The 65,725-nt window shown below is 34.3% G+C and overlaps 4 protein-coding genes and 1 pseudogene across 7 annotated transcripts; 3 read left to right on the plus strand and 2 right to left on the minus strand.

Moving 5' to 3' along the window:
- Window positions 1-1,417: 1,417 nt before the first annotated feature.
- Window positions 1,418-20,929, plus strand: LOC142532420 (DNA polymerase lambda-like; annotated as a pseudogene).
- Window positions 20,930-21,677: 748 nt separating this feature from the next.
- Window positions 21,678-22,662, plus strand: LOC142533808 (protein PLASTID REDOX INSENSITIVE 2, chloroplastic-like). Its single transcript, XM_075640702.1, has 3 exons — window positions 21,678-22,028; window positions 22,126-22,221; window positions 22,443-22,662. Exons 1-3 carry the CDS (start codon window positions 21,732-21,734, stop codon window positions 22,623-22,625), a joined length of 576 nt encoding a protein of 191 aa, XP_075496817.1. The 5' UTR covers window positions 21,678-21,731; the 3' UTR covers window positions 22,626-22,662.
- Window positions 22,182-26,436, minus strand: LOC142533809 (uncharacterized). Of its 4 annotated transcripts, XR_012816815.1 has the most exons (5): window positions 26,339-26,436; window positions 25,269-25,427; window positions 23,382-23,462; window positions 22,543-22,823; window positions 22,182-22,318 (listed from the first exon to the last, which is right to left on the minus strand). XR_012816815.1 is itself a non-coding variant. In XM_075640704.1 (4 exons), exons 1-4 carry the CDS (start codon window positions 26,307-26,309, stop codon window positions 22,797-22,799), a joined length of 297 nt encoding a protein of 98 aa, XP_075496819.1. In that variant the 5' UTR covers window positions 26,310-26,393; the 3' UTR covers window positions 22,598-22,796. The 4 variants fall into 4 exon arrangements, 3 of the variants coding, with proteins under 3 accessions (XP_075496819.1, XP_075496820.1, XP_075496818.1); XM_075640704.1 differs by lacking the exon at window positions 22,182-22,318 and having other exon boundaries at window positions 22,598-22,823; window positions 26,280-26,393; XM_075640705.1 differs by lacking the exons at window positions 22,182-22,318; window positions 22,543-22,823 and adding an exon at window positions 22,830-23,250 and having other exon boundaries at window positions 26,280-26,393.
- A 9,915-nt stretch (window positions 26,437-36,351) lies between these two features.
- LOC142533198 (cyclin-D1-1-like) lies at window positions 36,352-39,874 on the plus strand. Its single transcript, XM_075639881.1, has 6 exons — window positions 36,352-36,795; window positions 37,133-37,219; window positions 38,061-38,159; window positions 38,252-38,453; window positions 38,607-38,737; window positions 38,811-39,874. Exons 1-6 carry the CDS (start codon window positions 36,535-36,537, stop codon window positions 39,024-39,026), a joined length of 996 nt encoding a protein of 331 aa, XP_075495996.1. The 5' UTR covers window positions 36,352-36,534; the 3' UTR covers window positions 39,027-39,874.
- An 8,712-nt stretch (window positions 39,875-48,586) lies between these two features.
- LOC142532949 (uncharacterized) lies at window positions 48,587-49,823 on the minus strand. Its single transcript, XM_075639505.1, has 3 exons — window positions 49,435-49,823; window positions 49,190-49,329; window positions 48,587-48,887 (listed from the first exon to the last, which is right to left on the minus strand). The coding sequence occupies exons 1-3, from the start codon at window positions 49,700-49,702 to the stop codon at window positions 48,771-48,773; spliced, it is 525 nt and encodes a 174-aa protein (XP_075495620.1). The 5' UTR covers window positions 49,703-49,823; the 3' UTR covers window positions 48,587-48,770.
- Window positions 49,824-65,725: the final 15,902 nt, after the last annotated feature.

Raw genomic sequence — 65,725 nt, forward strand, 5'->3', positions numbered from 1 at the left:
AATTGAAAAGATAATAGATAATTTCAACATTATTATACTTCATTTAAACAATAAAACTCTGATATACATTGACTTTTAAAAACTCTATAAAAGTCTATAGGTATTCAAATTTTCAATAGACTTTTAATAAATTCATGGAATTCATTAACATACAAATATTAAAGCCTAAGGTACAACTATAAATTGTTAAAAATTGTATTTAGTTCAATCAAAGATTTGGATGGATTTTTAAAACTTCTATCTAATACACAAGCTATTTATTTCTTTCTATGTCATTTCACATCACATCTCTTCTTATCTTCTCTCCTTTCATCTATTTATATCACTATCTCAAATTTTCAAAGTGTATCTCTGTAAATATTTTCATCTTTCCTTTTCAAATTTTTCATTCTTTGGCTAATTGTATATTTAATAATTTTTTATTTAAATATCATAGGAAATGTTGAATTTTAAAATTGCTTTTGTGATTTTTAATTTATAATTTATACAAATTAATGTAATATTCAATAATAATAAAAGATGATCCAAAAAAAAAATGTCGCTTGATTATCCTAAACCAGTAGACGATGGGGGCTAAATTGCTCAACCGCACTCATACTATGATCATAGTATAATAATTGAACAACCTCATAAAAACCATTATTTTTAAAATTTTTTAGCATGTTTAATTAATATATGTAAGCTAAGATATTTTTATACAAAATTATATCCACACAATGCTAAATAATATTTTTTTCACATGTATATTATCAATTCAAAAATAAGATTACAGATTAATCAATTGATGTATTTTAAAAAATTTACAAACATGCATACAAACCCACATATATACACATGTAAATATTACATTATTTAACTTTTAAATAAATAAATTTATTTATTAATATAAATACTGAAAAACTATTTCAAACTGAGTATGTTACATATGTCAATTAATTATTGGTTCAAAGAAATTAATAAAAAATAATATTTTATAATTAAATACAAAATTTATAAAATTCTATAAAAAAAATTCACAAAAGTCTATAAAAATCTTGCAAAAAAGTCTACACGAATCCACATAAATCTGTTTATAAATCTGTGAGATTCTGTAAAAGTCAATAAAAATCAATCAAATACATAAAAGTCTATCATTTGAAAAACTCATTAAAAGTCATCAAAACTCTGAATTGAATACACCCCACTTAAATACATTTTAATATAAAATCAAGAATTTTATTTCCATATTTGAATTGAAGGATTTTATTTTAAGACGTGTATGCAATAATTTTGAATATGTCTTTTGTGAGACAGTCTCACAAATATTTATCTGTGAGACGGATCAATCCTACCAATATTCACAATAAAAAGTAATACTCTTAGTATAAAAGTAATATTTTTTTTGAATGACCCAAATAAGAGATCTGTCTCACAAAATATGACACGTGAGACCGTTTAACACAATATTTTTTTTAAAATAAGAAGTTATTTTCGACTTTTTATTAAAAAAGAAAGAAAGAAAACAGTTTCGTGTGGTTGCCTTCCTCATCGAAACCGGAGAAAAAGCTGGTCAACTGCAGGTTGTTTGCTCGATTCATTTGCGGTTGGAAATGATGTATATGTCCATATCGAGGCTCGTTTATCCAAAAAAGTTACGCACATTTTTTCTGCGGATTTCAATTCTCTTTGCAGGAAAATCGACCAGTAAAGATTAAACCGGTTTGAAGGAGTGAGTATGCTTATTTATTTTTCAAAAAAATTGGAACAGAGCTAAGTGGCTGAGATAAATGGTTAATTTAGTTTGAGTGTCTTAGGGGTGAATTTAGTTTTAAACCTGAGCGGTTTTGGTGATAACTTAAAGATTAAGGTTTTAATTCAATTAAAAATTTCAGGTTACGAGATTCGAAAATGTAGTGCAAATACGAGGTTCAGAAATTGCTGGTATTTGACCTGTCAATTGTGTGGTGTTGGTTTTGTTTGTACTCGATTTATTGTGGAATGTGGTTATGCTGTGTGTTTTGACTCAGATTCCTAATTTTATGATCCCCTTGGGAATTTTGCTGAATAAACGCACTACTTTGAACTTTTTTACAATCGTGAGATATGTTTCATTTTCATGTAAATGCATAAAGTTTGTTGGCTCTATTGAGGCGATGCTAGTCAGTCGTTGTGGATATTGCTATAATGGGGATAACAAAACCTTGAGGTTGTGTTTGGATGATGGGGTTTGTGATGCGCTTTAATCTATGTTTTCATTACTTTGGAAGCTTTTTTTATTTTTTAAGTGATGAATGAAAATTGAAAACTAAGAATTTCAAAATCTTTATGATCCAAGTACTGCATGATGATTTTTTATCGCATGATTTCAGGATTTGTTATTTGTAACTGGAGTAGAAGATTCTAATGTGTTGTGTTATTTATGATTTAAACTCGTGACAGAAAGTAGTCAACTACCAGTGGCTAGAGGACAGCTTCAGAATAGGAGAAAAAGTTCCAGAATATTCATACATTCTATCTGCTGGTATGGGGGGAGATGCTAGAAGCAACAATCACGAGGAAAATCGTACAAAGTTAAGTCCTTTAAGAGAGTACAATCCCTCTCAACAGAAGAAGCTTAAAACATCTGTTGGGTCAGAAGAAAGCAATGAAGTTTCAGAAAATGCCCATCGTCATTCTTCCAAATCGGATATTGCCAGTGGTTCACCTGGTTACTCACACTCTCTAAGCTCAGAAGTGACAAGTCCAACTGATTATGATCAAAGTAGATATGTAAGATCATGACATTTTCTACATCTGAATTGAATAAAATCGTGCAATGCTTATGTATCTTAGTTTTGCTATCGATGTATCTAGGGCAACACTCACTTGCAATATTTAAATAATATTTTCTGATGGGCAAAATATAATATTTTAAATTTTTTATCGAATTTTTTAAAGAAATTACCGACAAAAAGTATATTCTTTTTTTTTTTCAAAAAAATCAGCCAAACAAATACCAGACCTTTCCCATGTACAAGCTATGCTGTTTGTAGAACTTATATTATGTCACTGTTTGTGTACTGAGTAATCTGTTTTGAAATGGATTGCACATTAATTTTTGCAGGTCTCATCATCCAAAGCATCACCGCTTTACGATCCTCCAGATTTGAACAGGAATATAACTGATATATTTGAGAAGCTCGTCGACATTTACAGAGGCGAAAACTTGTTCAGCATATCATATGTTTTATTAGTTTTTGGATTTTTGGATATTGAGAATTTGAAGGCTGATGTTGCTTTATCTTAATGATAGCCCTGGGTGATGATAGGAGGTCTTTTAGCTATTACAAAGCTGTCCCAGTCATTGAAAAGCTACCTTTTAGAATCGAAAGTGCAGACCAGGTCAAACACCAACCTGAGATTGGAAAGTCATTGCAGGATCATGTAAGAAAGTAGTTATAGCATCAGGTTTTGGATGCCTTCAATTCACTATTATTTCTCCAGCCATCTTTTATCTGCATTTTATGGAACACTATCCGGGTTATATTGGGTCATCACCCTGCTTGGTGATGGAGGTCCCAGATTCAGGCAATAGTAAACACTGGAAGGCTATCCAAGTTGGAGCACTTCGAGAAGGATGAAAAGGTGTTGTGTTGTTTTTGAAGCCAAATTTTTTTGCTGAAACTACCAGTCTGTCAACACAATGTGACTTTTTGTTGATTCTGAATTGTAGTTTTGTTTTGCCATTTTGATGCTTGATATGGATTTATTATTCCAAATGGAAAGACACGTGGATGTGAAACCACTTGGAATGGTTACGAGCCGTTATGAATTTAGGCAGAGGCGGATCTATAATAAGGACATAAGTGAGTATTTTTCCCAGATGATCTTTGGCCCAAGAGATTTTAAAAGTTCAGCCTCAAACATTAATATTCTGTCCAGGTTAGGTTACTTAGAGTTGGTGGAAAAAGAAAAACAAGTCAAACCTACAAATATGCATGTTGATTCTGAGTTTAGAATCTAACCTAGAATACTAAAAAACAAAATATATGTATGTATAATCCTGGAACTAAATAACACAAGAATCAAGAATCAAGATTCAAGTTACCAAGCTTCCTACTGAAATATGTATTTTTTTAGTTCATTGTTTATTATTTTTAGTTTAGTTATAAAAAATAAGAGATGTAATGATTACTTCATGAGATGTAAATATTTCCCTCCAGTTAAAACTTTCCTGGTTACGCCCTATCATTTAGGTGAATTGATAATTCCTAAGGGTAAAAGAATTAGAAAAGTAGAAGAAGGAAGAAAGAGATGCGCAACGTGAATTTCATTTCTTCTGTACTGTGCATTTATAATTGAGCAAAGATATATACAATTCTGTTGTAACTGATTGATTCATCTAGATTATTCTTAAACAATGGGATTGCCATATATCCTATGGGCTTAAGACAATGGGCTCTATCAATTTGTTTCTTGGGCTTCATGAGTTACTTTAACTGGCCCCCTCAAGCTTAGCAGGAGATGAGGAACCACGCTAAGTTTGAACCGAAGTCGATGAAACATCATTGTAGACAATGGTTTAGTAAGTACGTCTACAAGTTGATCAGTCGAAGGAACATGACGTACTGAAAGTTGTTTGGCCAAAACTTTCTCACGAACGAAGTGAAGATCAAGCTCCAGGTGTTTAGTTCTTGCATGTAAAACTGGATTAGCAGTGAGTGCAATGGTGCTGAGATTGTCACACCATAGAATAGGTGGATTTGAGACAGCAATGTGCAGTTCAGAGAGAAGGGATTGAATCCACAACAACTCGGATGTGGCATTTGCAACACTTCTGTATTCCGCTTCAGTGCTAGACCTGGATACAATAGGTTGCTTCTTGGAGCTCCAAGAAATAGAGGAGGACCCAAAGAACCAGCAAAAACCAGACGTGGAGCGACGATCATCAGGGTCACTACCCCAATCGGCATCACAGAAACCATGAAGGGTAAATGCAGAACTATGATGTAGACGAATACCAAAGCCAAGAGTGCCACTTAAGTAACGCAAAATACGCTTGACCGCCTTCCAATGAGAATATGTGGGAGCATGCATAAACTGACAGACTTTGTTGACACTAAATGCAATGTCAGGTCTGGTAATGGTTAGATATTGAAGAGCTCCTACTGTACTCCGGTAAAGTGTACTGTCAGGAAATGGATCCCCATCTTTACAAGATAATCGAAGGCCTGAAGTCATCGGAGTTGGCAAGGCTTTGGCATTGTTCATCTTGGTGCGAAGAAGCAGATTCTGCACATACTTGGTTTGAGTAAGAACCATTGATTTATCCACTGAACGACAAACCTCAATGCCTAAAAAATAATTCACATCTCCCAAATCTTTAAGGGAAAACTGATTGTTTAAGGCTGAAATGAGTGATCGAACCCGAGCATTATCACTTCCTGTGATTAAAATGTCATCAACATATACTAAAACATAAATGACAAAATCAACATGAGTTTGAACAAATAAGGAGGCATCAACTTTGGATTCAACAAAGCCCATAAGCTTGAGAGTATGACAGAGCCGTGCAAACCAAGCTCTCGGGGCTTGCTTGAGACCATATATGGCTTTATTCAGTTTGCACACAAGAGAATTGTTGTTGTTCGGAGCTTCAAAACATGGGGGCTGACGCATATACACAAGCTCAGTAAGTCTGCCATTGAGAAAAGCATTATTGACGTCAATTTGTTGAATTCTCCAATCTTTAGCAACGGCCGCAGAGAGAACAAGTCGAATGGTTGTGGGCTTCACAACTGGGCTGAATGTTTCTGTATAATCAAGCCCCGGAGTCTGAGAATATCCCTTAGCGACAAGACGGGCTTTGTGCCTAGCGATGGAACCATCAGGATTAGTTTATAGTTTGAAAACCCATTTACAGCCAATGATGGGCATGTTAGAGTTTGCTTCAACAAGGGTCCAGCTGTTGTTTTGCATCAAGGCTTGATATTCAGCTTCCATAGCTTTGCACCATTCAGGATGTGTGCTTGCTTCCTGGAAAGAAGATGGTTCCCAAATATTAGAATGCAAAGATAGATTAACCTTGGGCTTAAAAATCCCGTCCTTGGAGCGAGTAACCATTGGATGAAAATTCAATATGGGAGACACAAGAGCTGTGAGAGTAGGCGAAGGAGATAGGGAGAGTGTATCATTTGATGTAGGGACTGACTGTGATTGAAGAGATGTAGAAGATGATACAGTAGGTGTATCGGTCGATTGTGGAGGATAAGGAGTAGCTGAGGCGATGACAGGTGGAGTCATGGAATGTGAAGGAAAAACAGATGTAGATGCAGGAACTTTTGGTAAGTAAAGAGAAGATTGAGGTGTGACTGTGGAACTAGACACAACATGGGACTTGAAGAAAGGGAAAGCGTTGTTCATGAAATTTAACATGTCTAGAAATGAAGACACGACAAGTGGCACTAATGCATTTGTAACCTTTGAGCGGAAGTCAAGTTTGTGAGTATTATAATCATGGAGACATGGAAAACAAAGACATCCGAATGTTTTAAGATGAGAATAATCTGGTGGCTTTTTGATCAGATATTGGATGGGAATATTTCCTTGAAGAGCTACAGTAGGTAATCTATTTATAAGATAGACTGCTGTAGAAAATGCATCATCCCAAAAGTATAAAGGCATTGATGCATGAGCTAAAAGAGAAAGTCCGGTGTCAACAATGTACCGATGTTTTCGTTCAACAACCCCGTTTTGCTTCGAAGCCCAATTATGACCAGAATTGCTACTGGACATAATAATCAGAGGTCATTAAGTTCATCAGGAACTAGTAGCCTTAACAACGAAGAGATCATTCAGAAAATGAATGAACTCAATCAGAACATGCTTACAATCAAGCATGCAATAAGTTAGGATGACTCACAAAGAGCATCCTCACTATTACAACTCTGGAATCAAGAATTTGAAATTCAGAGATGAGAAGAGTAAAGGTAAAGAATACCTTTACACGGTCAGTCCAACTGGAAAGATTGGCACTGACATATCCAGATGCATTAATTTACTTAACAACGCAAATGCAATGTTAGGGGAATTAATGATCAAAGAAGATGCTCGTAATCAAAACAAGCATCAAGAATTAATTAAGGAAATCAAAACCTTAATAACAGAAGGTAAGAATGAAAATTCTACCAACAAAACAATCAATGATTTTATTAATAAAATAGAATCAAAGATTAATCAACTTAACGAAGAGTTAAGTAAACAACAAGGATTAAAATCTTTAATAGAACAAATCCTTGAAAATCAAAATAAGTCAAGACATGTTGACTTACAAGAAATTCAATCAAAGGTTGATAAAATCCTTGCAGCATTAACATGAGTGCTGGATCAATCACCAAGATTGAAAATAAGCTCGAAGAACTTGAGAAACAAATTAAGCTTCTAGAAGCTAACATAAAACAATATATTGAAATGGCTACTGTTTCAATTATTGAAAATCAAAAGAAATGTGACTGTAATAAAGAAATATTACAGGCATTAAATAAATAGAATGGTAAAGGAAAGGCTGCTGAAGAGCCAAAACAAAGGAAGCCAATCACTCCCTTTGATGATCCTTACCAAGAAGAAAAACCGAAGTTCTCCAATTGGCAGAACATGGGTTATAATAATCCATTCATGTATGGACAACATAAGTATCAATAAACTCGAAGAGTTTATGAATACTAGAAATCTGGATCGTTTAAACGATCTAGTCAAAGGATTATCAGTAGAAGAAACTATCAATATGATAGAAAACTATACTGATATCTCAGAAACATCAGACGATGATTCAAAGCCAATCACTTTGAATTTCCGAATGATGAAAGATGAAGGTGAAACCTCGATACCATCGAGACCACCTCCGATGAAGGATTTTAGAGACACTTTACGTGAATCTAAAACTTCCAATATAGTCAATTCAAATTACCTCGAATTAGGATGCGAATCCTTAAGTGAAAGGAAATTGAAGATTGACAGATGGGCTAACGAAATGTCAGCTCAAATTCAGTTAACACCTATGCTTGACCAAGGTGATAACATACGAACCTTAACTCATGCACTGATAGTGTCAAAACTTATCGGTAGAGTTCAGGATTGGGGAGGTAAATTAATCGTTCCTAATTTACCACCACAACTGACAGGAAAAGTCTACTTCGACTTATTCCTAGAAGCGTTATATCAAGAATTTCTTGGTATGACAACCATTCAGGCCAACGAACAAATGGCCAGTATTCAGGTAAATCGAGCAGAATTTACCTTGAATAATATGAAGCTATGTAATTTATGTGATCTCCAGGAATTCCTGTGTGATTACGAAACAAATTAGTATGCCATTCCAGACTTCAACAAACGTGAAGTCTATAGGATGTTGATCTTTGACAAAATACCACACCTTGGTATTAACTCAAAGAATCAATACAGTCAATCCACTTATCCTGCTACATTAGGAGGATGCATAAGATGGATAAAAGACAAGATTACTAAGGAATGCAATTCCTATAGAACTCATAAGAAAATCAAGAAAGCATACAAAGCTGAGAGATCACTTTGTTGTGATAAACTTGATTTCACAGTTAAAGAATACGGATGTAAAAAGCCGTATTACAAGAAAAAGAAATATACTAGGAGGAAATATAAAAATCCTAAGTATATTAAGAAAAGGTTCCGACCTTTCAAACGCAAAGCTTATAATAAGAAAACTTATTATAAGAAGTCAAATAAAAGGAAATTCTTTAAAAAGAATCCTAAAAGAATTTGCCCAAAGGGCAAAGGTAAAAATTGCAGATGTTGGATCTGTAATGAAGAGGGACATTACGAAAGAATTTGCCCAAAGGGACATTACGAAAGAATCCTAAAAGAATTTGCCCAAAGTTCCCCAAAGGGCAAAGGTAAAAATTGCATATGTTGGATCTGTAATGAAGAGGGACATTACGCAAATGAATGCCCCATAAGAGAACAAAGAAATTCTAAACATTTTAACAAAGTTAGAATGTTAGAAGAATTCAATAAAATGGGTTTTTACCCAATCGAATGTTATACTTCTTCAGACGAAGAAGAAAACATTTATGTCCTTTGTTCATCTGATTGCTCCAGTTCAGAGGAACAAAGTTCAGAAGAAGAATTATCTGAATGTTCAAATTCAAATGAAACTTCGGATTCGGATGAGTGATATTATCTTCAATATCACCAATCCAAATAGTATTTATATTAAGGTATTGCTCAGTGTACCTAAATATAAATCATATCACTTACATGCTCACATAGATACAGGAGCTAGCCTCTGTATTGCAAGTGAACATGTAATTCCAACAGAATTATGGACGACTTCTCCTAATTCTGTGAATGCAAAAATTGGAAATGGTTCAACTATTTCCATGAACAAAATTGTTAACAATTTAATTGTTACAATTGAAGACTGTAAATTTACCATTCCGGTAATTTATCAGTTAAACAGTGGTATAGACATGATTTTGGGAAATAACTTCCTAAGTTCATATTTACCATTTATTCAATATGATGAATACGTAGTTCTTACTAAAGGTAGATCTACTATTCACATAAGGAGTTCATTGATGAAATAGATGAAAGACTCCCTTGGAGATCTGATTCTATGAGATTGACCGTACCACGATCAATCCCAACTCTGGATTGTGAAACCTTTGGATCGGGATATTCATCCCATCTTCCAAAGTTGGGATTGATCGTGGTACGGTCAATCTCATAGAATCAGATCTCCAAGGGAGTCTTTCATCTATTTCATCAATGAACTCCTTATGAGGATGTTCAATTCTTGTAATATTCTCAAACATTCTTTCTACTGAAACATGAGGTTTCGTAGAATGAATTCCTGTTTGGGAATTATTACTCAAGGCCAAGCCTACAACATAATTTATGTTGATAGGATGGTTTCCTTGATACATTAGATCGTGTCTGTAAAAAACATATTCTAATGTTATTACGTCATTGATGTTCTTATCGAACATCGATATGTTGAACTGTGGATAAACACAGAACTTAATCTTTTGGTAACATAAGTTACCCATGATTTTTCCGAGTATTGAGTCTTCTCGATTTCTAATTCGTTTATCACGAATTATAATCTCAATTGGACTATCAATTCCTTCTCGGAAATGAGCTTGAATGATTACTTCAATACCTCCAATATGGACGTATTTTAGTTCATTCTTCTCTTTTTCAGAAGCTTTATTCATTATTATATTAATATCTTCCGATGTTAATAATTTTAATGAATTTTGTTTCTGAGTATTATTTATCTTACATGATCGTTCCTTTGTTCGGATTGATATGTAGATTAAATGTTTTCTGGGATTAAGTAGATTAGAAATCTTGCTTAATATTCCAGGTTGATTGATAAGTTGCTCTTTTCCTGAAAACTTAGTTTTCTGGATTTCGGCAAACTTTTGTTGATTGAATACAAGGTTTAAGTTGTATTCCTGATTTTCCTCAGATTCTTCAATCTGAAGATTATTCGCAGAAGTTGATTGGACTTCTGTCATTAACAGATCATAGAAGACCTTCGTCTTTCTAATCTGTTTAATCTTTCCTTTGCATCATAGAGCATTTCTCTTGCATCTATAATGTCTTGGAAATTTCTGAGATTTTCTAAATCCTTTTTATGGGATTTAATAATCTCTCTTTGTACATCAATACTAAGATCGATGTTCTTAGAGTACAAACTATAAACTGAAAGTTTATAATGTTCTCTTAAGTTCATATTATGTCTCATTGATTCCGAGACAATTTTGTTATTGTTATTTCTGTAGTGGACTACAGTTATTTTTGACATTTGTATTTTGTCAAATTTCTTTTCTTTCTATCTTTTGTTTTAGATAGACAAATTTTTATGTTATGATTTTCATCGTAACATTTTGTTTTATATACACGATGTTTGTGTATATCTTTCTTTTTAGTTCCATCTTTGTAATAACAATGATTGGTTGTTATTACTTGTTTAACCGTGTTTATAGCTAAACATGGTTCGGAATTTTCCAAGTTTATTTCTAAACATGGCTCTGATACCAAATCTGAAAGCGGGTTAGAACTCTCAGCAGAATTAATTTCCCATGCGGAATTGGAAACAGATTCAGTGATCGGTTTGTTTTGCTCATACATTTGTATGGCTATTTCATCAGATAAAACCCTGACAAACTCTTCATCTAAACAGATGAATTCTTTCTTAGGTTTAATTATAAACCTAATCGATTTTTGTTCAGGATAAAATCTTTTTATAGATCTATTCTTTTGAACAATCTTTATGTTGTTATTAAACAAACAAAGTTTATTTAAGTGCAACATTTTTGTAGGTACAAAATATCATCGGGGATATCTGACCAGTTATATTTTACAACAATTTTATATTGTTGACATGCTTCAAATATAAACAAAGAAATATTATTTTCTAAGTTTATAATAGTTTTAAACATATATCTACCGTCATTTATTAAATGAGGTCTAATATGCATTTCATATGTATATGAAAAAGATAAAATCTCATTCATATTATATGTTGTACGTGGCATCGGTAAACTCTGTCGCCAATGTAATTCTTCCACTTGAAGTGGGATTACGGCAGGTGAGCACGTCCAGCCGATATACTTCATATAATTTTTCATAAAAGGTTTTTAGTCTTTTATGTTCATACTTACCCCTCAAGGGAGCTTTTGGGATCTCGTTTTCAGATCCTCCCGGTTTCGTATGATCTTTTCAAAAATCATTTTTGTTTTATGCATGTGAATATAAACATGTATGTATAACAAATCCATGGAAGAAACATATTACCTTGTTCTTCAGCAGAGCTCAATCCTACGGTTTTCTCCTCCTGATACTCACCCAACGGACTCCAGAGTTGCTTCGGACTTCGGCCTTTTCTTCCTTGATTCCTGTATACAATACAGTTTATATTCGGCGGCTTGTGTTCTACTCAACACTCATGATTATTCCACTGATGGAAATAATTAATTTGCCCGAAGGCTTTTATTGAAATTGGCCAAAGGCCTTGTTACAGACTCTTGACATTCAGAGCGTCTGTCTCTATGGTGAGATCAGAACTAAAATTCTGTCTGCCGTGAAATGAAATGAGGTGTCTAATATATAGACTTGAAAACCTCAAGAAAAAGGTAATCGGGGTTACAAGTCAAGGTGACCTGGGTAACCGGTACCAAAAATAATGGAGGTTTTGGGACCTACCATTATGAAAAGAAAAGATGCCTCAGCTTTTCTGTCTTTTGGACAGTAGTGAGTGAAGGGCATCTTGCACATGACTCTACGGAAAACAAGATACAAGTGGGTTAACCGGGACCACTACCCGAATCAAGACCTAGACTCTACATGCTATCTTCTTGGTCTTCTTCGGCTTGTTTGGACCACAAAACCGAGTGTTTTTCTTCCTGGCTTGATGAGCTGGAAGATTCTTTTGTATCTTCTACTTGGGCCGTAGATGGGCTTGGTAATTCACAAATTGGGCAATTGTGAATTTCCATTTGTTTCTTGAAGGTCCTGCATAACTCATGTCGTGTTCGGGCTGAGTAATCTGCTCTTCCTTCATAGAATTTATTATCATATTTTTGTATCTGTTGTAGTACTTCAACAGATGTTTTCTTCTTATATCCAGTGGTTAATATATACCTTTCCGTGGCATAATTAACCTTGATATTACTTATTTAATCTATTTTACTAGTTTTTGTTAATAACTGTAAAATAGATTGGACCCGGATATTATCTAGGTCTTTGTCACTTATTGGTTCCTTCCTGGTGTTGGTCGAATTGTTAGGTGACTTGCTCTTGAGAGGCTTATCAGCTGATAGCTCTCATAATATTTCCTACCATCCCAATCTGGTATGGTTGATGTGAACCTAAGTTCTAATTGGGTTGAACCCTATTTCCTTCCGAACACTACCTGCTTATAGTTTCGGATTGTGGATTTTAATCCCATGGGTAGGTATTCAATCTCCTTAAGTTCTGGGCCTAGAATCAATTTCTGGATCAGGCCTTTTTCGAATAGGTTCTGGACTTTGTCGGGTGGACTACCTGGTAAGAGATAGGCTCGAGAAAATCCTGTGTCATTGGTTTGCAACCAATTCTCTTGTTCTGGACTTATAGTTCTAAGCCAGTTCATGACTTCCAAATATTGGATCCATTTTTCTTCTGGTTTCAAGGATTCAATTAATTTGGATTTTTGTTGAGGTCTTAGAGGTCTGAGGGTTCTAAGGCCTGGATTTCTTTTGAATGAAAGGGCTTGGGCGAATGTGGGCTTAGCTCTTTCATCTTCTTCAAATTTGGGCTTAATAGCCTCTTCTTTATGGGCCTTTATGACCTCTTTATTTTTAGGCTGTTTTTCTTTAGCCTTTTCAATATTGGGCTTAATAGCCTCTTCATTTTGGGCCGAGACTAAAATCTCATTTTGGGCCTTTAAATTTTTAGGGTCTTTCTCCCCTTCTTTTTCTTCTGGATGGTCCAGTGGGCCATTCAGATTTCTCATTTTGTTAATCCTTTTGATTAACTGTTTTTCTCGTAATTGCAGGACTGCAATTTCATCTTGAACTTGTTCAAGTTCTTCTTGTAGTTTCTCCATCTGCTAAGAATAACAAATATTAGAGAAATAATTTTGTGTCATTTACGATATGACCAAACGTGCACATGTTTTAACATCATGCCTGATGAATATATGTAAGCCGTCTAATGTGTCCACAAAACACATTTCATGACGTTATAGTCGCACAAGCGAGTTATTTAGGCCATATAGACATTTTTCCGATATATGGCACAACCATATATTCGTTGTGGTATTCAAAGAATACATTATGCTGGTTTTAACCAGTCTTTTCATATTCCGTGACTACGGATATCATATGCTTGGGATGTAATTCCCTAGTTAATGCATCAGGAAGGAAGTTTTCATTTCCTTTGATGTATTGGATTTCGAATTGATAGCTGTTAATTTCTAACTGCCATCTAATTAATCTACCTGCATTAGGACCTGTTTTCCTGTTTAAAGGTTTGTTCCTAAAGTAGGTTAGATTATTATTATCTGTCCTTACCAGAAATGGTTTAGGAATCAGATAGATCTCATAGGATCTTATTGTCCTTATCAAGGCCAATAATTCCTTTTCATTGCTGTGGTAATTCAATTCTGCTGAATTGAATGTTCCACTGGTATAACGGCAAAGATGTTCATCTTCCCGTTTATCAGACTTTGCAATTTCTTGCAATGTCTTATGTCTTTGGTAGGCTTTCAAGCATGCACCCCAGTACATGTCTGAAGCATCAGTTTCAATTATTATTATATCATCCATTGACGGAAAATATAATAATGGGAGATCGGAAATTACTTTCCGTTTAATTGTGCTGACATAGTTAGTGTCTGCACTAGTCCAAGTCCAAGAAACATCTTCTTTCAGTTTAACCTGAAGAGGTTTTCTGATTTCTGATAGTTTCCGGATATAATCTCCTGCATAGGTTAACAAACCTAGAAATCTTCTAAGTTGAGACCTATCAGTTATTCATTCGGGAAATCATGTATTTTCTTCAACACATGTGGTTGAAGGCAATGCTTCCCATTTTCAATTTCTAGACCTAAATAATTAATTCGGGTCTTGATCAGCTGGGCTTTTCTTGAAGACAAGATTATCCCATCTTTATGACATAGATTCGACACGAATGTTAAATCCTTGTAGTGTTGTTCCAGTGTTTTTGAATACACTAGAATATCATCAATGTAAACACAGCAAATGTTTACATGATTCTTAAATGTTTCATCCATGTATCTTTGAAAGATACCTGGAGCTTGTTTTAGACCGAATGGTAATACGGCCCATTGAAATTGTCCTTGGGACAACTGAATGCTGTGAGGAGTTGAGATTCCTCATCAAGCTGAATTTGCCAGAAGCCTGACTTACAGTCGAGACTACTGAAGTATTTCATGCCTCCTATATAGGATAGCAAGTCATTTTTGTTAGGGATGTAATACCCATCCATAAATGTATTTTGATTGATAAGGCGGTAATCAATTACCATCCTTTTCTTAGTTGTGTCTTTCTTCGTGACATAGAATGCCGGCGAAGAATGTTGGCTTTTGCTTGGAACTATGATTTGTAGTTCTAGCAATTCTTTGATCTCTTGTTCAAAGATCTTGACGTCTTCCATATTGCATCTTCGAGGTGCAACTCGGAATGTTTTGTTTGGTTCATTTGCTTGTATTGAAGCAATGAACTTCTTTCTCTTCTTTATCTTATCCTGAGGGTTCTCAGAACAGATATTATTGAACAATGTTTGTATGTCTAATTCTTCCGAACAGACATGAAACATTTCTTCTGATAAATCGAGAATAGTTATATTCTCAATTTTCTTTGGAATGGGAGATTTAGAGAATTGTTCTAAAAATCCATTATTTCCCAAGAGACACGATGCTTTATTCCATTGGTTTGAAGGAAGGAACTCATAGCTTGAATTTCCCCACCCCAATCAGACTGAAAGGCTTTGATTTGTTTGTTGAGTTGAAGTTCAACATGAGTTTTGAAGTGTGCAAACACTTGAACAACTTCCGATTTTAATTTAAGAAAGTAGATACAGGTGAAACGGCTAAAAGCATCAACAAAGCTTATATAATACTTGAAACCATTTCGAGAAGTGGTGTGGGCAGGACCCCAAACATCTGCAAAAATGAGTTCAAGTGGTTCGGAGAATTTTGTATGAGAAGATGGAAACCGGAGTTTATGACTTTTGCCAAGTTCACAAGCTTCGCATAAATGCATACGTTCATTTCTTGGAAAACGAAAATTACAATTTGATAGAATTTGCTTAACAGTAGAAAGAGGAGGATGGGCTAATCTATAGTGCCACTGATCTAGAACACTTGAATAGGCCTTAATTGAATGCTGATGTGAGGAATGAGGACTGGAGCACTCGTCAGAAAGTGTAGAGTGAAGACATGTAGGTTGGGATGCAGCAGTAGAATGAGGTGGCCCAAGGTTGAACTTGTATAAGCCTTCATGTAAAATTCCTCGAAGAAGAACAACTCGCGTGGCTAGATCCTTCACAAGACAATAAGAAGGATAAAACTCAAACATGACATTATTATCACGAGTAAATTGGCGAACGCTTAAAAGATTTTTTGTTATTTGAGGAACATGAAGTAGGTTTTTCGAACGGAAAGGTCGAGAAAAAGAAGATGAACCAAATGTAGATTCACCAATATGTGAGATAAACAGACCTGCACCATTGCCCATATGAACCTTACCACCGCCAGTGTACTCGGAACCAAGTGTGAGATTGCCAAGATCATTCGTAACATGGTGAGAAGCTCCAGAATCTTGAAACCACCACTCATCTCCTGCAGATTCAGAGGTGGTAGTTGCAATAGCTGCTGATGGATAAGGAGGCTGAGGAGATCGATATTGACCTTGTTGTGGTGATCAAAAAGGACCCGATGAAGGGAATCGAGCTGAACTTGGAGGTTTGGCAGTATACTCGGCATCAAATCTGTAATAGCATATTCCAGCCACATGACCTGTGATTCCACAAATTTGACAAACAGGTCTGCCATTGTTGTTGTTCCAAAAACGCTTGCCTCCCCGAATACTCCTGCCACGACCACGACCTCGAGGAAATGAGCTTCGTGGTGAAGAAGAATCAGGAAAGGAGCTTCGTGATGAAAAAGAATAATCAGTCCTCTTTGTAGGAGCAAAAGTAGCTGCATTAACTGAGTGAGGTAACGTTTCATTGTTAATATTATGAGACTCCAGGCGTCCTTCATGAGCTAACAGAAGAGCATTCACCTCTGATAATGCTAGAGTATCAATTCTTGAAGTAATGTGAACGACAACAGAGTCGTATTCCAATCCAATGCCACCGAGGACATATAAGATTTGATCATCCTCACCGATTGAGTGACCACAAGCAGCTAAAGTATCCATAATTTTTTTCATTTTGCTTAGGTAATTTTTCATATTTTGATTTCTTTTCTTCATGGTCTGCAGTTGTAGCTTGTATTGTATCACCTTAGCTTTTGATCTTGAGGCAAATAATGTTGATACCCAAACCCAAAGTTGGGAGGACGTATCACACCCGATCATTTGGCTTTGGACAGATTCAGACATGGAAGACAATAGAAAGGAAAATAAAAGTTGATCCTGTCTACTCCAGGTAAAGAACTGGGGGTTGACGTCTTCGGCAGTGTTCTCACCATGAACCACTTTAGGAGGGACATGAGGGTGCTCTAGTATGAAATTTTCTAACCCCAACCCACGAATTCCAGCAAGAACTTGGAGATTCCACAAAATAAAATTCTCGTCGTTAAGCTTAACCGAATTTCTGGTTAGCTGGATTCACGAGTAAGAAACTTGTATTGGCTGATGGATTCACAGAGGTGTGAGTTGTAACTCCACTCCCGGAGATGGCGTCAGCCATGGATAAGGCTCTGATACCAAATTAGAAAAGTAGAAGAAGGAAGAAAGAGATGCGCAACGTGAATTTCATTTCTTCTGTACTGTGCATTTACAATTGAGCAGAGATATATACAATTCTGTTGTAACTGATTGATTCATCTAGATTATTCTTAAACAATGGGCTTGCCATATATCCTATGGGCTTAAGACAATGGGCTCTATCAATTTGTTTCTTGGGCTTCATGAGTTACTTTAACTAAAAGATGTTAAAGAAAGACCAAAAAGATTGAAACCTTTCTGATGATTTTTATGAGTTACAGTTTTGTGATTTTCTGTCTGTATAATGTTCATGAGTCTGTGGTTCTAAGGTAAGGGACTCCTAGCACTGTCATTTGTCCAGTATCGTACTGAGGTTATCCGATTAGGATTTTCAATTAAAAAGCACCTGACTTGGTATATCTAGGTGAAGTTCATGGAACTAAAACAAGAAGAAATTCAATTATTTTTAACTTTACTTCTGGCCTTGTTATCCTTGGATTCTTGATCTTCTTAATCAAACTAGATGGTGGTTGCAGGTAATCGTTTCTTCCACAAAAATTGTCATGGAGGATTGTAACAAAGTTTATTATAGTATATAATCATCGCAAACCTGGCAGTTTCTGGTTCAATCCATAAACAAAGAATGAAGGTTTCTTACCATATTTTGTTAATTTTCTCAGGTTATTACAATCAGCTTATTTGGAGAAGTATGGATCATCGGACCTACAACAGCAAGTAAACTTTATGAGAAAGGACACATGACCCTGGATGACTTGAGGAATGAGGAATCACTAACAAATGCCCAGATGATAGGTTTAAAATACTTTGATGACATCAAGACTAGAATTCCTCGTCAAGAGGTGAGCCTCGATGGTTGATTAATTAAATTTTTCGCAGTTACTTTAAAATTTGCAATGCATGTTTTAATACCCTGTCTTAACCTGTAAAAACAATAGGTTCGAGAAATGGAATATCTTTTGCAAAAAGTTGGAGAAGAGATTTCACCAGGGGTTAGAACTTGTTTCCCTTTAAGTTGATGTACTTCTATACTTTTTCCCTTTAAGTTGGCGTACTTTAAGGGGGCAAATGGAGAACTTGTCATTTAGCCCCTCAACTTATCGTGAATTCAATAGGCTGCTACTTTGTACCATTAGAACTTAAAATGGAAAACTTGTCAATTTTCTGGAATTGCTACTGGTAATTTAGATGAGATGAGTGCTTGCGAATCTCTATATTCAGTGGAAAAGGTGCGACAGTTTAGAGCCTCTTTATTACTTCTTGTCCTGTATACAACAATCATAACTTAGTTTTGCCCAATAGTTGTTCTTAAGTTGCACCATCAGAGAATTATTTGAAGCAAAGCCCTTATGATACATCAACTATAGGGGTTTAATTTACTTGCGTACCGATCCTGGTTACCAAGGGAAGAAGTGTAGGAAGCACCTTTTGTTGATGGCAGAGCACTGCGGGTAGAGATTGTCTGTGGAGGATCATATAGATGTGGGAAGGCCTCTTGTGGGGATTTGGACATTATTATCACTTATCCTGATGGAAAAAGGTATGATTTTCATATGTATACTGGTTTGGATAGTTCAATTTCCTTCATTTACTTTTGGAATGGGACTAAGTTGCTCAAGCTTTCTGTCGTACCACCTATTTCTTTGTTCAATAAAATATCTACTCCAAATTTTGGAGAAAAGCATTCTCTTTTATATCTCCATGCTCCACTCCAAATTTTGGAGAAAGTGAAAAGCATTCTCTTTTATATCTCCATGCGATTTAAAATATAAATATGATTATATATGCTACCTTGCAATCTGGAGAACTTGTTTGTAGAAAGCTGACTTTTCTCCTGTCCAGTCATATGGGCTTTTTTCCAAAATTTGTGAGGCGCCTCAAGGGCATAAAATTTCTTAAGAGAAGATCTGGTATTTAGTGTTCATAGTGAGGAGGTTATAATTAATGCTTCTACTTTGCATTTTTATTGTCTATAGATTTGTCAAAGTATAGATACTAGACCGTGCCTGTTTCTCTTTTCCAAGGAAGCAGACCTTAGTACCTTTATTTTTATGTGTGCAAATGAAATTTGTAATTTTAGTGAATCTGTCACTTTCATAGTTCTAAACAAGAATACTTACCATTTCGCATCATTTCGTCTAAACCATTTCGTATAAACAATAAGGCTGGCCTGAAAGTACGTTATTGTTTTTTCTAGTTGCATCAGCTGTTGAAATGTTTTAAATTCTGAAGATTGTTGTTGTTTATGTTTTCATACCCCCTGCAGCTTTAAAATTGAGCTTGTGTGACTGGATTATTCATCTGATATGCCCTACTCATTTGACTTCCACGTTGTATGATATCTTGGCACAGGGTACTGACTCTGGAGTGGACACATATTTTGGTCTCTGCACTTATCCAGGTCGAGAGCTGCGGCATCGCATAGATTTCAAGGTTGATATATTGTAATCCATTTCACGTGTTAATGCATTTCCAAAATACCAATATTTTTGTCAAACTAGGGTCTCGACACTTGTTAATCACAAATAACTGAATACATGTGCCTTTCATATTGTCCTTGGTCATGGCGAAGTGGATAGAGCCATATAAAACAGGGTGAGCTAAAACATTCCAATATGCACACAAATGGGCGTGAAGTATGTATCATACTGCTTGAATTTTGAATTGTGCTCCATGTGAAAGAAGCTATCCTTTTATGTAGGTTTTTCCCAGAGATATTTATGCATTTGGTTTAATAGCATGGACAGGGAATGATGTACTCAACAGGAGATGTGCTCATTCGTTCAGAACAAGTTATGCTAAATAATAAAATGTGCTGTTTTTCTCATTTGGAAAGTATGGTTATATCTTCCCTTCTAAAAAAAATATTATATGCGCTCACTGAAGCCTGAAGGTGTGCTCCATTTTCTTCTTCAAAATTTTGGGCCAAGTCTCCTGTTTTGTGGTCCTTAACTCTATTTTAAATTCCTTTGTTTTTTAATCTAGGTTGAGATTATTGGCCGAAACAAAGGGATTCAGACTTGACGACACTGGTCTGTTTACAGCTACTCAAAGTTCAGGTTGCAAACGGGTATGAACTAGATAAACTGTTGGTGTAGCTGGTGATGCATAGCTCCTTTCACAATTCGTTCAGGCATTACTATACACATCTGATACTATAATCCCCTGCAGGGAAGCAAAGGTAGTGCAAGCTTGGAGTTTGCAACTGAAAAACAGGTGTTTAATTTCCTTGAATTTCCATGGCTCGAACCCAACGAAAGGAATCTATGAGAAGTAAATGATAGCCTAATGTTGAAGCTTAACACACTCCACGATCCGCTTGTGTGGATTTGGAACCAAGTGGAAGTATGTGTTAATTATGCAAGACCAAGTAGCCTCGAGTCTAAACGTTAATATAATTACATAACTACATACATGAACGTGAATTTTCATGTTATTGACCTATTGTACATTTTTTGGCTTGGGGTGTTCATCGTCGGTTCGGGTTTTTATTTCGGTTTTTTCGATTTTTGTTTTTAGAAATATATAATTCGATATCGGAATCATTTTTTTTAGGTTTGGTTTTCCACCAAAATGGTTCGACTATTTCGATCTGTTAATTTGATTTTGATACAATTATTTAAATTAAAATATAATATGTTATCTTTTTACATGTTTTTTAGTAAAACATTCAAATATAAAATCAACTATAAATTATACAAAATAATTATTCACTCACTAAATATCATCTAAAAAATATATAATATAAATAAAATTATTAATTTAATAAAATTTTGGTTTTTCGATCGGTTCGATTTGACATATATAATCCGAAACTAAATCAAATAAACTTCAGTTTTAATATTTATATTTAAATTATAAAATTCGACTTTCGGTTTGATGTTTTGTTTTTTTATTTTGGATTTTAGATTTGTTCTGTTCTATACGAAGTTTGAATACCTTTGGTTTTGGCTTCCCAATGGAACTAATATATGACACAAGTTTCTAATTATAAAAAATTGTTTATGTGCCACCACCTTGGTATAAACCTCTACCAAACCGCCCCAAGTTGTACTAAAAAAAAACTGTGTATATATATTGTTAGATCAACGCAGAATTAAAAGAAGATCGAATCATACCTCCTTTCATTGCAATTCTTAGCTTATAGTTACTATTTGTTGTCGGTTTTAGGTTCTTTAAACCTTTATCTCTCATATAGAATATTTACGTGAACGCAGAAGATATGATATAAATTTCCTTAATCGAAAATATTAATGGGCCAGAGCCCAAAGTTACATGGGCTTAATCCCAAAGAAGATTAAGCCCCTTTTTCAAAAGCTTCACAAAAATAGATCACTGAAACTGCGACGCAAAGACATGGCTTCCTCCATATCTGCTGCAACATCACTCTACAATTCGCCTGCTTCGAAATTATTATCTTCAAATATTCTTCCCTCTTTTCTAAGGATACCCAAAACTCCTCTCCTTCATCTTCATTCTTCTTTAGCTTGTGTCAAAAAAAGGGACAACTTCATTTGCCGGGCCGAGATGGAGTACAAGTTCCCAGACCCCATCCCAGAATTTGCTGATTCTGTACAGATTTTCTTCTTACTCTCAACCCGTAGCTCGATAGACTTGAGCTTGAAATGACTGTTTTAGTTTGCTTATAGATGATGTGTTTTGGTATCAGGAGACTGAAAAGTTCAGGACTCATTTGGCTAAGAAGCTGTCCAAGAAAGATATGTTTGGGGATTCAGTGGACGAAGTTGTCGGAATCTGTACTCAGGTACTTCTTTTCTCTACCCATTTTTCCCGTGTTTTCATGGATTTTTGTACTTTTTCTCCTTGTTGGCTGAATGTGTAGACTGATGTTTGCAAAAAAGCTGAAATTATAGACAAAAAAATTTTAGACTCTACCAAACTGGTCTCGTGCATTTAGACACTTCCTCCTCAATGTGCATATTCGTACAAGTGTGAGGTTACTAAACCCCTCAGATTTTTTAACAGATCTTCAGTGATTTCTTGCACACGGAATACGGTGGTCCAGGAACTCTACTGGTGATTCCTTTTATCGACATGGCCGACACTCTAAATGAGAGAGGTTTACCTGGAGGACCTCAGGCCGCTCGAGCAGCCGTAAAATGGGCTCAAGATCACGTCGACAAGGATTGGAAAGAGTGGACTACATGATAGCATGTTTGTATAATGCCTTAGATGGATGGTGCGCAATTCTTTCTGTGAGAGCTTCTTGAATTCCTCTCAAGAGTGAGTTGAGTTGTTTCTGCCATTTCGATTCTATTCGTATTTATTGGTAAAAAATTCAAGATTCAATCACCAATGTGAGACCATAGCCAAAATCGCTCAACATGGTTCAGATCCAATAACCTCCTGAAATATATGATATGCCGTTAATAAACATGCCCATTTTATTAATCCAAACACGGTCTTCTTGATTGCTAAACGATAGTGAACATAAACAGTTAGAAATTTTTGTACGTTTACATTGACTCTTCAAAACAGATAGAGCAAATTGCACAGGGTCAATAACAAAAACACAAAATAACATCGCAGAACTTAATAAAATGTAAAGATGTTTTATAGAACATCAATCCCCTGACTCAACTTCCTAGTCATTTGATTTGGCATCCTAAATAATAAGGAATGGAAAAAGAACAATAACCAATAAATTTCTCTATATCATTCGTGCCAGGAGCCATTTCATTGACGAGGGCTCTTGTCGTAGTTCATTTTGTTGCAAATATTCACTTGTGGCATAGGCACGTTTTTTCACTCATTTTCTCATCAACGGAATGTACTGTTCATAAAGGTCAAGGAGGCAGTCTTCATATTTTACATCTCATTACACCATAAATTATTTTGTAGTATATCAGAAACTATGTTGCAGAAAGTTAGTTCATAGACCAAAAATTGAATCAGAAAACTCACCCCATAATCCGACCACAAAGCTTCATGTGGCCTCTTCTCTGTCACAGGTTCGCTAGATGTGTCACCTCTTGAAAAAGAAAGCTGCCATGAAAAATAGGTTCTTCTAACTCAACAAAATTCCTTTGTTACTAAGAAATTATTGCTGCTACGAAGGATCGTGTGCTAGCACCTTCGAAGATGCTTCAAACACTATATTCTCTAATGAGCTGCAATAGTTCGTGTTCTAAGAATGTTAACACCGATGAATTAAATCGAGTTTGGTTTAAAAATCAAGCGGAAGAAACTCGAAGTAATCCTTCGTGAATAAACCTATTAAATTAGAAAACATTTTGACTTATGTAAACTGAATAACTGAAAAACAAAGAATCAGTTGTCGCATATGTCAGTTCAGTTATGGTGAAAACTGAACTGACGGATGCTCTAACTGATCAAGTCAGTTTGAAAACAACAGTAATCAGTTAAGTATACAAGATATGTTTACGAATGTTCGGAGACTTCAACTGCTCCTACGTCACCCATTCTACCTCCTCGGGTAGGATCCACTAGAAGACTTTGATTTATACAACTACTTCTACAAACACACTCAGCTTAGGACTTACACTACTGCCTCGACTGAACTCCTAGCCTAGACTGAAGGCAGCAGCTTTCAGCCAACACTTGTTTAATGTCTGTGTATCAAAGACTACATACACAAGTTTATTGTCTTTGTGCAAGACTGTATTTAGGTGGTGGCGGTGAGTGTGTGTGTGTGTGGGAACTGAACAAGGAATACACCGGAAAGGTGCTCCCACACACCGAGAGAAATGTGCTTCTAATCTAAGCTGATAACACGTTGAAGTGTTCCCTCTGGGCTGATCACTTCTTGAAAGCTAATATGCAATATGCGTGCCTTTTTTCTTTGTATTTTCACACACTTATATTATTGGTCTTCACTGATCTTCTATTTATAGGCGGGAAACTGATCGTACAGTGAGACTCAACAATTGTATCCGTTGCAGCTTGAATGTGTTCCTTGAGATTCGTGTCTCGACTTTTCCGAAATCTATGATGGAACATTTTGTCTTTAAGTTTGCTGCAATGTCCATTATTGTACTATTGATAGTACATATGCTTTTGTACCCTTGTGCGTAGCTGGAGTCCATTTAGATGAGTTTGTCTTGATATGCAACTCATTGATTCCTAACTGATGCTCCTAGCTGGTCATCTGAACTGATCTTCAGTTGGGCTGGTGAAATCAGTTAACTCGTCGGTTGAACTGTTCAGCTGGGCTCTTATCAGTTGAGCACTTCATCAGCTGGCCGGGCTTATGAAGTTCTACTGCTGAACCACCTATCAGCTGGACTATCAGTTGAACTGTTCTTTGATATATCAGTTGAACCGATTCAGTTTTGTCGATCGGTTGGTATTTTCAGTTTGCGTCTCGATAGCTTCAGTTTTTGGCTCAATAACTGATCAGTTCGATGCCTGATCAGTTCCAGCTTCCTGCGAACTTAGGTAAATCATTAGTAACAAAATAACAAGTTTTGTTAACATCAAAATCAAGATTGCGAACATGAAATGTTCCAACATGCTATACACATCGAGATTGCATGGCATGTAAAAGTTTGTGGGCTTGTCTCACAATGTAATTATTGAAATTTTTTTACGAGAATTGAATTTCTTATTACTGAACCCACCTTCAGTTTCAGGAAAAGAACACGACTTTTTTAAAGAAGACCCATCACTATATGGATCATAAAACCAAATAGGACCCATAATAAAAATAATCACCCTTCAACCAAATGCTAGAACCATTTTCACACCTTTTGGTAGATGGGTGAGTACACGATAACTAGATAAGTTAATCTAAATCAAATTTATCACAAACATGCGCATATATCATCTAACCTGAGGAGGGCAATGCACAAGGGTGCCAAAAAGATCCTGAGTAAGATCGGAAGCTCTGATGGAATAAACAGCATTTTTAAGCCCACGAGAGAGAAGATACTTCTCTGTGTCCTTGGGCATGGAGTAGCCTTTGTACACACTAACAGGTGGATCACATATCTGCCACAAAAATAATATAGAAGAGGCTAGGCTAGTCAGTTTGTTAGTTCACATGAATTACATACTACTATATTAATTTTGTCATAGAATTGTTAAGCAAACAAGTGAAATATATGAGATTAATTGTATCATTCAGTTACATCTGGAAGATCCGATTCACAAGAGATGGTTGAACAAACAAGACATATGACAGGCTTTTGAGTTTGCATTATAGTTTAAGCCAATCTGATGGATTTTAGTAGGGAGAATGAAATCAATCATGTGGTAGCAGCCATAATCATGAAACATCATTAAGGGGGAAGGACGAGATTCAAATGAAAAAAAGGAAGTAACCATTTGAGAGCTACTTGACTTAGAAAATTAGATGGGAGTCGCTTGAAACAGCATGAATCACCACAAGAGCATATGGTCCTACTGAAAGGATAGTAAAAGAAGTTTTTACATTAAACAAATGAAAAACACAGTAGCATTCTTTGACTGAAAATGCTTTAGAGAGTGTGTGTGTGTGTGTCTATCTATCTGAAGGATTCTAATTTCTCAATCCATAATGCCATTCAGGTTATAACCACTTTAGCAATAAATCTTTTCACTCGTTTCAACCAATTTTATCCACAAACCTCCAACCTTCGTGGACTGTATGATTTTTTCTCCTTTAGTTACTCCGCCAAATTCAGACAGAAAAAATAAAAAAAAGGACAGCATAAGGGGCTTTGATATACTTCATTCCAACAATAAAGTAGAAATTACTTCGAAATGATTAAAACACGCATTATAAAAAACAATACAAGCATCAGACAACACCGTAAAAATCAGCAGAAAACACAGAATCAACGGAATACAAGTAAAGACTACCGGTAAATTAGAACCCAAATGAGTGATCATCTATACTTCGAGGCAGAATGAGATAATACCGGTAAAATATCGATGCAGCTTCAATGAACAGCAAAGCTCTTGCGACTCTAGTGTGGAGGAAGGGGAAGGCTGGCCCGCTTTCCCTTGCAGGGTGTGGGGGCCCGGGGAGCTTCAATTGGGCTTGGAATTCTATATTGGTTAATGGGCTTTCATATTAAATCTTTAGGCATATCTGTGTAATATTCGAATTACCCAATAGGCCTAATTTGTTGTGGAACGCAGCTTTTTTATTCAATCGATTTTTGGCGTAATATGTTGGTATAAATATTTTTTATATGTTTTTTCCCATAATATTACGATTTTTAATGTATATCACATAGTGTATGTTTTAAAAAAAAATAAAAGAATTCGATGTATTATTAATCAGGTTAAATAAATATTTTAGAAAATTGGAAAAAAATCCAAAATATTAAAAAAGAATTTTGTGTATTATTAATCGAGTATGTCTTTTGTGATACGTGCTCACGAATCTTTATTTGTGAAACAGATCAACCCTACCGATATTCACAATAAAAAATAATACTCTTTGCATAAAAATTAATATTTTTTTCATGTATGATCCAAATAAGAGATCTATCTCACAAAATACGACTCGTGAGACCGTCTCACACAAGTTTTTGTCTTATTTATCATGTTAAATAAATATTTTAGAAATATGGAAAAAAATCCAAATATTGACGATTATTATCTATATAGGGGTATTTTAGGAAGCATAAGAACATACAAGAGATCAAGTTAGTTACTTGGTGGTATTCTTCCATTAAATTAGTGGAATAGTGAAAGAGGGTGTGAGAAGTTTCTGAATGATTAAATTATTTTTTGCCCCATAATTATTAAATATAATTGAAATATTGTAAGGATAAATTTGGACATCCATTAAATTTTACCAAATATAGTTTCTCTAAGGGATTTACCTTACCCATTATAGTATGATAAAGATATATGCACACACCGAGTAGTGCATCGAACGTACATGTTTCATGCATGTATATTATTTTTATAATTAATTATATTTATATTCAAATATGAATAATATCATAATTGTAAAAAATAATAGAGATCCAAATGAAATTTGAAATTATTATATGTTGTAATTTGTATTAATTATATTTAAATGAGGTCATACCATAATGATAGAAAAATAACAAGTCAATTTTGAAATAATGAATAAAAAACCCAAAAAAAGAGGGAAAAACAAAATAAACCATTATACCAAATTTTTGTCTCCATTGTATGCATTCTTAACAATATAGTAGACATAGTGTGTGTGTATATATATATGTGTGTGTGTGTGTATATCTATTCATGAATCATGATAAAGTGCCCAGCTAGTGGCACAAATAAAAGTGACGTGCTAATTACAAATATCTGAGTTGATGAAGTATATGAACGTTTAATCAATGATTATAAGTTCAATTTGTCATGCCAACATTTTTCGGATGAGCATGTCAGACAGGTCATGTTCATTGCGATTTACCCAATTAGCGTTATATGCATGTTATTGCGTTAGCCCAGAGATTTATCAAATACGTACCAAATCAAATAGTAGCATTGTAAAATATTTTTCATAAAAAAAAAAACACTTGATTATTTATTTATATGGATTCAAGATTATACAAAGATAAAATTGATCAAAGCCCTTTTACGCAGTAGCATTTCCTTTATCTTTTGGATCGCTTTTGTCATCATCTTTCAATTAGATTTGACAAATCGGGGTCCTTAATCAAATTGACTTTCAAATGAATGTCATTTTCTATTGTTTAATCAGTAATTACATGATAATTAATATGGTGTGGTCATTATATTTTTATAAAAAAATATGTACATTCAATTATGGTCGTTTTCAATGTTAGGAACACTGTGGACTTTGTGCCATAAAACACACTCTCCTCCATTTGTGATTGTTTTAGTGTCACCACCCAATAAATTAAATACTGTGTCTATATTCTCTCAAAACTACTACATATAATAACATTCGATTTTACATTAACTATTAGAAAAAAAATTTGATGTAACTGCTAACAAGCTTAGTTTGTCTTAAATGTTGGGTGTGATGAGTGTAAAAATTTAGAGACTCAATTATCTAGAGATTAGTTTAGACAGGAAAATGTTGTCGTGCTGTCGGAAATGCTAGCATGTGAGACATTACGTCGGCACTCTAGACTAAAATTAGCTGACTTACATTATCAATACGTAATCTTGATTAATGATTCGAAAATCAAAATTCAAAATATTTCAAAAATTTGATAATGGACTTATCATCTATCCAGAATTTTAATAGGAGAAAAAAAAAAAAAAACAAGCATATAGATACACATATAGCTTATAAGGTATAATTAATATTAATTAATTAATCAATTGACACTTTAGGAAGAGTCTGAGAGTTACGACAACTTTGTGCCCGAACAGAAAATTGAAATTCAGCTGCCTAACATATTAATAATAATAACAATAACAATAATAATAATAAAATAATAGTTAATTAATTTTTTGGGTATAATTTTCAGAAACTAATCTACATTAAACGTGGATATCTTAATATGCGGTTTAAGAAAAAGACATGAATTTATGATAAAGATGTTTCTTGTCTATCGACCTTTGGCAGAATACGTAAATATACAATTTTATAAAGTAATAAATTGTTAATTATTATTGTACTAATCACGGATCAAATTAAACGACAAGCTGGAATTTTATTTGCGTCATTTTATAATTAAGGGGGTTTAAAGTTAATTCACAATAGCAATACAAAAATCACAAGAGACAGTCTCACGAGTCAATATTATGAGACAGATCTTCGACCATATACGACACATGAAAATCATTACGTTTTATGTCCAAAGTATTATTTTTCACTACAAAAATATCATTTTTTGTTAATTATATTACGTAGAAAAATTGTGTAATATATACTAATTCGAGAATTGAAAATTTCATAATCCTAGAAAAATCAATGTTAATTTTTAATAATCCACTGTTACTTAAGATCCACTCCCCCGATCACGTCGAAGGAAATAATTAAAAGGTTCGACTACGACCCAAGTAAATTAATAATTCTACACTTGCAGGTTATATTATATTATACTGAAAGTAACAAACAATCTTGGCGTGTGATTTAGGGGTTAAACAAATTACGACGGGAAAATTATTTTAATCAAATGGGCAATTATCAGTAATCAAAATAATATTCTAATTTAGTTTGCATTACATAAGAAAACAAATATTTTGCCTGCTATGGGACGAAACACACGGGGCCTATTAATTTGATCGACAGCCCTAGGAAAAGATGGCACAATACATGTAAATATACATACACGCAAAATCGTGTATGTATACATTTTTGATGTATTATAATGGAATAAGGTCAAGGTCCCATAAAAACTATTTTTGGTTTTTTATGTTAACATCCTAAAATGTCCCTAATTTTACTAATTAAAATTATTTACAAAATCGATACAAGAAGTGTCACGCCCCGAGCCCGGACCCGCGGCTGCGTGACTGCACAATGGGCCTCTATAGCAACTATTTCGTATTATTACTCGATTTACGAAAATGATTAACCCAAATTGTTATAGAAGTCATTGTAAGCCATTATAAACTTATTTTAAATCTTTCATTTTTAAGATTTGGGACAAGGATATCACAATCACACCTCCTTCAGAATGCGACGTCCTCGTCGCACCCTGACCACTCGATCCACCAGCACCGAAAATCTAGAGGTGGCTCCCGCAGGTTCAAGAGGTGGCTCCCGTCATGTAGCACTTTGCCCCGCAGATTCAAGAGGTGGCTCTCATGCACGTAGCACTTTGCCCCGCATAGCACTTATTTCCCTGTATTCCATGCCGGTGACCGGCTCTGATACCATTCTGTCACGCCCCGAGCCCGGGCCCGCGGCTGCGTGACTGCACAATGGGACCCTATAGCAACTATTTCGTATTCGTCATCGCTTTACGAAAATGATTAATCCAAGTTGTTATATAAGTCCATTGTAAGCCATTATAAACTCATTTTAAATCTTTCATTTTTTTTAAGATGTGAGACAAGTGTATCACAAAAAGTGTAAAAACTTAATGTTCCATTTGGACTGCTACACTTTCTGAACATATTTTTTATTTGGATTATCAATGAAAAAATATTATTTTTATGTTGAAAGTATTAATTTTTATCATAAATATGAGCTGAATTGACCCGTCTCACGAATAAAAATCCGTAAGACCGTATCACAAAATACTTATCCAATAATAAATATACAAAAATGTATATGTATATACATCCCACATCGAACACAACCCTGTATCTCATCCACAGGATGCTCAAAACAACTATGCCTCTCCCTAGGACGTCTTGACTAAAATTATTTCCTTAAATAATTCCAACTTGGAATCGCATCTCACTTTTTCCTTAAATTTAATCGATCTCAATTTAGTTACGCGGGCGGGAAGGTATGTTATTAACTCAATCGATTTTTTTAAAAAAATTCCTACATAATTTACCTTTTTAAAATAAAACACAGATTTAAAATTTGTAAATTATTGGGAATCTACTAATGTTTTTTTTTTTAAAGAAAATTTGAAACCTTGTTTTAAATTTGAGATATGGATGTTATCAACTAATCTCATGTGAATTCAGGGGTAGATCCAATGAGAAAGGTGAGCGTACAATATGATCCCTACTTCTGAATGGAAATATTTTCAATTTTTTTTTTTTTTTTTGCATAACCCGAAATCTCTATATAACACTCTTTTAATTGAGAACGCAAGCTGTTTTTTACGCTTAAGTCAAGCGGAGCCATGTGCATTTACACTGTCATTTATTCAATGTAATGTAATAAATTCAGCCCAAGAAATATTCGCCAAGGCTTTGACTCTGTAAAACTCGTGTTCATATGATTTTGTTTTTATTATACCGTTTTACATATTTATATATATATATACATATATATATACACATATATATATACATATATATATATATATATATATATATATATATATATATGATATGAGGGTTCGGAACTAGCTCGAAGTCGGGATAAGAGCCAGCTCGAGTACCATCACCAGAACTACTAAAACATGGGCAATCATATTGACACGAGTAGCAACCGATTATTGAAAATAAGATCATTATTACTTATATCTCTATAAATACCTAGATTTTATTAATGGTAAATCATTCAATTTCACTTACTATTTCCACAAGCACTCGTTATACATTCAAAATATTATATTTACAAACAAATGTTTTACTAACTTGAGCATTGTAGTGATCACATCGGAAAATCTCATTGAGCCCCACTAACGTCCTTTGCTCTTGAAAATGTGCAGACTCTTCAACCCAATTACTCTACACCTAATCTCCAGTGTGTCCGAAAAGAAATCCACCCAGTCCAATATAATCGTTCACAAAGCTCAACTCGATTTATCCGATCCATATCATTTTATTTTTAAAAAAAATTCAAATTTTTACGTAATTAATAAGTAAAGAAATATTACTTAAATTAGAAATAAAAAAAGATAAATCAACAAATATTACCCGAACATTTTTGTATATAAAAAAAAATATGCAATCAATTTTGTTGAAGATGGAAAGAAAAGAAAATCCCGAACGTCCACCCGAACCCGAGTAGCCGAACGTCCACCCCTGTTTAATTGACATGACAAGCATGTGTTAGCAGTCGACCCACCCATGATATCAATGAAATAGGTTACATTGGAATTATGAAGACAGCGCATAATTGATAAATACATTAATTCCATGATGTCCCACCCGAGGGAGCAGTTTCCTTGTTGAGATATCCTAAACAATAATTGATTTTAGTGAGAATTATGAGGTGGGCCGTAATATGTTTCAAATATATATTTAAAAATAAATCAAGACTCAAACATTAAAAAAAAAAAAAATCAAATTTCTATTGAACCATGCCAAATTGTTACTGATAATAAATCTATGGGGCTTCTCTCCATTTGAGTGTATGATCGTCTCTCTGTAATTTCAACTCAGAGTTGGTGGTGGGAAGGGCACCACTACGAATGCATTCAAGAATTTAGTATTTTAGATTTGAGCTCTGAGAGTTATTTGAGTTGAGAGCAGGTGGACGTTTGACAAATAGTCAGAAATTCGATTCTTCTTATTAATATATTCTCAGACAAGCTTATCACACAAAGTTTGGCAAATGTGGTTTATCTCGTTAAAGTGGTTTACAAAATATTGCGTTAGTTTGAGGATTTATCCGATGTATACCGAAAGATAACGATTGTAGGCCCCACGTCATAAAAAAAGTTTAAAATTTAGAAATTATGAGTAATATACATAAAAATAATTATATTTGGGAGGGTGGCAAAATACAAATCGTATTAGTAAAATGGATAAGATTTATTTTCGATCAGTATTTATCGATGAATCGGTGAGTAAACAACGTGGATAAGACAATAAAGTTATAATTGATGTTATTTACATTTTGTTTTATGTTAAATGTACTCTGTTTTATGAATAACATAATTTTTAATTTTACTCAAAATAATTCGCAATTTATTTTATATATGTATTCTTCACATGCATCCAAGTATTTTATTTCCAAAACTATTAATTAGTTTATCTTTTTATTCCACACAGAATAAAGTAAACTTGGTGTTCAAAATATTCGTTTTTATATAAATTCCAAACTTTTCTCTCTCTTTTTTTAAAAAAAATTCTAAATTTTTTATTAGTAAAGATAAAGATATACACACACATGCATGTAATCATCATATTAGCCTCAAGATTTTGTTTGTTAATATGATCAAATAGAAGCTAAGCTTGGAGAAATATTAGGGTGTAATATATAATACAAAATATATGGATCTCATAAGATTTGTGTACGACTCATATATTGTCAAATATACAATACATAAATGTAATAAAAAATATATACACTACATGAGCTTCAATATACATATATATTTGTGATTTGAATCATCCATGTTATCAAATTAAAATTTAATTAGTTCCGCATCTTCTGATTTTTTTACATTTGTAGTCTTTTTTTTTATTTGGAATGACGATGCGCACGTTAGCTGCACATCAATACTGCATTGATATCACATTAATATCATATCAAATTGCCAAGAAAACAAATATAATAGACTAAAACTCAAATTTGACAACACAGAAGACTAAAATAACAAATATACACACGTAAATGACCAAATTTTTCTTTCCTAATATATGCTAGGGTGCAGTAATGACCTATAATAGAAAAATGACTGACACGTGACATTTTGACTATTATTTTATTTAAAATATTAATATCTTAAGCTTGGATTGGATGATCCAAATTAGCCATTCCATTAAACAAAAAAAGAAAGGGTTGTCCAATGTGTTGGAAGGAAGGTAGAAGATTATTTTTTTAAAAAATAAAGTTAATTAATATTTGTTTCCTTTTATAAGCTATTCACAACTTGATTTGAGTTGAATTAGTCAAATCATGTCCGTGCTCCACTTAAAGTTGAATAAATGAAATTTGGATCTATTCAGCTTATAGATAAAGGGCAATCTATGTTTATTTTAAAAAATTGTGAGAACTTATTTAATTTAATGCTCAATTTAATTAATTGATTATAGATAATAATTTAAAATAGTTAATTTTGTCTGCTTTAAGAATTTCAAAGAAAACCCTAAGTTTTTTGGCTTTGTAATAGCACAAACAACTTTTAAGAATGGGAATGTTTTCGAATTTGTGACAAGAAGGACCTAAAGAAAAAAAAATCAAAATTTATATTTATATCTACTCATTGTGTGTCTAATTAAGGTACTAACTCCTACGTTATTATTCTATTTCAATGGTTCGAATATATATCACACACACATTGGACAAGCTAATTTCTCTAGAACCAACAATTATCATAATGTCCGAAGTCCTCATCGAATGATTATGGCAAATATAATTCGATTATTGAATTAGTGGGCACATACAATCAAATGCACAAATATATATCAGTGAAACAAAGCAAGTAACCATATCTAGCAATCCTCAAGATACCAAAAATGAAAAAAGAGAGATGGATTGTTTGAAATGTACCAATGTAGGGCTATTTAGAGGCGAAATACATCGTCGGACGACGTCCGATACGTACAATTTCCAACACCCAAGTGATGAATCTGTTGTGTGGCAAAACTTAGTTTAAGAAAACCAACATCCCGGACATCAAACTCAATGTTCCGTCTAACCTTAAGGCGGTTTGTACGTGTTACATATGCACAACATGAAACTGCATGGATCAACTTGGTTCTTGAACCATGATTAATATCCAAGGATGTCGGAGCCTTGTTCCCGGATGCTGACATGAAGCTTGGACAGCATCTCACGAAAGTAAAAAATGTCAGATAAATTAAAATTTTGATAAAATCTCACTGGAAAAAGAAAGAACGTGTCTGAATCCATTTAAATAAGATTTTGGTACACAAAAGTTTACCATAATATAACTTCAAAATTGTAGGTCTTGGTGTCGGTTAAACTTTTTTCTGGGCTTAATTAACATGAGGTAGATTAGTTTTATTCTATAATTTGTGTACAAAAACTCATGTGTGACAGTCTCATGGCTCAATTTTGTGAGATGCGTATTCTATTTGGGTAACTCCTGAAAAAATATTATTTTTTATACGAAATATATTACTTTTTATTTTAAATATGTGCATGGTTGAACCGTCTCACAATAGACCTACTCTAATTTATGATCACACTCATTATTTATTTATTACTTGATGTCGCATTTTACGGACATAAAACTCTCAACATCCTCAAGAATTTTATCATTAACTTGTTGGCTACACACGAGAAATGGGTTTTGAAGGATATGGAAATGTCCGAGTCCGTAGGGAAAAAATGGCAAACGAATAAATGTCGACCTTTATATTGAACCACCATGGCCCGTCCCTAGAGCGTGAAATTAACAACTTTCATATATATTACAAAGACATTACCATATTGTTCACATTATTATGTAATTTCAAATCTCCACGAGACTTCCGTAAAATAAAAATTCATTTTCTTAATTTTTTTTCTTTTTTTTCTGGGTCATCAAATGTCTTTATTTGGAAATGTTTTTGAGGATTAAGGGAGTGTTTGGACGGTTTATGTTTATTTTAAGTGATTATTTCAAAGCTTATTTTGAAGTTTTTGAGAAGGTAAAGTAGGAAATATTTGGAAACAGACGTCTAAAGTTAATTCAAGCTAAATTTTGAGTGTTTTGAGAATAAATTTCAAGTTATTTTTTAGTTAAATGACAACCATATGCTTAAATTATATCAAATCGAACTCTTTTAATTATCTAAAATTTGATATTCACATCATCAGCAATATGTTTATATAATTATTCTTACATTACAAATATAATATCAAAACTAATTTATTTTTTATAACATGAAAGCTTGAAAAAATATATAAGATCAATAAAAATGACAAAATTTATATAAATACATATAATATGTATATAAAAATTCTAGAAATGCAAATAAAAATGCAGAAGCAGAAAAACGCGGAAGCAGAAAAAACATCTCAAACTTGCTTCTAGATTTTGTTTAAAAATCATATATTTTATTTAAAAATCATAGAAGTTGAAGCAAAAGTTGATATTCACAAACATTCCAAAACACTTCCAACTAACTAGAAGTCTTTTATGTGGTTAAATTTGAGTTTTAGTTATATGTATTTCAAATTTTACGTTTTAAGTAATTTTTAAATCGGAGAACTTACGTGACATTATACATTTCATCGATACATTGACTCCATATTAGAACTACTTACAAAATCTCTCATGAGATCATCATACGGGTCAATTTAATAAGACGGATGTCACAGGTAGACTCGGTTCATAACAACGTAAAAAATTAAAAATTCTACAATAAAATTTTATTTCTTTTTGTTGGGTCGGATATATAAGTTTAAGAAATGTTTATACAAAACAGTTTAAAATCTGAAATCAAAATTTTAAAAAAATTTGACAATAGACATGGTATCTCTATTTATATACATCCAAACCAATCAGACATCAGTGGAGTATACAGAATCTAAACGGAACACACACAACAAAAACCCGCGGTCCCCTCCACCCGCAGTCTCTGCAACCTACGTTTCTCGGTGGTATATCCCGACAAATCGCCGACGAACTCCGAATCACAGCCCAGTAAAAAATGATCAGAACAGAATGACGAATGACCGATGGTCTCATTCGCCATGTCACTTCAGTGCTCCGACTGCTTCTCCGACCTTCTCTGCTGCGAGGACTCCAATATCATATTCTCCGGCGGCGAAGATGACTCTCCGGAATACTCATCGGATATCCAACCTCGATTTCCCGACGTCGAAGAATCAATCGCCGGACTTCTAGAAGACGAGAGAGATCTCACCGGAACGAACATCGATAATCATCAATCGATCGATGCATCTGTTAGAACTGAATCCGTTGCATGGATTCTCAAGGTATACTCCTCTTCTAGGTCGCGATTCATGATTATCGATTTTTTTTAAGCACTTTCGGTTTTCAACACTATCATGCGCTCAGTTAGCCTTCGCTTTCAAGGTTTTGATTTGTCAAATGGTAACGTTATTCATTGTCATCTGCGTGATGATCGTATCGGCGCACTTTAGCATGGCTAGAAATCTCCGGTGGTTACAGGAAGGATTTAATGAACGAGTGAAGCCGAGTGCTGTGATGCTATCACTCACCGCGATGTAACAGTTATCAGCGGCGCAGAATAGAGCTGAAGGTGCAGTTTATGGTATTCGGGAGGACTTGACGGGTTATTTTGTTGTGCAGGTGCACCGTTATTACGGTTTCCAGCCATTAACGGCGTTTCTCTCCGTCAACTACTTTGACCGTTTTCTCTACTCCCATCAGCTGCCGGTACGATTCCCGTCACCGTCAATTCTTATGGGATTTTATAATCATTTTTCTCGATACTTTCTTAAGAAGTATAGCTAAATTAGTCAAAATATGATGCATTAGTTTTTAAATGATATATAATTTGATATATGATGTTTGCCAATACCAAATATTAATTCTTTTTTAAAAGATAATTCACATTTAACAAAATTGCAAATTAATGGTTGGATTAATTAAGAAGTTATGTTGACAAGATGCAAAATTAACAAATTAATTATACCATAATTTTATTCCGCAACCCACGACTAATGAACATTTAATAATGTAATATTGTTTGGTTTGATATTGAAGACAATGTGTCACAGTCGCGGAATACAAGTAATTAAAGGTGTTTCAATGGATTAATGGCGTAAGATGGAGACTTTTGTCCATTATGTCAGCCACATTTGCTATTAGTTAGACGCAAACTTTCCATTAATTAATTGAATTATTAAAAACCCTATTTCTAATACTTATCAAAATGCTTTATTTAGGACATGAATACGTGAAAATTTTCATTTTTGGATTAATACAGATTTAAAAATTTGTGAAGCAAAACTTGTCGAAAACTAATTACTATAAAACTTAATTTAATTAATTTAATCCCCTAAAAGTGTAAGTTATGGTGGTCTATTTGTCTTTATTAGTCTCTAAGCAATATATGCGTTCCGATATGCATCATTATTGGTAACACCTTTGTTTTTTTGTTTGTTTGTTAGTGATAATTATGACTAATCTTTATTTATTCTTTTTAATTTTCGTTTCTATTTATGATAAAACTAATACATAATTTTTCAACACGGCTTGATTAAAATAATGACAGATATTGAATGGATGGCCATGGCAATTATTGTCCACTGCGTGTTTGTCATTAGCAGCTAAAATGGAGGAACCTCTGGTTCCTTCTCTTTTGGATCTTCAGGTATTTATAATAAAATATCGTTGATCCCATGTATTAAATACGGGTCACGTTAAAATTCCACACAATTTAATTAATCAATTCTCATTTCATAGGTCGAAGGTGCGAAGTTTATTTTTGAACCAAGAAATATTCAAAGGATGGAGCTCCTCGTGCTGAGGGTATTAGAATGGAGGCTTCGGTCCGTTTCTCCCTTTTGCTATCTCAGTTTTTTCGCCCTCAAAATTGACCCAACTGGAACTTATACCGGGTTCCTTGTATCGATGTCAAAAGAAATTATTATCTCTACTATACAAGGTACCAAATATATTAATTCAAGTTTGCCATCACACGCACCCACGTTTGCACGACAATTTTAAATATTATTGAGTTCTATTTATTTATTTTTTTAAAAAAAGAAATTTTCAACAAAATTTAAAATAATGTTTCGTCACCAATATATTATGACAGAGACCAGCTTTCTCGAGTTTAGACCATCGTGCATCGCTGCAGCAACAATGCTTTGTGCAGCAAATGATCTGCCGAAATTTTCCTCATTCACGGCTCAACACGCTCAGTCATGGTGTGACAGACTTCACAAAGTACGAAAATATATTATTTACGATAGAAAACGATCAACTTTATCATAAAGAATAACATTATTTTAATTTGCAGGAAAAAATCACGAGTTGCTACCAATTGATGAGACAAATAATGTCCAATAAGACGAATAAGCAACCAAAGGTGCTACCCCAACTCCGAGTCATGCCTCGGGTGAGTACCTTCTCTAGCGACTCGTCATCTTCCACATCTTCATCCTTCTCGGCTCACAAAAGGAGAAAATTAAATAATTCATCATGGGTGGATGATGACAAAGGGAGCTCTGATTAAGGAGCGCGGGAGGGGTCTAAAATTAAAAAGAAAACCAACGACTAAAGAAAATGGTGGTCCAAGGTTGTATAAAAAAAATCCTCAATATTTTTTCTCAGAGGGTGGAGAAATGAAATTGACTAGAGGTGGTGTAGATAAATAGTAGCTCTATAGTGTGTATGAACAAGAATTTGGACATTTTTGGGAGATTTTTATTACAAAAAACCCTTTGTTGGTGGGCATTTGCCATCAATGGATGGGATCGCAGATTCCCAAGGGAAGGGGATTTGGTACATAGTCATTATTATTCTGGTGTGAGAAATTAAAGTGAGAAGAGGAATGAATTGTTTAATGTGTGTAGTGGAATCGTGGAGTGAATGGAGTGGGGGAGTGACTGGAAAATTCAAAGGTGGTGTTGATTATTGTCATTGAATTAAGAGCTTCATGGGTGGGACCAAAATGGGCAGTGAAAATCAAAGGGGCCTGTCATAAATATAAAGATTGGACTTTGAAATTTGAGCTGTGGATGAAATACAAGTCAAACTTCTTCCTTCAATCATTCAGATCAGTGATGATACGTGCAGCATTTATATCGGATTCGAGTTTAATATTAAATCTATGTGCACAAACCTACCATTACTGTACTAAAATCTGCAGCAAATACCCCAACTGAAGAGAACAGAAGATAAGATCAGATCATGGGATGACAAAGAGAGAACATATATATCTTTTCCTTTTTTTTTTTAAATTTAATTTTCGAGTGGTGTAAGTTCACGCAAGGAGTGTGTTCTACACGTGTGGATGTGTGCTTTTTTGGCGGGAATTTCCCCTTTTTTTTCTTGTCCTGACCGTATATACTGGACCTCAAAATTTTTTTTTCCTGGGTGATCATCGCAGGCACGTGTGACGGATACACGTGCGTGGCATTCTTTTATTAATTTTATGGCTTAAAGTTTGGCCTAACTATACAAAGGGTCTTTGGGGCCTTTTCTTAAATTTTGTTTATGGGTGTTGTATTAATTTTCGATGCAATAAAAATCAGACTTTGTTGAATGAATATAATAATTTAATATTTACCATGTACTCAGATTTCTTATCGACTTTAATAACCCCCCTCCCCGACCATCGTCCTAGTTATCAGGGACCTGGTTTGCATGTGATTGACAATGAAGATTTTGTAGCTTTGCCATTTGTTTTATTTCTATGTATGAAAAAAGTGTTTACAGACGAAAGAGGTGGAAATCTTACCAAGGAGCATCGATGGCTTCATTGCATGTGAATGGACAGGGTGGGTTGGTCCCTCTACCAATAAATCAATTAAAAGACCGACTCTATGATAAATGGATTGGCCCATTTGCGACCCGACCCTGTTCATGTCGTCTCCCTGTTATTTTCAGACATCTGTGTGTACCCATTTTAGTTTTTTACATATATATATTTATAACTTTCAAAACTAAATAAATTACCAAGGGAAAAGCTTTCAATATTCTTCCCGAATCTTCAGGAGTGGATTGGTGGGGACAAACTGGCACGATCAAGAAAATATTTTTATTTTAATTTCAATAAAACTGGAAAACCAATGATTATCGAGTATGTCTTTTTATAATATTAATGTATAATGTTTTACTTCTTATTTGCATCAATCTCCAGCTACCGCCACCCCCCCCCCCCCCCCCCCCCCCCCAACACCCAACCAAAAAATGAAAAACCTAACGTTCTAAGCCTCCATAACTAGTACAGTCCGGTTTGTCCATACACTACAACCTCTGACCATGGGTCCAGTTTATGTTGGTCACTTATATTCTCGCTTGCAATTGCACTGTGTAGTTCCAAAGTCCAAAGAGCATTTGTGTTATTTGAAATATTATGGTTCTCCGGCTTTCATTCAACTCGAATCCTTTCTCCCCAATGCAACCTAATTTATGTGAAAGAGTTTTGATTTGACAATGGATTATAAATGAAATCTATTTGAATACAATTGAAATCTATCACAATTGTTAATACGTATTTAGATTAAACGACAGTGGAATACTGGATTTAAAACTTACCTAGATTTAATTTATCAAACAAATCATATAATTTTGGAACCATGAATTTAAAATTATAAGATTATATTCCCTAAAATAAAAAAAAAATGTGTGTGCAGTAATAAACCAAAAACTATGATTAGTAAAGTTGAAATACACCTAGGAGAAAAGCCAAGAATCCCCAACATATAGTGTTCTGACATTTTAATTTAGTCAAGGAGAATGTCATTTGCAATACGATCTCAATTATCTATCTATCTATATATATATATATATATATATATATATATATGAGCCATATCTACTTATAAATTCATATATCTAATTAAAAGTAGTATCAACATTTTTGAAATAAAAATAATAATATTTTTGAATGAATCGGAACAAGTTGAAAATCTATCTGTCGAAATCGATTCATAAGACCCTTTCGTCTGAGGTTTTGTATTAGTTAGAACCAAATATAACATGGCTCGTGTCCTTATAACGTATTGTCTCTGTCAAGCGAAACATGTGGTGCAATTTGAAACACTACTTTCCCAATCCACGCTGCATTTTTAAACCTATCCTTACAAAAACCAAGTGTACTCAGTACGAATTATTAAGGAATTTGTCACTCATTTGTCCCCGGTAATTTGTTATATTGTTTATCAACAGCTGGGTAATTTACTGGTCCGAATTGCTAAAAAAAATTTCAAATAATTAAATTATCTAATCCTTGAAACACACTCGATCTACCACCATGGAAAATTTTGAAAATTGAAAAAAAAAATTAAAAAAAAATCTAAAGGGGACCATTCAATTGATAGTAATTCAGAATTACAAGTTGGGGAGATTTTGATAATCGGGCTGATATAGACAAGTCCTTTTGAGATTGTACCACATTTTACTGTGACAGCCCTTGTGTTCTGCCAATCTATAAATCAAGACATAATCTCCACCGGTTAGAAATCCTTCTCAGTACCATTTTCGATTAAGAAGATTAAATTTACGACTGTCTGATGCATGACATTCCTATCATCAAGTCATAATTCAGTAAAAGTAATTCAGTAAAAGTATTGAATTATTACAAGTCATATATTTCCTTAAAAAAGACATCTACCTTTTTGGATAACTTGAACAATTAGTTACATGTGGATTGAAGGATTCATATTCAAGCACCTATTTAAAGTAAATATTTGAATTTGAAATTTATGACAAATGATTTAAATTTTTTGTATATCAAATGAATTTTACCCAAACGAGCTAAGATTTCTAATACATCGATCTAAAAACAGTCTTATTTAATTTTTGTTCGAACTATTGCTCACCATATTGCTCAAAAGAGTAGTATCATATGCCGTCCACAATTCTTCTATTAACCGATATCAGCAATTTAAGTTGCGCTTATGTTGATGTTTGTTAGTTGTCCCATATCGGTTAGATAAAATAATATGAGAGTTGTATATATGGTCTTGGACAATCCTCTCCCCTTGAGCTAGCTTTTGGGGTTGAGTTAGGTCTAAGTTCCAATTTTAACATGGTATCAGAGCTCAGGTTCCACCGTTATGTGTTGGACTGCCCATAATTAGGTCATCCGTTCTGCCCATAATTGGATCATTTGTAAACTTCATGCTCCAGATGTTCATTCTTGGGCGTGAAGGGAGTGTGTTAGTTGTCCCACATTGGTTGGATAAAGTACCTGGAAGTTGCATATATGAACTTGGACAATCATCCCCCCTTGAACTAGCTTTTGGAGTTGAGTTAGGTCTAAGTTCCAATTTAACAATGTTCTTGTTCAAACAATGTAGCTTTGCGATGAACCTTTGCTAAATGAACGACAAAAAAATTTATACGACAACAATTAAAAGACAAAAATATTTAGATTATTGTATTTATTCAAATGAACGCATGTTTATGTTTGAAATGTATTATTTATAAATAAATGGGGGGAAATTATCGGAGAAGGCCGTATTTATATAAAATAGCCGCCACCATGACTCGGATTATACCAAATAGAAGCTTTAAATGTTAATTAAAACGCAAAGGGGTAGGCACTTGAAGCTATCTTGATTGAGTTGCTCTTTGAGATGATTTTACGAATTTTTATCTATGAGACAGGTCAATCCTATCGATATTCACAATTAAAAGTAATACTCTTAGCATAAAAAATAATATTTTTTCATGGATGACCCAAATAAGAGATCCGTCTCACAAAATATGATCCGTAAGACCATCTTATATAAGTTTTTGTCTCTTATTAATGAAAATCCATTATTAGAACATTGTAATTATCTTGACAAAAACAAAACCGAAAGAGAAATAAAGTGGTCCACTTTTTTAAATAAAAAAAATTGGTGAAAATTTTGAATAAAGACTTTCCTTCATTTACTGCAGTGTCTAGATTATTAAAAACGGATCTATCTACACAAATTAAAAGTGGGCACGAACAATCAATCATTCACTCTCAAATATTAATCTTTAAATTCCATATATACTTCAATAAAATAACCACCTCAATCAATTTTCTAATCATGCACACATATTCTTTGAATTAACACAAACTAATTAGTACATCTAATTTTCACAAAAATATAGATTATTTTTATAATTATTTTTTTTACTAATATTCATCTTATTAGTGACCCAAGATTTGTGTTGGATGTAATAATTGTCCCTACTTACTTCGTAGCGCGATCGAACCATGGTGCTTGAGCTGTTGTGCGGTTTAAAATATTTGAGTTGCACCATTAACACCAAATATATTTTTTGATAAAACGGCAAGCGCTCGGCCCTACAATTTGATTACAGTGGTGCTAATGAAAATTGGTTCCACTATTTTTCGGAGCGAGAAATATTATAATCTTCCTACAAAATATTTCGAAATAATATACTTTTACCAACAAAAAAACAGAATTTCTTTTATATAAAAAAATAAGAGTATAAAAAATTAAGCCTAAATCCGTAACCTTTTAAATTAAAGAAATCACACTAATTTTTGTGTATATTATTACTACATCCGTCCCAACCTTTCTTTTTCTCCGATTTTCTAATTTGTTAATTAGCAATCGATCAACGTGTGTAATCGATGCCCTCTACTTGGCTTATATTTCCAATAAACAAGAAATACGAATTTCAAAGCACACAAAAGATTCTACAACAGGAAAAGCCTAAAAAGAAAGTGGCATGAACTGTAAGATGGCGACAAAGATTTTGTACATGCCACACTCGTGAATTTTTATATATACAAAATGCCTTGTCGAAACAAAATCCAAAGCAATTCCCCCTAGAAGCCAAAAATACTTTAAAATTTTTTGACTGGCCGAATAAAAAGCTAAAGGTTTGGAGGGGCATACGGGAGCGTTCGTTGCTCAAGTCACTCTCCTCTTTTACCACAATCACAACTTTACTAGACCCTATCGTGTGAAGGCCACCCTAAAATTCAACTTCTGATCTTAATTATTCTTTGTGTTGAGCACAACGTACGTGGGGTTTCCTCATCATATATATATGCATCGCATGTATTATGGCGTATCGATTTAATTAATTAGTTGTTCTGTTTTCGGAATAATTCGAAGGTCTTGAAGGTTGATCTGACTTTGCGAGGATCTGCTAGCATAAGGGTTACGATTATTTCCCCATGTTTTGGTGTTTGCTGATGAACTCGGGATGTTATACAAGAGCACGCGAATTTTTTATAATAAATTTTAAGGGGCGGATTATCCACAAAACTAGTAAATATGGGTAGGTTGTATGAGAAGAATAAAATAAAAAGGAGAAAAACTAGTTTTTATTATGTTTCTAACAAAAGAATAATCTCATTGGATTCCAAAGGGGAAGTATCAAAAGTAGCTGAAAAAAGACAGTGGCAAAGGGCAAGAGGGATTGTTCTGGTTATATATATATATATATATATATATATATATATATATATATATATATATGGAGAGGAGCGTCTCACGTTATATATTCTTTATTGCTTTTGTGCATATGATGCTTCCTGAACTGGACCTCCATTTATTTTCCAATAAGTAGAGACAAAAGGGTCATCCCTATAATCAGCAACATATTTCTGATCATTTCACCTATTGAACATGATGAAACATATCAAAATTGTGTAACCACTAAGTGAGTGACAGATCAGTGGAGGATACGAAAGTGAGTACGGTTGGTGGACATCATATCGAAATTATATATTTATATATGTATTCGGGATAGTATAAAACCACGACAACACTCGTATAAAATATTTGTCGATCGTAATGATCTAATTATTTGTTTCTTGTCTTGATCAAGAAGTTATGAAGAAACTTTTGGGGTTTATTTTTAAGTCGGAAAATCGGAATCTTGTGAGGTTTTTTTTTTCCCGATCGTAAGTAGGTATAGAGTTAATTAGTAGATTGAGAAAAGTTGCTTAATAAATTTAAATGGAAAATATGGTGTTTGTCTTTTGACATCAAGATTTGATATCAGCCTAATTTTCACCAACTTTATCCGCAAATAAAATGTATAAAGTAAGAGTGATCATACCAATAACACGCGACTCCTTTTGTTCTGATCAAATTCTTGAATTTGTATAGGTAAAGTTTAACTCAACGACAATCAATCAACGTAATGAAATAGTAGTAGTGACTGTGAATTAATTAGTGATTTCACATCAAATTTGCTAATGTTTTCTAGTTAAAAAAGATGAAATTAGTGGAAGAAAATTTGCGCTATTCCAGCACATGACCACAACAAGCTTGTAGTTTTGGGTTTCTTGGGACCATAAAATTTGAATACTTATTTTATCTGTATCTAATTGGAAAGTAACTGGAATAGTGCACAAAAGAGTTTACTTTAATAATCTTTTGTATTTGCAAATATTTGAATGACAAAAACTTATCCGAGATGGTCTCATGAATCGTATTTTGTGAGACTGATATCTTATTTGGTCATCCATGAAAAAATATTATTTTTTATGCTTAGAGTATTGCTTTTTATTGTGAATATCGGTAGGGTTGACCCTTCTCACAGATAAAGATTCGTGAGACTGTCTCACAAGAGACCTACTCTATTTGAATTGGTCATACAACTTTTCTTGTGTCAAAATCAATTATTTTTGCCTTCTTGGTCTTGTCAAAAGGCATTATATTTTAACGAATTGCAGGACCATGTAAACTCATTTAGCAGCTAAACCAGACCAACTTTTTTCTTTTAATCAATCGATAGTTTGACATTTTAATATTTAAGCACATTGTGATAATTGATGGGTCGAAAACTTTGACGACGAGAGATATCTTATGGCAAAAACTTTCACGTGATACTGAAATTAGAAGCCAAATTTTTATTTGATTTCTTGTGATAGGAATAAATAATTGATCTCAAACCCGAAACATCGCTTCAAACATGGTATTTTGGTCAGTTTCAGCACAAATCTCGAGCCTCGTCCACAAAAAAGTTGAGGCCCGAGATTCCATTGGTCTGGCCCAATCAGCTTATAGTCTGATGGGCTACATGGATTCTGATTTGGATTGGCCCGTCTATTAAGCGCACATAGGCCGAGTGATTTAGTTTTTGGGTACGAAATTTAGCAGATGGGCCTATTTTATTTGATACTTCCTTATTAATCAAATTCTGAGTCCAAGTCAGTGCGGTCCAACATACAATTGGACCACGACGAAGGCCCTATACAAAAGATTGTATTCTACTACATAAGGGGGTGTATTTTGTTGGAGAGTACGATTTGATAAATAATAATACATGGTGGTGCAATTAGCTATTTTTAAGTCAAATTATTACCAAAATAATAATATCGAGAAAAAAAAACACTATTTAGGTTGGGTTGGGTATACCCGATGCCCACTCCTAACCCTCAATATAAATTAAATGATAAATCATTAGTTCAAATATTTGGAATTTATGTTAGACTCATATAAAAAAAAATTAACAATTTATGTCAATCTACTTGCACGGTAGGTTGAATTCAACCATGATTATGTTCGTTGGCTCATTTCTTCAAAAAAATTCATATTTTTCATTTAAACCTAACATCATAAAAAATTCCGCCAAGGATTTATCTTATTTGGTTTTGGGGCAATCTATGTTAGAATAATTTATAATTTCCCAACAATCTGGATCGCTAAATTTGTGTTTAGATTTATGTTTTTCAGATCTATTTATTTCAAATGTATTTTTATATTTTTAGAGAAGCAAGACCATTAATTTCAAATCTAACTCTTACATGTTTTATATTGTGTCATATGAATTATGATATATTTCTAGTTCACCCAATAATGGAGACACTTGAATTATATTTTACTGCTACAAAAAAATCACGTGTTGGCGATGGTTTAAGAAAAACCGTCACAAATTTTTGCGACGGTTTTGATAATACCATCGCAAATATGAGCGACAGTTTATAAAACGTCGCTGATTCGTGACTGATTAATCAAAACCGTCGCTAATTACCGACGATTTAAGCAAAACCGTTGATCCATGAGCGACGGTTTTCCTCACGCCGCCGCTAATTAGCAACGATTTTAAGAACTGTCGTAATAATTAGCAAAATTTTGCATAAAATCGTCGCTCATAGCGACAGTTTCACCTATCTAATATATTTTTGTCTCTTAAACGATTTTATTGTTTGTTTATGATGCAAGATTTAATCGTTTATACATTATTTATAAATTGAAAATCATTAATTTAGAGTTGATGAGATTATTTAAAAATTTATATTAATAATTTTTAAAATAAAATTTATTTTAAGAAATTGTAAAACAACATATTTTTTTTATAAAAGAGAAACAATTAGCGACGGTTTAAATTAGCGACGGTTTAAAAAACTCGTCGTTAATTAGCAATTAGCGACGAGTTTTCAGAAAAGGTTGCAATATGTTTGCAACGGTAACTTTAGCAACGGTATTGATTTTCATTAGCGACGGTTTTTGCGATCAGATTTTTTTTTTTGTAGTGTGCTTAGTATAACCAACGTGTAAATACTCAATATTGTAATGGATAATAAACAACTATCGTGTGTGCAATTCTTACAATGCGTAAGTAAACTATTGAGATAATAATTATTGATAAGCAATATTTCTTCTCTATTAGAAGATCATTGATCGAAACAATATGTTATATTTGTTAAATTGTAATTTATGTTCTTGTCGATAACTATAAAACGCTCGTTATTCCATGTTATATTCATGAGAGTGATTATTAATTAATTATCTTCAGATGAATAAAAATACGACAAAAACTTATGTGAGACGATCTCACGGATTGTATTTTGTGAGACGGATCTCTTATTTGGATCATTCATGAAAAAATATTACTTTTTATACTAAGAGTATTATTTTTTATTGTGAATATAGGTACGGTCGACCCGTCTCACAGGTAAAAATTCGTTAGAACATCTCACAAAAAAACTACTCTAAAAATTTTATATAACAAATAGCTTCTCATGGCGTCATTCGCTGCTAGAGTTTCGTTGTCTTGGCCCTAAAACGATATCGATCAGGATTCATAAATGATATTGAAAGCGATTTGTTTTTTGCCAAATATCTTTATTTGCCAAGTTGTCTTCAATTATTCAAGAACTTGAGGTAAAATGTGATGAAATTGTTTACTGAAACTTTACCCGTGATTTCTGCATTAGTCAAGAAAATAGTCTATTTTTGCTACCATATTCTATCAACTTATACATAGACATTACTACACAAACAATATTTTGTAGTTGATGGCGTGCAGAAACTTTCTGATCACCGTATTCCATTACTGATCATCAGCTCGTAGACTCCGAAATGCTTTGCAAAGATGGCCGCCACGATTTGGACCGTCCGGTGGTGGAATTTGTCGGTCCCGTCCTCTGGCGGTGCCTGTACGATCTTTTGCCTTGAATCTGATTTTATATTTTGGCTTTCATCAGTTTCTTTCAAAGACGACAATATGGATTTGAGTTGTTGATTTCAGAACAGTATTTGATTCAAATAATAGCTTGGAAATTAAATATTTGAGTTCAAGGGACGTTATATAATATTTAGTCATACATTTAGTTCAAAGTGTGTGCTGCTGCTGCTCGCATTGTCGGTTTGTAGGCCACAAATGCTGACATTCTAGTATTTTTGTAATTTTTTGCTCAAAAAAAGATTTTGCGATTTTATAAACCAAAATTAATTAAGAACCAAGATAACAAATGATTACCTGATGATCATTCTTCTCCAGTCCCGAGTTTTCTGCCAGAATTTCAGAACCGGTGCTCTCTATCAGCTTGTTTTCGCCCGAATCCAACCGGTTTCTCTTCATCTTTGCATGTTTCTTTGCTCTAAGCACTTTCATAACCTCTGCAACAAATCACCAAGTAAAATGAATCCCATCTCAAAAATTGTTGTCCGAATCTCACCTTTGTCAAAATATAGCTCAAACTAGCTATTTCTTCGAAAACTGACCTTGAGTAGTGACAAGGCGATAAGCCCGGCCAAGAACCAGAGTATCACTCGGCCGGAGAAGCTTCACTCGAGTAAACCTCAAGGACCTGACGTCATCACCGGTATTCTCGTCGCCGGAGGCCGGCAACGGAATTATGAGAGATACATAATGTCCCGGATTCATTGTCATCACCTCATTTGCGGTGATTGGCCAATACATCCTCTCAAGCTTTCCATTGGGATGCTGTATCACTAATGCTGCCGCATCAACTGCTTGGCAATTTCCCATCTTTAATTTTCTTCTTCTCTTTTTTCCTCTGATAATTGAATTATTTAGTTCTTAAATGAGAGATTCAATGATGTTTGCGAAGAAGATGGAGATAGATAAGGGGAGAGTTACAAGAAAGAAAGTAGACGAGTTAGCCAATGGTCCCTTTCTATAGGAGTACCCACAACCATGCAGTAAAATATAGTGGGTAAAATTGTATAAATAAATAATAATAATTTCTCATTTTAAATATACCTGATAACGACATTATTTGGCTAATAATTTTGTAGTAGTTTATATATTGTTTAATGTATGTATACATGGAACATTCAAAAATATTAATTTTAAAATTAGTCTAGAAAATATTAATTATTATGAGTATTACAAAAGTATACACATTTTTCTTTTCCTCCTTGATAGCATAATCTTTCTATGATAAAGTTTTTTGGTACTATAAAATAATTAATAGAGGAAGTTAAAGGCGAAATTACAATTTTGATTATATAACTTAACTATTTTTATTGTCGGTCTTGTGATTTTTCAAGTTATAGTTTTAGTCCGTTAAATTGATGATTATTCTCAACATCATGCTTTTTTCACCGGAAACCTATGGGCTATGTGGCATTAGACATGCAAACAATGTCCGATATCAGGTCATCGATTTCAGATGACAAATCATCAAATTTCAGTATCACGTCTTCACTATAGTAAAAATAAGATTAAAAACAAAAATAGATATCAACTTATAAGATTAAAATTGCAAGTTGAAAATTTGCATGAATAATATAGAAAACAGTCGAATTTTAGAAAATTAGGGATTAATTCCTTTAAACATCAAATATAATACAATTTTTTTTTTGAGTAATATATAATACAACTCTTTGATACAACAAATATAAACTATTATGACTTTTTCGATAAATGATCCAATACAATATACAATACGGTTTTGTGTATTGTAGAGTTGTTGGAGTATGTAAACCTACTCAGGGTCCACTTGATCCGGCACAGGACCAAGTTCAAAATAATTTTTTTCTGAATTTTCTATAAACACGTGGCAATCTCTTATTTGAGGTTTTTTTAGTAAATTGTGTCTTTTTTTAATATCAAAATTGTGGGGTTGTCGGTTCGAATGTTTCGAGTATCGTATAATGTTTACAAGACATCATCAAATAAATATTTGATGTTAAGATTAACAAATATGTACAAATCATTCGACTTTTTTTTAGCCGGCAATTTGTTGCTGAAATTCTGGTGGCAGTGCCACGTGGCTTGCTGTAAAAATGCTACGATCTTGGAGGGTTGTGTTGTCACGGTCGGTCATTAGTGTGAGAATTTAAATTTTTGAGCATTGAATTATTTGTTTAAATATATACATATATAATAATTTATTTTCGAGTTATGGTTGTAAAAATAATAAATTCAAAAATATTAAATAATACATGGTATTTGAAATTTAAGTCAATAAATATATGAAATTCGAAATCCAGTGGAAGATACACTATAATTAAGGTTGTATATCGATATAATTGAAAATAAATATTACATACAAGACAGTTTTTCTCAACAATGAAGCATCTCAATATTTATGGAAAAATTATCTCAAAATTTATGGAAAGAGCATCTCCAAATTAGGGAATGATATCAATCGAATTATGGTAAGATTTTTACCACCCATCTATAAATAGAAAAAGCTTTCATTCAAAATTTGCACCTCAATTTTCGAGTTTTCTCTCTATATTTTCCAAATTTTGCTCTCCAAAATTCTGCTGCGTCATCAAATAATGTCCAAGTTCAGAAAATTATGTCTCTCGCTTGGGTTTACCGAATCCGATCTCCACCGTTCAGAATATGATTTCATATCTTTTAAATAACATATCCAAATTTTAGCCAAATCCACATGTTAGTTTTTTGTCTATAACTTTCGCAATAAAAATGCTCAAATTTTAGGCGTGAAAAGCCTACCTACGAGTTTTTGTCCATAAGCAGGTTAAAACGACTTTCAAACCCAGTCTCCACCTTTCATAATTTATTTGACGTATTCGTGTACGCACTGTAAAAGTTTAAGCCCGATCCAATGGTTTAATAAGGCGCAAAGAATTTTATAAAGCGACTGATTTTTCAATAGATGTGCTGCTACATTTTCGAAGTGTCGGTTGCATGATTATTCTATGGTTTCCGAGTTCTTCTAGTTTTCTTCCAGTCTAAGGTAAAAGGGTTTGTTTTAAAATATTTTGCGTATGAATTATTTCGTTTTTGAAAGTTTTGGTCGAGCACTGCTATTATGTTTCTACACATTCTTGATATGATTATCGTATTTTTATGTTTTGGACACTGTGAGGATTCAACTGGATATTGGTGAAAATCCCAATATGCATGATATGTTTATGGCCCTTACATGGTGAGATTAGAGGAGTAAAAATTAGGGACTGATATCAGTAAACCATGGAAGGTAGAGGAATCTCAGTGCCTTGGCCAAAATTGTGTTTATGGTTATGATGATGATATGTTATTAGAATCATGTTTTGCATGATATGGTATGTGGTTTTCGAAATTCGTGTGTATTTGTTACGTATGTGCTTGAACGGCCCCTGCTTGCTGAATGATGATCATATCATTCACCCCTTACTCTACCCTTCCCAGATAAATCAGAAGAGAAAATCGAGGAAGATAAACAAAACAAATTTTGGGGCTGATAATAAGATGAATCAAGAATTTTATATTAGTTTTCGCTTAGTTAAGTTTTAATTCAAGTTGTAAAGCTTCCACATATTTTTATCGTTTTAAGAATATACGTTGTAAATACAATTTTATTATTGATTATGAGTAATAAACTGATTTTTGGTTTATACTGTACTACGAGGCTTGTTGTTTTCAATTGTGTGATTGTAAAACAACCCGGTGTCAACTAACCCCGCTCTCGGGACGTGAAAATTAGTGAATTAGTTACATTGTGCTTTGAAGAGACGACAATGAATTAGGTGGAAAATAGAACATAAATAATTAATTTATAGAATCTATTTTACAATTCAAACTCGTATTGCTATCCGTATTTTTAATACCTGCATGAACGACCCGACTCGAAGCGCCAACAGACCCTTGCCCCATGTTTGATACAATTAAATCAGGAAAAAACTGTTAAGATTATCCATATTGATATATTAAAGTAATAAAGAGTAACTTCTAAACTCAAAATGTTACACCACCCAATGGACAATTCTTTTGAGATGGTATTATTCTTGAGTTTATAACTTAAAATAAACTAACACCTTTGATACTCACTGGAAATTTAGGGTCCGAACCACGCAAACGTCACTAATCCAGACAAGGGCTTCAAAATTACCCTGGGCCTGAAATCACAAATAAGACCGTTAGGAGGGAGCCAGGAGGGTGTCCCGGCGTAGCCTCTCCGACGCTCAAGTCAGAGACTGAGGATATATGGGGGGAGCAGCTAAGGGCGCTGCTGAAAACAATATAGTGAATGAATTATCATACGCTCAAACCTGGTATTTATAGAAGAATACCTAGGCTTGTCATGGGCCAGTCACCTGTGGGCCTCAGAGATGGGCCGGGAGTTTGGGCCGGATCTTGAAAGGTTCATCCCTGGGGTATCACCAGTCTCTCCCTCCCAAGTCGAACTGAATCATAGGTTCAAAGTTCAATTAATTGCGTTGTTCTCGGTCTACCGGGTGCGAGTTGTGCATTTTCTTCCAGCCGTTCGTCACTGCCGCACGCTCGCCCCTCGCCGAGTCGCACTGCCGCGACGCTGCCCTCGCCTCAACCGCCAGCCTCGCCAGCACGCTGCTACACACCCTCGCCAAGCGCCTCTCACCCTCCTGCCATGCACGCGCAGCCGCGCACACGCTCGTCCTCGCCGAGCACTCCTGACGGGCGCCCCTGTCGAGCGCGCCTCGCTCGCCCACAGCAGCTCGCCCACCGCGCGCCTGCCACGCTCGCCCCCAGCAGCTCGCCCACCGTGCGCCTGCCCCGTCTGCCACGCTCGCCCAGGACGAGCGTGTGCGCGGCTGCGCGTGCATGGCAGGAGGGTGAGAGGCGCTTGGCGAGGGTGTAGCAGCGTGCTGGCGAGGCTGGCGGTTGAGGCGAGGGCAGCGTCGCGGCAGTGCGACTCGGCAAGGGGTGAGCGTGCGGCAGTGACGAATGGCTGGAAGAAAATGCACAACTCGCACCCGCTAGACCAAGAACAACGCAATTAATCGAACTTTGAACCTATGATTCAGTTCGACTTGGGAGGGGGAGACTGGTGATACCCCAGGGATGAATCTTTCAAGATCCGGCCCAAACTCCCGGCCCATCTCTGAGGCCCACAGGTGACTGGCCCATGACAAGCCTAGGTATTCTCCTATAAATACCAGGTTTGAGCGTATGATAATTCATTCACTATATTGTTTTCAGCAGCACCCTTAGCTGCTCCCCCCATATATCCTCAGTTTCTGACTTGAGCGTCGGAGGGGCTACGCCGGGACACCCTCCTGGCCCCCTCCTGGCCCCCTCCGAACGGTCTTATTTGTGATTTCAGGCCCAGGGTAATTTTGAAGCCCGTGTCTGGATTAGTGACGCTTGCGTGGATCGGATCCTAAATTTCCCGTGAGTATCAACCTTTGTGGATGATCTCGACTCAGGAAAAGTTTTGCAAGGAGGGAATGCCAGATATCCGAGCTCATATCATGGTTACCCTCGAGTTCATGCGAATATCATAAATGGAAATGAAGTCTCCTAAACATAAAACACATGGACAAATCATCTATGATAAGAATATAATATCGAATGTGTCCGGATATATTTCAAATTCAAAATTAATCAAAAATAAAACCAGTCAATACAAATCTCCAAGCCAATCTTGTATTTCAATAAATTTGTTTTACTATATTTCTTTTCATACAAGTTATATCTTTCTTCCTTACTCCATAAATATCAAGTATTTCTTAGCACTAACCCATGATTTTATACATTCACTATTTTTGTCACTCAGCATTACTGTTATCGTACATTTAAGTTTCATTTCATTACTGATTTGAGCATCCGAGAGGTTACGCTAACGGTTCAAAAAATCAGCCTAAGCGATCACCAGGAGCTAGGAGCTAGGCGTCGGTGGACTGCTTAAAAAAATCTAGTCGGCCAGAGTAGGCGACAATGCCTCCTAGGTGGTCCTAGGTGATTAGGACTTTTAAGTTTTTTTTTTAGTTTTTTTAATTGGTCTTTTAACTTAAATTAAAAGTCCAATTAAAAAATGAAATGTAATTTTTTAAAAATATTAACAAAAGTTATGTTCAATAAAAAAAAAAATTACAATTGGTTGGCTTTCCTAATACATCGAATTTCACGAGAATTATGTTTCATTAATTTAAACAATGATTTATTATCGTAAAATAAAAAAAAAACTTCATTTTATTTTTGTATTAGTCATGTTCTCTCAACATATATCAAACAATGATTTCATATCTAAAATAAAAAAAAAAAAATTATTTTAAAGACATTAACATATAATGCTAATAGATATTGTAAATATTAATTCTAAAAAAGCGCCTAGGCGCTTGTTAGCCATCCACGTATCATTTTTTTAGAACACTGGCTACATCGAAAATATCTCGTGTGCCCTCTAATTATTGTTCCTCTGAGCAGATCCACACCAAATTTTCGTCCAACCCGAACTGATCGTCAGAGGATTATTTTGGCTCACCAGACCTTATGTATAAATTTTTTGTTACATCAAATTTATTCTTATTATACATCAGAGTAGATTAGTGAAAACATTTGTTCATGCATGACCATATAATAAGCAATTGCATCGCATAAACTTCTTATATCTGTCTTTTTATATTTATTACTCTTATTACATATTCATATCATTTAATCAGCTTATCCCAGAAACTAAAAAAGTACGTGCTATTTACCTTGGAGAATAATTTCTAAAAATGGGCAGAAGTTCAATGAAATCCACATTTCTTGATTTGGCCAAAATAAGATATTAGAACTAAAAACGTGAATATTCGGTTTTAGGTAGAGAAAGAATTCGTTAGTTTTTGTCTTACATTGGACTTGTTGGTCGAAATCTTGGACTTAAAACCACTGGAAACCCTAGCTAGTTCTAACTATGAAGAAATTCTTGAATTTTGTATACGAGAACAATTGCTAAATAAATGTCAGTCGAATCAATTTTGTAAAGCCATGTGACAAGTTGGGGGATATTAGCTCCAAAACATTAAATGTTGGGAATGGACTACTTCATGAAATAATATGGGATAAATTATAAAATTATTATTATTTATTTATTATTTGTTAAAAATTAGGAATCTCGAGGGAAAATTCTAATTATAACAGAAAATAGAAGAAGCTGGACAGATAATTTAAATAAATAATAAATTATTTTTTATTTTTTTAACCTTATGTGGAGAACCAATTATTATTATATTAAAGGTTGAGAGGCCCAGTTTTCTACTGTTGGGACAGCTTTAAATTGGGATATAATTACAAATTCTATTTTTGCTATATGGATCTGTACATTGTGGGGGGACAGACTTTACTACAAATTGAATATTTGTTTATTGCTGAGAAAAAAACATTCTAATCTAGTGGCCCTGTCTGTGAACCTTGCACATATCATGGAGCTTCATGGACATTGCCGATAAATCATTTAACTTTTTTTTTCATATATTATTCATAAAATAAATGAAAGGGTCTCCTTATAAATTCAAGCAATAAATATTAATTTTACATCGCCCTTGTAAGACGTTTTCATAGTTCAATTTTGTGAGATATGTCATCTACTTGGGTTACTCATGAAAAAATATTATTTTTTATATCAAAGTGTTGTTTTCATCGTAATTATGGACATTGTTGATCGATATCATAAATAAAGATCCGTGAGATAGTATAAAAAACTATTATTAATTTTAAGTTACTACTGCATTCAAAGTTTAAACGTTTTATTAAAGTGGCGGCTTTCTTCACATTTATTCTTTCTCAACAATTGGAAACATATGCATTATTCGAGCAAGATTATAAATAAGACAACTAGGAAACGACCATGTTTGTGTCATAATATATATATATTTTTTAAAAAATGTAAAATCATTTGTGGATCGAGTTAGCCAATTAGGGATAATTATCCTTGGTAGAGGTGACAATGAGTCGAATTTAGATAGGATTTTATATCTTCCGTCTCAATTCACATTTATTATATATATTCATATCTTCATCGGATGATTAGATATATATACCCTACCCAAAAATATTATTGTAATCTATTATTATATTTTCTCAAATTTGAATTATTTCGAGTAAACTATCAATATTTACTAGTTTTTTTAAGGAAATATATATATAAAAATTAGTAAATTAAACATTATAAAAAATCATGAAATATTAGAAATAATTTATTCTAACATCATTATCCAATAAAAATGTCATCAACTTTATATTAATAATTTTCTTCATTCCATCCGACTAACATAATTCAAGAAAAAAATAATAGAATTAACAACGTAGCCGGAAAATCTCTCTCTCTCACACACAAACAGAGATATATATTAATTTGATCGTGTATTCAGATGAGGTATGAATAGGATCTTTTAAGACCCGCCTTCATCTACATACCCGAAAATCCTCATACCCAATTTTGATGTTAGTGACGATATCAATCGCGACTTTCAAAAAATATCTTTTGTCATATTAACATATTCATTTATTTAATCGGGTAAAAAATCACATTTATATCATCTTTCATTCAGGTCGAATATTAGATTTTCGTTAGGTTCGAAGAAAACTATCATTCTAATCCTTAGTCAATTGAAAATATTTGAATTTTATGCGTAATCATTTTGATACATTCTATTAGTATATATGTAAGGCCCGGGATTATATCATTTTAATCCGAGATTATTTAATTTATGAATTTTGGAATGATGAATTAGATTCCACGGTTTTTGTAATTAATTAGGATTGAAATGGAATTAAAAAGAGTTATTGAGGGCTGAATTGCAAAGTGAAGAATTCAGGGGCTAAATTGATAATATTGGAATTTGAGTGGAACGCATGTCTTGCCATGCACTTAAACGTGTAAACCCATCCATCAAATTTAGATTTACAGCAACGAGAATTGAGAGAACCATAGCCCTAAAACCCTCAAGCTTCTTCATGTGTTAGAAATTTGATTTTTCAAGTACCGGCGATCTGATTTTTAATCCGAGCACAGTTCTGAGATCCTCTCGCCAAGAGCTACACAAGGATTTAAGTTTCATTGATTTCTAACAGGTTTTGAAATTGATGTATTGGAGGAATTGTGATTTGATTATCATTATGTGTTCTGGTGATATCAGTAATCGTATATTCGAAATCAGATCGAAGAACAGACAGTAGATGAAATTGCTATGAATTTTCAGATTATATGATTGAGAATATACAGATTTGATATTGGACTTGTATTTGTTGATTGATTATGAGTTATGATATTGTATCTGTGATGTTGAGTTGACGGGGATATCGATATTGTGCTGTTATGCCGTCAAAACATCAGTAGATTGATATTGATCAGATTGAGTATTGAATTGAGTGGAATATTGATATTGTTCTTCTCGATATGACATTTCAGATTGTATTGACTGCCTTGAATTCAGAACTTCTATTTCTTCAGACTGAGACTACAAAAAGAAAGATATAAGTCGATGTTAACCGGGAGATTAACTTGAGTCAGATTGGACTCTAGTTTCCCTAAAACCACATACTTTATTTTATTGCAATTGTTTGACATTGATATGATTAATCTATTGATTTATAGAAAGTAGAGAATAGCCGATAGCTATTGAGCGAGAGTCATTGATAGAAGGGCCAGACAGTGATAGAGTGATCATTGGCCCATTGCACATTATCATAGGATAGCTTTGGCGGATATGCCAAGTCTGTGGCGGATATGCCAAGACACTGAATTATTGACTTATATCGATATTGCTTAGGGGCGGATCGACTTCTATCGCTGAGATTCGATATATATGTTAATGTCCAGGAACCGGGATCCCTAGATTAGAGATGAGTCGAGTCGGAGATGACGAGTTAGAGAGTTTTATCTATATTCACTAATGTGTCATAAATTATTATTCATGTTCTTAATACATGGCTTATGCTTTTGTATATGATTTTATGCATCGCATGTATACATTGCTTATACTGGGATTTTATTCTCATCGGAGTTATCCGGCTATTGTCGTGTTTGTATGTGTGCATGGCAACAGGTGTGACAGGATCAGGGTCGATGAGATGATGAGAGATCGTGATTAGAGTGGAGACTACGGACTTTGACGTTGCTGTAGATAGGATTCAGCACTTGACATTTAGTTGTTGAACCTTAGTTTGAGTTTGATGTTTGTTATACAAGACTTGTACTTTATACTGATATGTATATTAGATTGAATTATATTACGTTCCGCAAATTTAAAAAAAAAATTAGACCCAGATTAATTAATTGATCCATTTATCCCAATGACGATTAAGAAGATGATTAGCGTCCTGGTCCCCACAATATATCACCCGTCTCTCGAAAAAAATCCCTGATCGCGTCTATAAGTCATGCTTGTGATTTTAAAAGTATACGGCTTGCATACTAAGTAATTGTTTTGCTAACCACTTTTGTTAATATTGTTTCAACTAAAAATAACCCTTTCTTAGAATTTCAATTTAATAATGGATGGGTTTCAAATCGTAACTAATTTTTAAATATTTTCATATGGACATGTCTCTTGTGAGACGGTTTCGTGAGACAAGATCCGTGAGACGAGTCAATTATGTTCATATTTACAATAAAAAGTAATACTTTTGACATAAAAAATAATACTTTTCTTGAACAATTTAAATAGAACATTGTTAGAAAAATACGATGGAAAATGACTACTCTACCCTTGAAACGATAGTAATTAATAAATAACAAATCAAATAAATCATGTGAGTACTCGTGAGAAATAGAATGCAGCAGCAATTTTATCAGGCTATATAGACATTATTTTGGGTAAAATTCAAAATATAATAAAAGCCAAAGCAGCCACAGATTCCTCATACACTAATAGGTCAGAAGTCATATTTTTAATTATAAAAAATAAATAATATTACCATATATTAACAACATGACTAAGTCTCTTATGATACGGTCTCATGAATTTTTATATGTGAAACGGGTCAACCCAACCGATATTCACAATAAAAAGTAATACTCTCAGCATAAAAAGTAATATTTTTTCATGGATAACCCAAATAAGAGATTCATCTCATAAAATATCACTCGTGAGACCGTCTCACACAAGTTTTTGCCTAATAACATTAAGTGTGTACATAATTTATTCTCGTATCTTTCAATATTTTTTCAATGTCAGTCTTTTTATTCACATGAATGTTAATGTGATACTTTAGACATATATTAATTATTAATATCATGTTAACATCGCATCAGAAAAATGATAAAAAAATTATACATTCTCACGGAAGCGCTAGCGTTCTTGATTGAACATACTATTAATTTCATGTTCAATTTCCAAAAATGACACATTTGTTGTTGGTCCCACGTGCGGAATTTGAGATAATAAACACGAAAATAAAGAATAAACTGGACACCGAGATTTACGTGGAAAACCTCTAAAAATTATTAGGGTAAAAACCACGGGCAAGATGAAAAGAATTCCACTATAATATTTTGTGGTGTACAACCCACTCACTGTGTTTCCAAAGAGAACACACACTCTCTTAATACAGGAGAACAAACACCTCACAAATATTAGAGTATCTCCAAACCATCTCTATTTTGGAGGAAATCTCCAAAATAGAGTATGGGTTGGTGCTCCAACCCAACTCCAAATGCAATCTCCAAGTGATCCTCCATTTTTGGAGGATCACTATTCATTTGAAGATCAATATGGAGATTCTACCAAATTACTGAAATTTCATCATAACAATTGCAAAATAGTCATTTTGTATTTTTATGTATTTGTTTTGCTCTATTTTATATTATTATATTTCAAATTATTTAATTAATTAATTTTAATGTTAAATAAATTGAGTTTAATACATGTTTTATTGTATTATGTTTATCAAATTAATTAAGTTCGGTTATATAATACATTATGTAATTATATAATTATATGTGTGTGTTTTTGAAAATGAAAAAAAAAAAAGAAATGGAGTATTTTGTAATATTTTTAGAGGATATGGGTTGAAGAAGGTTTTTAAAAATAGAGATCACGGATCTCTATTTTGGAGGATAGATGATGAAAAATAGAGGATATGTGTTGGAGATGACCTTATTGAACTAAGCACTCAAATGCTTATAAGATGAGAGAAAACTCGAAGAAGGGATGATTTCAGAATGAAAGGGGGGGCTCTATTTATAGAGCCACTTGTCCGTGTGAAGACGCGTTTTATACGCGTCTTCCGTCTTCTGAATTATTAATCAAACAACCCACGTTTTTTTGCCACCAAGATTATTCAATAGAATCTGCCACCTTTGGCCCCAGCACCTATTGCCGACATTTCTCCCACTTGAAGATTTGATTGAGAATCAAACATATCTCCACACATATTTTCAATCTTGCTATTCCCTATTACTTACGTTTCTGCCAGGCCACTTGAGGATCTACACTACTCAAACTTTTCAATATTCACTGGCTTGGTCAGAACATCAGCTATATTGTCCTTCGTATGGATCTTCTGCATATCCACGCTTCCTTCTTCTACTACTTCCCGCACAAAGTGAAATTGTACTCCAATTTGTTTCGTTCTGGAATGAAAGGCTGGATTTCTTGCGATGTGCAAGGCACTCTGAATGTCACAAAATAAAGGAACATTATCTTGTTTTTGTCCAATCTCCTCCAATAACCTTTTAATCCATATTGCCTCCTTGCAAGTTTGAGTAGCTGTCATATATTCTGCCTCCGTCGTAGATAACGCCACAACTGTTTGCAGTTTTGAAACCCAGCTTACAGCTCCCCCTGCAAGTGTAGACACATAACCAGTAGTAGATTTTCTCTTATCAGGATCACCTGCATAATCTGAATCGACATAGCCCCTGAGTGTAAAATCTGATTCTCCATAACAAAATTCAGCATTCGAGGTACCCTTAATGTATCTAAGGATTCTCTTAACAGTGCTCCAATGCTCTCGTCCAGGATTCGTCATATACCGACTAACTGCACCCACTGCTTGAACAATGTTTGGTCTTGTACAGATCATGACGAACATCAAACTTCCCACTGCTGATGCATATAGTACTCGAGACATCTCCATCATCTCTGTTTCACTGCTAGGACACATCTCAGATGATAACTTGAAGTTAAAAGGAAAAGGGGTCGAAATTGGCTCATTACCTTGCAAGTTGAAGCGTTGCAAGATTTTCTTCAAATATTTATTCTAGGAAAGCCAAATCTTTATGTTAATTCTGTCTCGATGAACTTGCATCCCTAAAATCTTGTTTGCTGGTCCCAAGTCCTTCATATCAAATTCTCTAGCCAAGTATGCCTTCAATCCTTGGACTTGATCTTTGTTGGGGCCTGCTACCAACATGTCGTCCACATATAACAGTAAAATAATATAATCATCACCAGACCTCTTGAAATATATACAAGGGTCTGCACTCAGTCTGTTGTATCCAAGGCTCATGATATAGGAATCAAATCTCTTGTACCAACACATCGGCGCCTGTTTGAGATCGTACAGAGATTTGTTCAACCTGCAAACCAAGTTCTCTTTGCCTATTTCCGCAAAACCTTCTGACTGGAGCATATAGATTTCTTCTTCAATATCTCCATGAAGAAATACCGTTTTCACATCTAGCTGTTCTAGATGTAGGTCAAACACGGCACATGATGCCAACACTACTCTGACTGTTGTAAGTCGAACCACAGGAGAAAATATCTCATTGAAGTCGATGCCTTCTATCTGAGCATATCCTTTTACCACCAATCTAGCACGATACCGCTCCACTTGGTTATTACCATCACGTTTGATCTTATAGACCCATCTGTTTCTAATGGTTTTCCTCCCTCGTGGTAGTATAACAAGATCCCAAGTTTTATTCTTGTCCAATGCCTCCAATTCTTCTTGCATAGCTATCATCCACAAGGATACATCCGAGCTTTGAGTAGCCTCGTGAAAACTCGATGGCTCACCATCCTCTAGTAATAGACAATATGCAATATTGCTTTCAGTGACATAATCTGAAAGCCAACTTGGTGGTCTTCTGTCTCGAGTTGACTGCCTCACATTGGAAACCTCAGACTCAACATGTTCTTGTTTTTCGTGCTCTGGTACTGCTTCACAAGAAACTTGACCTTCGTCCGTCTTATTTTCCACCTGAAAAATAGTAGTTTCTGAATTCGGTGTGCCTTTGTCTCCCTTTACTTTATCTTCCTTGAAGATAACATCCCTGCTGATGACAAGCTTGTGAACAGTAGGATCCCACAAGCGAAACCCCTTTACTCCATCAGCATAACCCAAGAAGATACATTTTCTGGATTTCGAATCCAACATTGATCTTTCTTTCTCATTGTACAGAACGTACACAGGACTTCCAAATGTATGCAAATGAGAATAATATGTCGGCTTCCCAGTTCACATTTCCATCGGAGTCTTCAGATCAATCGCCACTGAAGGAGAACGATTGATAATATAACAAGCGGTTTTGACTGCTTCTGCCCAAAATGACTTTTCTAGACCTGCATCCTCAACATAGCTCTTGTTCTGTCCAACAAGGTCATGTTCATCCGCTCCGCCACTCCATTCTGTTGAGGTGTGTAAGCCGTCGTAAACTGTCTTTTGATGCCCTCATGTTGACAATATGCATCAAATTTGTCACTGTTATATTCTCATCCATTGTCAGTCCTTAGACACTTGATCTTCTTTTCTGAATCAAGTTCAACTCGCGCTTTGAAATCTTTGAAGACTTGGAAAACATCTGATTTCTTCTTGATTGGATACACCCAACATCTCCTAGAGAAATCATCAATGAACGAGACAAAGTATCTCACTCCTCCTAGGGATACAACCGGTGTTTGCAAAACATCCGAATGAATCAGCTCCAATATGATGTTGATCCTGGCAGTAGAAGTACCAAACTTTAATCTGTGTTGTTTACTGGTAACACATTGCTCACAAAATGGTAGTGATACTTTTGTAAGTCCCGGCAGTAGCTTCTATTCTGAGAGAATTTTCAATTCACGTTCTGACATATGCCCGAGCTTTCTATGCCATAACACTGTTAATTCTTCTCCTGAACCAATTGATGCAACAACTAGTTCCGCCTCTTTGTGTATTTATCCCAAAAGTACATACAGATTTGCAGCAATTTTTTCCGCCTTCATAACCACAAGCGCACCCTTCACAATTTTCATGATCCCGTTCTCGATACAAGTTTTACATCCGATGTCATTTAATTGCCCCAAGGACAAAAGATTTTTCGTCAGTCTTTTCATATGTCGTACCTCCTGTATGGTGCGAATGGTGCCATCAAACATTTTAATTTTGACAGTACCGACCCCTGTGATTTCCAAGGCATAATCATTCTCCATGAATACAGATCCTCCTGAGAGTGGTTCATAATGATCAAACTATTCTCTCCGAGACGTCATATGCCATGTCGCTCCTGAATCTATAATCCATGTGTCACAAAATTTGTGCATGCCTTCTGCAACAGTTGGTGCTTCGCTGAATAATATTTCACCACTGTCTGAAGTACTGGCCACATTTTCTTGAGAGCTTTTATGATATTCGTACACTCTTTCTTGAAGTGTCCTTTACCGCCACATTTAAAGCAGTAAATATTTTTCTTCTTACTTCTCGACTTTAATCTACCTCGTCTTTGGCTCCCACTGGAGTCACGATCCATAAATTTTCCTCTTATCATCGGTAAAGCCTCTGCCTGCTTCGAAGTTACCAACCTATCTTCCTTATTCCTGCGCCGACTTTCTTCATCGAGAACCGCAGTTAAGACATCGTCGAATTTTAGAAAGCCCATAAGAATATTGTTGGTAATGTTGATGATAAGTTGATCATATGAATCTGGTAGACTTTGAAGTAGAAGTTCCGCACGTTCATTTTCCCATATTTTATGCCCCATGGAAGTGAGTTGGGCAAATAGAGTATTTAGTGTGTTGATATGGTCGGTCATCGATGAGGATTCCGCCATCCGAAGAGTATAAAATCTTCTCTTTAGGAAAATCATGTTGTGTAGCGACTTGACCTCGTACATCTTTGTCAGATATCCCAGATAAATTTGGTTGTTTTTATCTCAGAGATACTTGACAGTAATTCGTCTGCTATAGCCAAGTGTAAATTGACAACAACATTGTCATTCATCTCGTTTCACTTTCCATCGTCCGTAATTTCCATCGGTCTATCTCCAATAGCCGCCAAGCAATTTTTCTTTCTTAAAACTGCTTGTATCTTTATTTTCCACAGCATAAAATTGCTTCCGTTGAACTTTGATATCTCGTACCTTCTCGCCATTATGTCTACAACAATTTTAGTATACTGAACAAAATAATCTTGACTTAATAAAAAATCTCAAAAAAAAATCTTTTCTGATGTGGAAGATCTGTCTAGGCTGCAACCACAGAGCATACTCAGAATTTTAAGAAATTTTAAACCAAGGCTCCGATACCCCTTTTTGGTCCCACGTGCGGAATTTGAGATAATAAACACGAAAATAAAGAATAAACTGGACACCGAGATTTACGTGGAAAACCTCTAAAAATTATTAGGGTAAAAACCACGGACAAGATGAAAAGAATTCCACTATAATATTTTTGGCGTACAACCCACTCACTGTGTTTTCAAAGAGAACACACACTCTCTTAATACAGGAGAACAAACACCTAAGCACTCAAATGCTTATAAGATGAGAGAAAACTCGAAGAAGAGACGATTTCAGAATGAAGGGGGAACTCTATTTATAGAGCTCCTTGTCCCGTCTTCTGAATTATTAATCAAACAACCCATTTTTTTTGCCCCCAAGATTATTCAATAGAGTCTGCTATCTTTGGTCCCACCACCTGT

This window comes from Primulina tabacum, chromosome 18 (genome assembly GCF_025594145.1).
Source record: "Primulina tabacum isolate GXHZ01 chromosome 18, ASM2559414v2, whole genome shotgun sequence".
NCBI classification, from domain to species: Eukaryota; Viridiplantae; Streptophyta; class Magnoliopsida; order Lamiales; family Gesneriaceae; genus Primulina; species Primulina tabacum.

Excerpts from the sequence above, each read along its gene's own strand:
- LOC142533808 (XM_075640702.1), top strand. The coding sequence starts at position 21,732 with ATGGGCTTAATCCCAAAGAAGATTAAGCCCCTTTTTCAAAAGCTTCAC. Across the intron at positions 22,029-22,125 it reads TCCCAGAATTTGCTGATTCT|GAGACTGAAAAGTTCAGGAC; the intron begins GTACAGATTTTC and ends TTTTGGTATCAG. Across the intron at positions 22,222-22,442 it reads TTGTCGGAATCTGTACTCAG|ATCTTCAGTGATTTCTTGCA; the intron begins GTACTTCTTTTC and ends ATTTTTTAACAG.
- LOC142533809 (XM_075640703.1), bottom strand. The coding sequence starts at position 26,309 with ATGATCACTCATTTGGGTTCTAATTTACCG. Across the intron at positions 25,428-26,279 it reads ATTTGGGTTCTAATTTACCG|ATATGTGATCCACCTGTTAG; the intron begins GTAGTCTTTACT and ends TTTTTGTGGCAG. Across the intron at positions 23,463-25,268 it reads TTGTGCATTGCCCTCCTCAG|CTTTCTTTTTCAAGAGGTGA; the intron begins GTTAGATGATAT and ends TTTTCATGGCAG.
- LOC142533198 (XM_075639881.1), top strand. The coding sequence starts at position 36,535 with ATGGTCTCATTCGCCATGTCACTTCAGTGCTCCGACTGCTTCTCCGAC. Across the intron at positions 38,160-38,251 it reads CTTCTCTTTTGGATCTTCAG|GTCGAAGGTGCGAAGTTTAT; the intron begins GTATTTATAATA and ends CTCATTTCATAG. Across the intron at positions 38,454-38,606 it reads TATTATCTCTACTATACAAG|AGACCAGCTTTCTCGAGTTT; the intron begins GTACCAAATATA and ends ATATTATGACAG.
- LOC142532949 (XM_075639505.1), bottom strand. The coding sequence starts at position 49,702 with ATGGGAAATTGCCAAGCAGTTGATGCGGCAGCATTAGTGATACAGCAT. Across the intron at positions 49,330-49,434 it reads TCGCCTTGTCACTACTCAAG|AGGTTATGAAAGTGCTTAGA; the intron begins GTCAGTTTTCGA and ends GATTTGTTGCAG. Across the intron at positions 48,888-49,189 it reads TGGAGAAGAATGATCATCAG|ATTCAAGGCAAAAGATCGTA; the intron begins GTAATCATTTGT and ends ATATAAAATCAG.